Below are 54,239 nucleotides of genomic sequence, written 5' to 3' on the forward strand. Positions count from 1 at the left end.
TGGGTAATAAATGTTCTAAAACTCTTCGATTATGGGAAGTTTTTAAAGTTATTTTTCGTATACGATTCCAGTTTTAAAGAAAGAGTAACTTTATAAATTTAAATCGATTAATTGATTTACCTGTCTTGAAAGTTTTTTTGGACCAAGCTGGTGAAAGCAGTCGGGAGATAGGGGGAATAATAGGATCGATGACAGGGACGTTACATAAGAATGTTAAGAAAAGATTAGCGAACACTTTAACTGGGAATTTGTATTGGAACAAGACTCGAAAATACATTCCGTGGCATCGTGAAGTGCCGACGCGTCCCCAGGGTCAGCAGGGCAGTTGATGCATGCTCGAGACCACGCTCATTTCCGTCGAATTCGCAAATTACTTTTAGGACACACACACACACACGTCGATAATAATGCTTATTGATGATCGAGGTGGACTACCATCTCTTTGGAAAGTTTAAAATAGGGATGACACCATACCAAGGACTCATTGTAAGGCTTCTTGGTACACTTCGTCTGCAGATTGGCACTCACATCACCAAATTTCTTTAAGTCTTGAACACGCAACATAAAATTTTTCATGTGATAAGCATGATTGACAACCTTATTCCCCTCCAATGCCTTGTCCTTAAGACTTATCGGAAGCTCACTTACAGTATGTTCTAAGCAGCAATCGTAGCCTTCCAAATCGGAAGAGGTGGTCTAATGAGGTAATTGGTTTGTATGAAATAAATTTGCTTTAATGAAGGCTGAAAATAGTTTCCGGGTTTCAAATGGTTAAGGTTTTAGGCTTTCGAACTATTTCGATTTTCTAATATTCGTTTTCCAAAGACAGTAGACACTTATTTGTGATCTCTGGATTTGCAGATGCCTTGAATTAATCGAATTTTACTAAATTATCCGGATTGCATTTGCAATTGTCGGTATAAACATTCAGCATCCCAAGTGGAGTTCGTGAGAGTCTAAAAGTCACACTTTGCGAATGTATCTTCTGATACCCATCTTGATGCAGCGTGGAGCACATATTGTTGACTGTTGAATGGTTGCAAATAAAGTTTCATATGCAGTAACCAACGTCTCAACGGTCTTGGTGTATTACTTGTATTTGGTGTGTTGGTGCTTCTGCACAGTCCGAGCGGTGGATTTTTGAAGTACTCCCCGCAAACAGAACATCAAAGTTTAAATGTCTTTATATATATATATATATATATATATATATATATGTATATATATTTATGTATATATATATGTATATATATGTATGTGTGTGTATATATATATATGTATATATATATATATATATATATATATATATATATATATATATATATATATATATATTTAGTTCCTATTCCGAAAAAGGCAAAGGCTACATCATGTGAGGACTACAGGACGATAAGTTTGATATCAAACGTAGCTAAAGTTGTTCTCAGGATCATAAACAAAAGGATAGAGAGTAGGGCAAATGACTTCTTAGGGGATGATCAATTTGGGTTTATATAGTAAAAAGTTGGGGATGTATATATAGTAAAAAAACAATGAAGTATTTTGCAAAGAAATCTTTTGAACTGCAAGCGCTTTATTGAGATCTGATTCCAGCTGGAAAATCATAGCATAGCAACTGTTCTATCATCTTCTATAGATCCTATATAGTAGTGGAGTAGTTTTCAACGCATAGCTTATTTATGTTACTAGCATTAAAACTATGAATGTTTCCATTAATAGATAAAAGGAATGAATATGAGTTAAGTCATTTGCATAATAACATATATAACAAGTTTTGCATTCAAATCACAGAATCAAATTTGACTAGGATATCCGACGGAAGAGTACTTATTTCATATTGGTAATATCAATTTTGAGGGTGTAGAACCATCGAGACCTATTGTTTTCAGTCCTCTTATTTGAAGAACCCCCTATCATGCAACCCCAATCCTTATATTTTCGAGAATCCGGTTTTGGTGGATATTAAGAAACCATTCGTAATTGATAACTCGTACCTCGTAACTCTCAATTTTCGCACATGACTGTGTTCCAATCTTCAGATTACTGATATCCGTTTCATATAAATGAGGATGATCAGGATTTTAAAAATTAGGATGTCTCTCAATGAATCGTTCCTTTCTCTTACGATTTTAAGACACAAATTAGTGCTGCCCCATAGCACGAGTTTATTTTCGCGGCACTACCACTTTTCGAAACGTACACCAACCGCTGACAACGCTGTTTACTTACATATTCCACGTACTTACTCCTTCGGACATGACCTACCGCACGCTCCGTGGATACCAACTTTTCCGGTAATATTTCCTCGTGCGACGTTGCAAGGTTATGAAACACCGGACAATGCACACTGAAAAAATGAGAGCTGGTACTCGTAAGTCGTATCCCCTTCCAGGTCGACGGGATGCAGCTGCTTTGACGACAATATCTTTACACCCTACAAGTGTGAGATATTTTTGCCGTACCCCAAATAAAACGCGCTTGCCTTTTAAGCACATAAATTGGATAATTTTTTTGGAAGAGCTGCTTGGATTAGCTGCTTAGTCGTAGTATAATATTCAGATCAGCATTAGGTGTGTATGTTGATTTAGTAGCCAATTCATATCTAAATACACATACTTATATAAAAGATAAGCCAGAAATGGGAAAGGGACTTTGAGAATATGTTTGAGGGGCTAATTCAGCCTGAAAGGTTTAAATGACTGGAGCACCCAGAAGAATACCGAAATTGACGGTTTGAATAAAAGGGTAGTGGTGCATTCACCCACGTAAAAGGCAGGGCAGAAGTTACTGGAGAGGTGGCACATAATGTTGTTTAGTATACATTATAATTCACATACGTGAGACTTTCACATAAGTTTTAAACATACATGTGTGTGTGTGTGTGCATATATATATTACAATACACAGTAACACACAATATAGAAACACAAATAAAGAAGAACACTCACACGTTATTTCTTGATATTTCGACGGAAACAATCCGTCTTCATCTGAAGATATAGAAGTAATGACTGCAATATCAAGAAATACCGTGTGAGTGTTCTTCTTTTTTTGTGTTTCAATATTGTGTGTTACTGTGTATTGTACTATTATATATATATATATATATATATATATATATATATATATATATATATATTAGTGTGTGTGTGTACTATATGTATACATATACATACATATCTCCTGGCCAAAAGATCCGTGGTTCAAGTCCCGGTCAAGGAAACTTCTTTACGCTTATTATCTGCTTGATTCCGATATTCACTCGCCCAAGACGTAATGGGCTTAATCCTACACTGTGACTGCGATCTCTCAAAAAGTGCTGACGCCATCGCACATCTTGAGTCAAGCAGGTGGATTTCAGAAGCAACACCTGGATTGTAGTTCGATCCGGAGACCCTTCAGTCAGTAGCCACAGGCTGAAGCTACTAGGCTACGACGCTTCCACCAACAAATGCCAGTGACAAAATAAATAAATTATTTTTTTAATGATGATGAGATGTTTGATCCTTACTAGGCAGAGAGACGAAGCGAACGCAAGCTCCTCTCGAACTAGAGACACAACCCAACGGGTATTTAAACTTGGGCGAGGATTTCCGGGGAGGCGGTTAATGCCCAACGCGGAAGCACACATATTGGGGAGGAGGGGGGGGGGGCTATAGCCTCCTTGGCAAGGCAGCACGGTAGGTGAAATGAAAAAGCTGAATGGCCACGTTTCGGGAAAATTCGACCTTTGGACTCTAGCATTGGATGTTCCGACGTTCAACTGGTGGGTTGGCGAAGGGAACAGTCGGGAGTTTAAATCGCCCACGTTCATGTCTCGGTTACTCGAAAAGGGAGTGAATCTCTTCCCCGCCTCACCTCACAGCGTGTTAAGGAAATCCCAACACCCCTCCGACACCTTCCCCTTCCTTCGGAAATATCCGCGCACAGCGTTTTCACGACGCGGCGTGACATTTTCGTCACACGCTGGCACGCGAATAATGCTCTTCGGGCCACTGTTCGTCCACGATCGGAATGCAGTGGTGATAATAGTTCACTGACCCTGATGTGTTGAAACCTAGACTGCCACCTAAGAGCTCGTTCCCATTTAATGCCCCTACCAATGAACATTCATTGGAGTCCATTGTATGAGGAGGCTCCAAAGAATATTTTCATTATCATATGCTTGCACATATTCGTTAGGTACGTAAAGTATTCTGAATTTTCAGTTTAGTGGGCTTGTCTAAGGGGAAGAGTTTTTCGGTTATTTGGAATAAGTTAATGAATCGTAATAAATTAAGGATACGATGAAAAAGAAAGCTTTCGAGAAGTAAAAGTAAAGGTGAACAAAGTACTTTGATACGGACCAATAGAAACATTGAGAATGGAGATTTAACCTGAATGATAATTATCGCTGATGATACTGCATTTATTAATGAATAATGAAAACTGAATTAATGATCCGGGCTAACCCGTTATAATGGATAAGCAGAAAAAAATTGCCCATTCTATTCAGAGTATTCAGTTTAGGAAGATAAATGACAGTGAATCCAAGAGGGAACAAGAAATCAAACAAAAACACTCAATCCAAAGAGAAAAAATTAGCAAAATGAATCTCATACAATAAGTGACATATTTATCACAAACAGTCAACATGGACGAAGCTTTAAAAAACTAATCTTGATTATCGCCATAACACCGTCAATCTAATTAGATTGCATATATTAGGTATAAACAAATTAGACACAGACAAATATTTTATTCCGATATTTAGGTCTTTCCTAAAACGATTTGTTAAGTGGCTTGTGTACTAGCTATCAAGGCCTGAGGGACTGGCTTTGAACACCAATGATGATATATTTTTCAGTGGCATTCTATTCCCTACTTTGTACGTGTATACTGTGAGTGAGGGAGAGCTTACTGGCACATTTACTTTCCCTCGGTCGGGACGATAAAACCGTGGATTCGTAAGGCGACAGCCATTATATAAGAGACCGACGAATTCTCTTCACTTTCTTATTTCGCTAATGCCCACCATATATTGATCGCCTCACTAATTATGCAGTTATGCTAAATAAAGATATGACCTCCCATTATCGCCTATTACCACCATTTCGGCGTTATTCACCCACGACTTAATCGGGGAAGAAGATTTACCCACGGCCGTCATCATCTTCTGTTATTACAGCTATCTTGGACCAAGTTATGGTGGTATGTTGTCACAATTCAAGTTGTCAGGGAAAAGTTCATTTAGTCAATGGAGAGGAAACTTCATAGAAGGCAACAATATTGTGCAATCGTTATACTCTGTTTTACCAGGATCGATGAAGTATTTATTTGACGACGAAGAAATATAATACATTTGAAAGTTGACAGAATCTGATATTTTCCCCAAGTTGATATCAGGTAGACTTCCGAGCGGGTCATAATAGCATAGTACAACCACATAAATGATGCTGCGACCGGAACTGCCATCTCTCCTCCATGTCGCATAGCATGCGTGTAGCTAGGCTCCTCGGGTATACAGTCGTATCTAGAGATTCGCAGCTCATGGCAGAGATATTTTTCATCGAATCTCATCCCCTTCGACCACTGGCGTTCCCTCTGTCCTTAAGGAACACTGGTAAAAGAATGCGGTCTCTCTCACGGGAAATTTGTTTGTTTTGCGCTAGAGTGGCGAACGTCATGCGATGATACTGCACCAACCGAAAAAAACAGGAAAAAGAATAATTCCCCCAAAAGTTCTTTGTTTTCATCGATTAATCTTTAATTTAAGGTAACCTCTCCCGAAATGTTGTACGCGAAGTCAATCTTAGTGCTATGTTACGAGGACGAATATATTTATAATGCAATTCTTTTTACAGTATATTATGGTGAAAAGTATTTCTATTTGGAAAACAAGAGGAGTTGATTAACTTCAAAAATTAAGTAAATATCATCGCCTGCGATGCTTGGATACTGCGCACTCGTAAATATTGAAAGAGTTGAACGACTGACTATAACCCTTGGAAAACATTAGTTGGAGTATATTTCAAAGTTTGTGAAGCCAATTGGGACCACGTTCTGCCGATTGATAGCTCTCTTAGTCATGTAATCACTCTCGATCTCAAATATCACATCAAAAGAATAAGCAGGTTTGCCCAAAGAATGTGATTTCGTTCAATAGGTTGTGGGATTTCAATGAAAAATGCAAGAAGAGATTTCCATTTCACATTAGTGAGACCGCATTTAGACTCCGCGGCAAATATTAGGAATCCATCAGAGGAAGTATAAAGATGAGAATTTGATGAATTTCAAAGAAAGTCATTTAGATTTGAAAATGAAAATATTTACGAGAAGTATGCGTAAATGTGACGGAATCGTCAGTTTAGTTACGATGAACGTCCCTCCAGATTCGAAGAGAGCGAACGCGACCAAGTAGTGGGGTACAGGGCTTTCACGGGATAGGGAAAGCTCCCTCCCTCTTTTTCTCTTCGGGACAGGCAAAAATTGTTGATATGTGACCTCTATCGAGTGCTCTATACCTGAATAATCACCAGCAGGCAGTTGGAGAAACACCGTAGTAGAGCTTATAGAAAGTCGGCTATTGCCGAAGCCGCTGCCTGTTGTAACATCTTTTCATTATCCTAATTATTCCATTTATGGCAAGGTTTAAAGACGATACCTATCGAATGTCTTCTGGAAAAAAAGATAACAAGCACTAATTTAATTAAGTTTGATTAGAATTGCCGTGAATTATTTTGTGATCGCTACCAAGTTTCTTCATCTTATTCCAAATTGACGGCTCATTCAAAAATTGTGTCAACCAGACGTAGGACAGAGTTGGAGGGAATCAATTAAAGGGTTGCTCAATAAAAACATTTAAATGAACACATGATGATGATGGGATATTTCAGTACTTGTTTACTTATTACATTCAAGCCAAACGAGGTTTCCGTTTTTGAGATATCCTGATACCAAATTAAGTTTCATTTATATCGATTTTGATACCGTTCAGAGAAACTATTAGCAAGCGAGTAAAATTTTTTTTCTGAATACGATGCATTTACCGGAGTTTTTCAGAATTATTCCGGTCTCAAATTGGGATTCTATGTGGAGAACATATCAATAGGAGTTCGCTGTCCTTCGGATTGGATGTAATATTGTGAACTCCTTGGCGCCTATCTTTAAGAGTAGGCTAATAATGACATCAAGTTTCTCTCCATCATTCCCTGAACATCTTATCTCTGCCAAATTACCCACTAATCCTTAATAGGCAAATGATCTTAGCTGTCGGTCGCCTTCCCTTATATCTATAACTGCTATATTTAAGTGCTATTACAAACGTTCTAATTACGATTTGTCTTATCAGCTCTGCATTCAGTTCAACATTGATGGACGGAGTCAGGGTGAGGAATAGCATCATTACATTATTCTCCTAAGTTATGACAAAGCGCTTGAAAACTAAAACAAAACTGTAACAGCACCTGCCACGCTTCGTTCTGAGACGACAGGGGTTAGCGACAACGGGTAGGGAGGGTAAATTAATATTTATGCCAGCTGCGCAAAAGGGTGAGAGCGCCACTGATTCTAGGGGGCAATTGAAAAAATGCCAAACCCCGAGTTTTGCTCCACCGGCAATCCCACCGGCTCCACCGGCAAACCGTTAGCATAGGCGAAACCCCCTATTAGCATAGGGGACGTCAATCGCTTTTGGTTAGCTCTCCCTCTTCAAAATAAATTCTTGAACGCAGAATTGAATAAACAGTTGATCAAGAATCGTTTACTTCGTACCTTTGTCTAGGAGCGACTTTTTCTGTTGTCTTTTTTGAATTTTCGTACAGCCTAGAATGATTTCTGGAACAGGTTATGGGTATTCACTAAATACAACCTCGGGTTGCAGGGAGTGATTCCATTACGCATGGAAAAGTCAGGACGGGGGACGAGGCGGGACGACTGGGGGCTAAATGGGGGACAAAAAATGGTCTAAACCTTAGGGGGTCCTCGATGCGACGTCCCTTTGTCCAAAATCCCCCTTCCCACTCGATATTGGATGCCGTTACGACTGTGGTATGAACGGTGTATGTGGCGGCACCTTTATGGCTTTCTAGTGGGAACGATATCTAGGTTCACGAATTCATTGGTTTTTCTACCAATGCGTAAACGAGATAATTTTCTCTAGAGCCCGAATTAAATGAGGATATTAATCGTCATTTACGGCTTTCTTTTTTGTGAAATTTTAAACCAAAACTGTTCGTCGCTCGGCGAACTCATGCTTCATTCTCTTTGCGTTACTTTGGCAGGTTCTTGACATTAATACTCCCCGTCATGGACTTGGACGCACAACACTCCGCAAAAGGGCAAGCTTTGGGGAGCCATAGCCAGGGAATAACCCTATTTTTGAACTCATAGGTGTAATTATATATGCATAAAAAGTTGTATACTTTTACTGTTTATCAGAATTATTTAAACATCTTGTGTTTTTGAAGTTGATCTATCAGAAAACAACCATTCAGCCATTAAATTGTAATTTTTTTGTTTTTACCCTCCCCCCTCCATTGTGTGACCTCCTCCAGAAGTGAGAGTTTCAATTTATTTTGCTGGGGAATCCCGACTTGAAGTTTTATATTCCGCTCAGAAAGAAGAATGGATTTTTAAAAGCTTATTGTGATTTTTCGTGCATCATTCTTTCCAAAAACTTGTCAGAGGTTAATTTCCAAGAAAAATTTCGCAAATATTGCATACATTCCGATGCGTTATGTTTGTCAACGTGTCTTACCGTCAGCTGGCAGCACCGCAGCACTGCCGGCTTTTCCCGCGCGATCATTTGTGCAGCTGTCGTGTCACTGCGTGTGCTTGGGTGAGTGGTCTAGTGTTTTGATAGGGGAAAGTAATACTAATAATACTAGGTGCGCTTGCTGAAGAAAATGTTTCAATCGTAGCAGGAATTCTTCAGAGACGTTTGAGTCCACTAGAAACAGAATCGGCGTGTCGTCGCAGGGTTTAATTTATATAACAAGCACCTGGTTTCAATTTCATCACTTAAAGAGTCGATCACTGACCACTTAAGAATGTCTCTTTCTCAATCGAAAATTAAGTTTAATGTTCGCAAGAAAAGGAACTGTCTCAAAACTTGTAATAGTGATGAAATATCTGAAGCTGTTTCAAGAAAGCCCTGCGAAATTTCGCTTAATTCAAAGGATCCAGCTTCAAGAAGTGAAGAAGAAACTGATTCTAGAAGTGATAGTGACGCGGAAAATGTTGGAGAAACAATCTCTTCATTTGGTAGAAAAATAAAGCGCAAGTCACCTGTTTACTTATCAGAATTATTTAGTGGTAAGTAATTTTTTTCGACTGTTTTTGGAATGCAGTGAATGAAGTATGTTGTTTGCGACTGGAAATGGCAACTCTGCGGATCGTTTTAATATTGTTAATTTTATTGCATTGAAGGTTGGTCACCCAAACGAAATCGGAAGGCGGCAACTGGTGATGGCAGAAGTTCATTGAATGTACATTTGAAGACGAAGTTGAACCTAAAAGAACAAAGTGAAGAAGAGAAGGCAAATCCGAAAGATTCAAGTTTGAAGCCTAAAAAATTATTCGTTGATGATCGAGGTGTGAAACTGAACTGCATTATTATGTCTTTTATGACCACCCTTCATTTCCATCAATAATATTTTTTTCCTATCGAAACCAGTATCAAAATATCGCGCCGCCCGGATTGCCCTCGGTGCATCGTCCTCATCGTGTGAAGCTACAGATTCCGACGGAGATTGTGGTGCCCTTATAGGAAGAAAGGAACAGTTTTGTCATTTACGGTCTCTGCTGCACTCTTGTATCGAGAACGAAAGTACTACATCCATATATATTTCTGGCCCCCCAGGCACAGGGAAGACAGCCTCCCTTTGTCGTATAATGGAGGATCCAAAGGTGAGCTTAAACTCCTTTTTTTGCCCTTTTATTTTTACTTACGCATATGTTACTGCGTGGTCTTCACAATTATGATTTTTTGTCGACAAATGTAGCTTACTCTCAGGATGCATCTGTGTTAACGTTTAAACGTAGTTATTGAGATCCATTGATCAAAATTATCACAATATGTACATTTTTCAGGTACGGAATAGTTTTAAGTGCATATATGTAAACTGCACATCAATGAAAATGGCATCGAGTATTTACTCACATGTAGCTAGAGCCTTGGATCCTAAAGCAACAGCCAGGAATGAAAAGGAGTGGATTTCAAAGGTTGAAAGCCTTGTTACTCGTTCCAGGAGGAGGATGTAAGTTCTACATAAACAATTTCCTCACTTTGATAGAATCCTCTGGACTTGAGTATTTTTAAGAATTATTACTTATAGTGGCATTAAAATTAGATATTTTGTTCCCTATCCATTAATCCTTTTCTTATACTGGGTCTCCTTGTTCAGAGGAAATCATGAAGTTATGAAGCAAGTGACATTCTGAGATCCTTTAGGTTTTGAATAAGAATTTGATGTTCAAGAGCATAATCTTTGTTCTGTACTTAGTATTGAGTTGCACTTCACCAGTCATTTAAAATGTCTATAGCTGTTGATGTGTGTTTAGCTGTGTTGTGATTGCCTAATAAGATTTCTCTGGGCATGATCAATGAATATGGCTTTTGGATTTATTTTATTTTCCCCTTTTCAACAGACTGATTGTACTGGATGAAATGGATCAGCTGTTAGTTGGTGGGGGAGTCCGCAAATCCAGCCAGCAGGATGTTTTGTATTCTGTGTTTGGTTGGCCTCATCTCCCTGGCTCTCGAATTTCCCTGGTGGGTGTTGCAAATGCACTGGACCTCACTTCTCGAGCCCTGCCTAGGTTGCACACCACACACCCACCTTCTCTAATCCATTTCCCTCCATACACAAGGGAAGAAATACATCAGATTCTCCTTCATAGGCTCACTAAGGTAAGCAAGCATGGATATGGTTGGATTTATTTTGTGTGTATAATGTGATGTGAGACAAAATAAATTTTACGGGTGCATCACACATTTGTGCATTGACTAACAGTGCCAATACAAGAAATAACTACAACCTTCAATAGTTATGTAAAAAAATTTAACTCAGGATACTATGATGTATCTTAATCTCTAACTTTTTTGGCAGTCCCGTTTAAAATATTTTACTGGCAGTATTTTGAATTCTAGCCACATTAGTTCATAATAGGATGTTTTCTTCTCAGAAACTCCCAGGGAAAAGTTTTTCACATGCACAATGTCTCTCCATCTGATTAAACATGATTACCGCTAAGAATCACTTCACATTGGTATCCATTTTGTTTTATTACTAGATTATTTTATGACTACAAGGGAGATAGTTTCTTTGGAAAATCTTCTTCAGCAGTTTTGGGTGTGCCTTGATTTAAATTTATTTGAATATTTCAATGTATTTTCCAGCACATTAAACCAAAAATCAGTAACAGTGCAAGTCATTACTCTGCCATTTTGTGTTAATCCATTACCCCCCCTTTGTCATAACCTCCAATTGCTGATCTTTTGCAAAGTCTCTTTTGCTCATTACATTGAGTAGGCAATAATGCATTCATTGGTTATTTGAATCGAGAAGTGACCTAGATGTGAAGAATATTTTTTATATAATCTGGACATTTTTCCTATGAATTCATTTTTTTATAAGTATAAAAGTTATAATTACTTTGCCAAAGGTTTATAAAAATGTGTAGTTCTTAAGGCTCATATTTGCAAATTTCCGTACAGGCTGGTGTTGGAGAGGTTTTCTCAGCACCTGCATTGACGATGCTGGCAAGCAAGGTAGCATCCGTGTCAGGAGATGTTAGACGGGCCCTTGATGTTGGCAGAAGAGTTGTTCAGCTTGTTGGTGATAGAGATGGCTCTGTGAGGAAATCTGCTCTTTCGGGAAATGCCTGTGTTCTCAAGCCCACATCTGACGATGGTAGGTTGTATAATTCATAGTTAGATTCTCCTTGAAGTATATGCACAATGATTGTTAACATAACCATTTAGTACTTGTGAAACACACTTAATGTATATTTTATGAAATGGGCATGCTGGGCATATTTGCAATATGTACTAAACAGTTATTTTATAGTTAAAGATTTCAATAACAAAAAAATATGAGTTGGAGGTGTCTGTGTTAAAACAAAGTTTCTTTGGATGGCCAGAATACATTTTAGGTATCATCCATATTGTATTTTGTCTTGTCTTCATCTATAAACTATGTTGACTTGAAGAACTGGTCTTTCAAGTTATCTATGTATTTAACCAAATACTGGGGAAAATATATGCTTAATGACCCGCTCACCCAATTAATCCTTAAAATTTGTGTGACTCATGTTTTGGGAATATTACGTTATTTGTTGCATAGGGCCATCCAGTTCTGTCCCTCATTGGCGTTTCAATGTGAATGGGTTTGCTTCTTTGGCTGGGGTGGTGGTACAGCTTCATACACATGCACACAATGCACTGCCTTGCTGAAACTGCAAAATGTTGGGTCTTAAAAATTCACAAATTTCCTTTGAACATTATCTCATTAATGGTAATAATATCCATCATTTTGTTAAAATCGAAATGCATCTCTTTCTCTTTAATCTGTCTTATTTTGTGTGCATCATGACTGAATTAGACAGTAGTATCATAATTTGTTTGAGAAACTTAATTGCTTATCTTGGTGTGTATAGGTCATGACTTAAATTTAGAAAATTCATCGCTGAATATGTAATTAGAAAATGAGTGAATGAAAATGTGTTAATGTCTCTTATTAGTATTAAATCATGTCAGTTAGTTGCATTCTTTAGATGATGCACAGTTTTGGTTTTGCGTGGGCAAAAAATGCTCACCTGCAAAATAAAATAATCAAAAGGAATTGCTTAAAAAATGTTCACAGAATTTTATCAGTTATTCTCTGAGATGCTACTATGTGAATGTGGCTGGCGTCAGAATGCAATTCTAATATTTTGGCAATATTGTAGCTATAATGGCATATAACTCTTTCATTGCTTATATATTATATTGGTAATAAGTACATTGTGCTCTTGCCATGGGTCTATTAGCGAAAGAATTTTAGTTTATGCATTGCATCATTCTGGCACCGAAGGAAGTGGGTATTAACCGCCACATACTTTCAAATTGACAATTCTCGCCGTCTAATTTCTGCTCTAATAAGTGAGCCATGTGGTTGTAGGTTTGAAAAAAAGCTTACCTCAATGCTCTCTCAAGTTGAAACTCCAGGAGGTTGGTGTGGGTATGGTGATAGATCTTTGAGGCAGGTATGGCAAGTTGACATCTTAAGCATGATTCCATAACTTGCTGCAAAATTAAGCATTGATTCCCAAAGAAAATTAATATATAGAAATATTCATTCAAAGTTCATCAAAATAATAAGTATATCTAATTATGTGATTGCGGTGACCTTTTTCCAATGTTCTCCACAAAAATGTGAAGAGAAAGTCTCTTTGCATAGCACATCAAGTACCAATCTAATTTTGTATTGTTAATATCTCTTCCAGGTACTAATTCTAGCAGTCCAAGGAAGAGGACTACTGGTTCTGTTGTGGAACTCCATGAGGTTTTGTCTGTGCTCAATGGTGTATATAACACTTCACAATCATTAATGTCTTCATCATCAAAGGAGGCTTCTAAGGAAAATGGACTCCCTGTCCAGCAGAAAGTTCTTTTATGTTCACTGATCCTTTTAGTCAAGAAAGGAATGAAAGGAAAGCCCATCACCATTGGAAGGGTATGTTCCACTATTGTAGTGGCAATCCATTTTCTCATACTCTCTTATTGAGGCCATTTTTCACAGTTCACATGGTGTATTTGCTTGATAGTTGTTTTGTTTCAGTGATGAATAATATTTATCATTATGTTGTGATACTCAGTAATTTGTTCCTTTTATTTTGTTAAGTAAATAATGCGTCATGATAAAATGCCACAATTTATACCCGAGTGTGCACTTCTTAGTCTCTGCTTGGCTTTCTTTTTTATTTAAGATGTTAAGGTGAAGTGCCATTTCCATAAGCTACTAAAATTAGACTACTTCGGAAGCTGGTTATCAAATATCCAACTTAACTCTTCAGTGATGGCATAACATGAGTAGATATGTGGTATTGCATGTTGTATTATTTCCATTGTGTATTGTGAATTGCGTACTTTGCTTTTCTCTGATTACTTTAGTAATGCAATAATTTTAGTCCTTAATCATTTGGGAGATTTAAAAATTAAAAAAAAATTTTTTAAAACCGATTAGTATGTTTCATAGCTGTTATTTATAAAGTGTTGGTTCTAAATGTTGTGCTATAAGGTGATACTCATTCTATTCTCAAGTTTTCTGTGGGTTCAATCTGTGTGCTAATTACAAAAATAATAATAAAGTAAAGCTTCATATAGTAATATAATCACCTTTTAAACTCCAATAATTTTCTATATCTTTTCAGCATTATTATAATGTTTTCCATTATTAAATCCACCCCTTGGATGAAACTTAAGAGGAATTATTTTTTCCTATTATTAGTCAATCTGAATAAAACTGATAAAGTAAAAAATTTCTTTATGTAATTGGAGTTGTTGTACCAATGAATATGAATGAAAATAGAGCAAGCTGTATTGGGACAGATGATTCCTGTGAAAAGGGGAAGTTTGCCATTCACAATGCATCACAACAAGTGCTTCAGTTGGGCACACCCAGTCATTCAATGTTGTCATCAAAGAGTTTCCTTGTGTGGTTTTTTGTATCAATGCGTATTGATGTATAATCTTAAAAAAAGATTTACTAAGTTTATTATGCTCTCACAGTGTTTCTGAGCTGTATTTATCTGAATTGGCATCTGTTTTAGCATGGCTCCTTAAAATGACTAACTCGAGGAATTATTGAATTTTTACAGCTGCATGAGGTATATTGCAGAGCATGCAAAAGAAGGAATATTACTCCTTTGGACCAGTCAGAGTTCCATAGCCTTTGCACCTTAGTGGAGACGAGGGGAATTATTCGCTTGCAGTCTGGAAAAGAGGCAAGACTCACCAAGGTATGTCCTGGCATTTCTATAATACATGCATATCTAAATATTATTGAGTTGGTACGATATTTAAAACTTATTCATAGAGCAGGGTGTTTCGCCTTTTTAATGAGGAAGAATTCTGCGGAAAATTCTAAATGCCCTGATAATTGTTGGAAGGAAATACGAGTGTGTCATTAAAACTGAGAAAGTTCTCTCCTGCTTTGGTTTAGGTAGAGTTAGTGAGTATAGCTATAAACTGTGTGCATTGCATATGTAGAGTAGAAGTTATCGTTAATGCCGACCAAAACAAATAAAGAACTCATTAATGTGTACTTGCATCCAATGTTTAATATAAGAATGCCAAAGTTATCATTTGCCTTAGTACCATTAGTAAGGCAGCTGTGAACTATTTACGAGGATTATGTAAATTAATCACAATTTATGCATTGTGCTTGCAAAGCCTTGGTGATTGTCATATCCCTGTGCGGTATATGATTATTCCGTGGTGTATTTAAGTTGTACAACATTCAGATAATCACAGAGCAATTGAATACTGTGGCAAAATGGCAAAAATAGTCACTCGGCATAGCTTATAAAGGTGTTCTTTTAACTAGAGAGACAGATAATGGTTAATATGTTGTCCATTATCACGATTTTGATGCTCATTGGGAATTTTTCTTTTCTTAGCACCTTAGAACAATATAAGAGTACATATTTTGATTCATTATTTGCAAAGTAGCTTTTGCACTAAATATCTTCCAAATGTAATTCAATTTTAGAATCTTAATGGTTATGCTTCGGTAAATATGCATGTCATGGATGGATATGTCTAGAAAGAAAAGGTTTGTAATTGTACATACTGGTTGAAACCCTGGGCCTTGACAATTAAAATTGAAAAAAAAGGTGATGAAATAACAAGTCTCTTTCTTTCCATATCCAATCTTGGAAAGTTTTCTCGACATTAAGGGTGCCAGTGCACACTTTGTTAAGCAAGTTGTAATGTTTTTCACTGCCTACTTTTATGAGTGTTAACTATTTCTGTTATTTGTAAAGGAGCTTTTTTGTGATCAAATGGTCAGTCAGCTGATGATTTGCATTGGCATGCGCTAATAGTAAAATATTCGATACAAAAAAATTGATTTTTCTCTCCCAGGTTTCACTTCAATGGGATGATGAGGAGGTTGAGTCTGCCCTGATGGACCAACACATGCTTGCTTCCATCCTCAGTGACACATCACTTCTCTCGCGATAAGACAAATGTATCTATTGATTAAGACAAAGTGAAGTAAAATGGAATTTTCTTCACATCTGGAAATACTGAATGATAATCATGACACTTGGCTATAATGCCATTGAGAAAAAAAAAACTTTCTGGTCATTTCACTACTTGCTCTTTTTGTAAAAACATGTGAATGTTTGCAAAAAATGGAAGGGCTCTCAGAGCCTTAAATTTGCTGATAGCATGATTATTTATGCTGCAATATTTTTTGTATTACCCCATTTCTTTTATTAATTGTGTGCAAATGCTATTATATGGCTGGATTACCTCATCTTTTTAAGCCTCCTGGGGAAGTATTTATTATGTTTTAGTAATAATTTTTCTTGTGAAAGACTGTTGCCTATACCTGAACGGTATAAACACAATGATTTTTATTCAGTTTCTGAATGTAATTTATTTATGTAGTATTATTTAGACGGGGGTGTAGTTCATGCATTTGCTTTGAATTCATATCGATGAAGAATATTTTCTGAATTTGTAATTTTTCAAGATACAATTTCATCCATTGATTTTGAAATAATGTTGTTTGTGCGTCACCCCTCCAGCAAAACAGTATGCATTACTTGCCAAGTGATCGATAAAATTTCTAAATTTTATTATATATTAGTTTGGTAGGTAATTGGTGCTGTTGTAAAGACTGTCTTGTTATTATAGGATTTGACTTATTTTTGTATAGTTATAGTTAAACTCTGATGAAATATACGCTATGGAAGTACAGATGAACAAAATGGTTTTCAACCTGATGGTAGGTTTGATAGGTGAGGGTGAAGCACTTCTCTGGCATGTGAAATTCACATGTTTAGGGTGTGGGAATCTGCCCCTTCTGCTGTGTTGCCTGTGGTTTCTCAGTCGGTCCTGCTGCATAATAGGTGATTGAAGCTTGAATTTTGAGTGCAGCGGGATCCACATTTGAACCCAGGTGACCAGCAACTAAATGCTTTAACCCATAGCCTGCCATACCACTGAAGGTGAAGTACTTGTTATTTTTCTCCTGTGTTATCCTCATCCTCTAATATCACAGTAAATAGTTTTTATAACTTCCTAGGAGAGGGAAGTAAATTAGATTTGAAGTTACCCTTCAGATTTTAGTTTGTTTTCCAAGACTTTGCCATCAAGAGATCAAAGGATTTATGGAAGTGTTCAAAAGTAATTTTGCTTTGTGGGGATGACTGATATGATGGAAAACTGAAAAACTTGGAGATATTAACCTTCTACAGACAATGTGATGATTTATTATGCCTAGTTTTGCTATTGTAGTATCTTCAGGCAAGTGCCTATGTAATTATTTGAAGGTTGTTTGTACATGTAGTGAAACTAGTTTTAATTGTACTTGTAAAACATTCAATTTTCATTTTCAATGGGAGTGAATTTCTGCAGTTTACTGATTAGCAATTAGGTAACCAAGAGGCCAAAATTTATGGAAATATTTGATTTATTTCCAAATCGATCAAATATTTATCAGTTTCCATCTCGCATATCAGAAGAATCTACGTACAATTTATACCCTCCTTACATGAAATTTACTCTTTGCTTTATTGGTAATTTTTCATAATGTTTCCAATTTAATCCATGATGATACTGAAGCAAATAATCTGAGTCATATGTTTCAAAATTTTAATTAAAAATATAATTCATTAATTGGAAAATAATTTTGACCAGATATCATGTGTGCAGTCATTTGTTTACGTTTGTATGAAGATTACAGGAGCAATAGTTAGGAGGATTGCTATTTATGTATTTTAAGCCTTGACAACGCTAAGTGCTTTAGGTGCCATCTGATGTTTTCATCTTGACCCTTTTAATGCTAACATTCCTTGGAGCATTTTATCATTGGATCATAACTTCTGTTGGTTACAGTAACTCAAATTTTGTCTCAGCGAAAAAAATTGAGTTAACTTGTGAACCCTTTGTGGGATGATTTTTTTACGACTTTTGACATGGATTATCAAGACTAGTGTGCATTGATCAACTTACTTCCTCTTGAAATGATGGTATGACTAACTCCATTTATGGCCGCCATTAGCTCAGCAATGAAAGTTATGTAGGTCATTTAAAATCAGCTGGTGTGCCCAAAAGCATTGTCACTGTGCAAGAACTAGTAAAGGAAGATCTTCATGTGACTTATCGTGAGATAGAGGCATCCTTGAGGATTATTACGACGAGCATCAATAAGATATTGCATGAACATTTGGCTGTGAAAAAAATTTGATTGCTTAGGATCCCGCATAATTTGGTGATTGGGTCAATTGTTGCAAAGAAATACTCAAGAAATACAATCGCGATGCATAAAAAGCTGTGTATAAAATCTTCACAGGTGACAAATTTTGGATCTATGCGTAGTGGCCCGAAACAAAACAGCAATCCACTGTATGGGTTTTCCAAGATGAGCCAAATCCAACCAAAGTGATTCGTTCCCGAAGCACATCAAAGCAAATTTTGCAAGCCTGTTTTTTCCGGAATAACTGGAGAAAGGGGAGACCGTGGGGAGAAAGCAATAGTTTTGAAGGAGATATGGCTTAATTACAAACACTTGCTTGGCGCATCACGGTAAGTATGGGTATATGTGGAAAATACCTGGGTACCCAGGAAGTAGTTGTCAGGCGATTTTACATTAACCAAAAATTTAGGAACAGCATGATTAATTTGCAGCTTTCCTGTGGCAGGTATATATTCCGATTTACAATTTAGTACTAATGTAGTGTTACAGTAGATTCAAGAGAATAAACCTGGTAAGAATTACTGCAATGGCATCAGGCATGCCTCTCCCCTTCACGAACCAAAATTGATCATCCCCTAAGTAATCATTTGCTCTGCTCTCCAACTTTTTGTTGATAATCCTGAGAATCATTTATGCTATGTGTAATAACAAACTTATTATTCTGTGGTCCTCACATATTCTAAAGAGTAGAATACCAATAATTAGAATAATTTTTAGAAAGTAAATCATTCCATTTGCATCAATTCCTAGATGCCATGTTTCTTAATATGAAACTAATACCCTGACTCAGTATGTAAAACAAATTATGCCCTAATTATAAAGCATTGTCTGTATAACTCTGGGGTTCATCATGAATTGCTCTTGCTATATCATGTTATTCTTTGGTGGTTGGGCACTGATTTTATTTCACCACTTTTTAGCTCCATCTCATAGAACAACCTTACATCCAACACTACAATAAGCCCCTCTTCAAATTCTTATACTTCTTTCCTCCCTTCATTCCATCCAGCATGCCTGTTCTTTTCCTCCCTATTCCTTGTTTCCATAACATTCTTCCCTAATCACAATCCAATATTCCATTAACTATCAAAATGCTCTGCATCCACTATTCCTGTAACCTTCAGACTCTACCCTACAATGCCAACCATGCCCAGTACTCCATATGTTTTCTCTTCTGTCCATTTTACTTTTTCTATCTTTTCCTACACCCATATCTCAGGATTATCCAATCCATGCCCATCATCTTACTTCAATGAACATCTTTCTGTGCCATGCAAAATCATTCTCCATATCAAGATTTTCAGTAATATTTTCTTAACATCTTTCCTCAACATCCCTGATATCAACTCCTCCCTTGTGAAAGTTTCTGTGCTTAATACAATTTAAAGCAGTTCTTCTTCTGATGTGGTTTTTGACTCATACCAAATACGAGTATAATGTTCAAGGGCTAGGTTACGTAGGAAGGACATGATCATTCATTTGTTCAGCATTTCATGTGGAAGACAGTACTTGATTTTTTGTCTCTGGCTTTTTGCACTCTTGGGCCATTACTGTCTGGTAGAGTCAACACTTATTTCTTAGAATATAAATTTTGAATTCTTTAAACAAAAAAGTTGCTATGAATGTGTGTCGTTCCAAAAACTCCTTCTTAGAAAGGAATCCTTGTTTGAATGAATACTTGTTTCCTCTCCTGCATTACAAATTTTTAAACAATAACTACGGTATTTGATGGAAACGGCGGTTGATGGAAAATCTTTATCATTTATCTCGTTTTACGTCAAAAAAAAGTTTAGGAAAATTGTTTCGCTTGTTAGGCCTCATTCAAGAAATGCTCCTAGTATATGGGATCCTTCTGAAGTTGTATTGATTACCGGATTAGATTGCGTGCAGCGCATAGGAGCAAGATTTGTGAAACGTTGTTATGATGAACTGAGTAGCGTTTCTAAATATTAGAGGATCTAGGTTGGGGTTCTCTCTTGGAGCTAAGATTAAATTACAGATGAAATCTCTTGCATAGTAAATTGGAGGGATGTCTATTTTGAAATGATGTTGAACATGTATTATTAGGCCTATTGTATTACGGTCAATGAAATTCTAGAGATTAAGCGTAGAATAGATAGATTTAAGATGCCATTTTTTTCATTTTTCCCACAAACAATGAGGGATCACAATATAAAGCGTTTGTCCGAGTGTGCTAGGAGGGAAAGGGTCAAGGGGAGTCTGGTGTGTAACCCCCTGCCGCACTCCCTAGCGGTGGCTAGCAGGGTAGTAAATAAATTAAACTATAAAACGTCTATGCAACGCAGTAATACCCATTGTCATTAGCTTTATACCAATAATACGATTGTAGGTACTTCTTACGTGCTTTTTTGTTTCAAAGTGGGTTTGAAAAGCAACTGTGTTCTTGAAGAAGAACTTGGCTAGTTACGATTGAAGCGTGCATTTTCTTATATTTTATTATTCATTGAAAATATAACAGCATATAACTGTAAAAATACTGTGCGTTTAATAGCATAAGAGTGTGACCGATTTTTCGCGGGAGAGGGGTGTTGGTGGGTTTGATAGGCGAGGGATGATGAGTCATATTGAGTACTGGTTGTGGGGGAGAGGGAACCCCTTGACGTACGCATGAGCTCCTTCGCCAAATCAGTCAAGCACACAACGAAGATTCGACACCGTCCGTCGCGGAAGCGTTGCGCCAATTCACCAAATTTTCGTTCGATTTGGACGATGAAACTCCCAAGGACAAGGTTTGCACCTTGCATGCCTTTATGGGTAACCGGATCCTTCCTCTAGACGCCCGCCCTCCCCTCCTCCCTCACCCCCCTTTCGCACAAGGGAAGGAAAAGTGGACAGACGGGAAGGCGCGAGGGTGACCTGGGTGGATGTCGCGAAAGCGTGAAAGACAACCCCCTCTCCCCCCGCACGGGTGCGCGGAGCGGATCGCAGCTCGCAAAAGCGTTGCTGCACAAGAAAAATGAAGCCGTCGAAATGGGACACCACGCGCATCCTTGACTCACCCACATCTTCCGCTTTTTAAGTGGGATCGCCGCGGTGACATTCCTCCTCCCGAGTCAGTCCTCACGGCATCATCCCTCCTCGCCTTCATCCTCCGCGACTCGCCTTTCGCAACGTGGCAACCGCTTTCGTGTTGGCGCCGTGAGGGCGTCTCTCTGGAGCCCTTGTCAGGTGACTGCAGCGAAATGAAATGAGGAGGAAATGAAAGGAAATGGCGATCGAATGATTCTCGTCGGATTCGCGATGTGGGAGTCTACCTTCGATTCGATGCCCCCACGACCGACAGTTACGATCATCTGCGCCATTGGTGATAAGTAGGTGATTTGGCTGGGGCAGAATTTATTTAGGGAACGGGTGGAAAGAAACCCGTTATCGGTATTAGTTCACCGATTTAACGAGGGGTCCACAGTTTAATTTCCCATCTGACGGTCGGCCTACTCCACTTGAAGTTCTCTCCACAAAGCACTTCAAGTAGGGATCGGGGAATCACTGAATAATCCTCCCAATTCAGGAGTCCCAACTCGGGCCCTCGGGGTTTTAATGGTTTCACATCGATGTGAAGGAAACTTTGATAACGATTCCCTGATTTGATGGATATGCACCTTGCTCACTGCGAGCCGAAGTTTTTGATTGTGCCAAGGAAGATGGTTGCACCTAAAAAACTGCATTTTTATGTTGCACAGTTTGTGAATGGTCAATATAAGTCGACATGAGAAAAGATATAACCTCTATGCAGGAAGACTTGATTTTAAACTCTTATTACAACGCCTGAAATGAATTTTGAGATGGCAGAACCTCTATTTCACTTCTCGTATTTAATGGAAATACAGGGTGCATTCCAAAAGTAATACATTTCTTAAAAGTAGTTTATTGAACAGATTTGCACCAACACTTAAAATTCTTCAAAGTACTGTTCTTGGGCCTCTACACGTTTTTTTCAGCGACTCTGCCATGACCAATACGCGCCCTGGAAGTAGTCTTCGGGGACCTCGCGCAAGGTCTTCGTCATGGCTGATTAGATCTCTTGTATGGGCGATGTTAAATGGTAGCATGCAGATGTTAAATGGGTGGACCTAATGAGAAATTGGTTTACTTTTCTGAGTTGGGTCAGAGGACAGGCATTTTTTTTTAAATACTAGTCACCACGCCCTAGCTACAGCTTCCGCAGTCGACTCTTAAAAAAAAAAAATTAGGCATGACAGTCATTTGTGAAAATGTTCGGTATCTACTAAACTTTTTTTGAAAACATCTAGTGGGCCGAATGGCGACCTCCGCCTTGTGCCCTCTCCTTCTCCGACGCTAGATTCATGCATTGAATTAATACATCGCAGAACTCTTTAAATACTTCCGCAACGGAGGCGGCGCGTATTTCACCGGTATCTCTTCACTATTGCTATGCCGTTTCAACCTATTGCAGAGGCTTTTCCAGTACGCTATTCTTGGTGATGACCAAGTAATGGAGTCCGCCGACTGAAGAGTGTGCATTGCGGAAAATGATCGCATGTATTCTCCATCGGACTTGTAAATTGGTCACTCGACAGCTGCCATCGATCTCTTCCGTTTACCAAAATATGTTTATTACATTACCAAAGTTTAAAAGGAGTATTTAAGAGTAATTTTACGATGGCCACTTTTAGATTTAAATTTTATCCGTTTGATGTCGGTCTCAGCTTCAAACTTGAATATTCTCCGACCTAAAGCATGATATATCATCGAAGATATCTGAGAATTGCAATGCGGAACTTAAAGTTAAAAATTAATCCTTTTAAACCGAAGCAGTAATTGTAAATAATTATTGCAGCTCGCAACTGAAAACTGTTTGAAGAATAGGATGGTATGTTTATTAATTTTTTACTCTTTTTCTATCGTTTACGGACTTAATGATAACATTTCTAGATACCTGCTCTTCAATTAGTTACAATTGTATCCTGCTTAATTTCTTGGCACTAGACTCGCTGAAGATTTATCAGGTAAGGCCGCGAAGGACACTGGAAGAGTCACCTCAATCACACTCATAAAGGCAAAATTAATAAAAAATAAAACAACTGAACGAGTAAGTCAGGGCGATTCGCAAAGGTCTAACACACCCGAGTGATTGCGAACGGGAACTTGGGCTTTTTCTTTTTGATTTTTTTTTTTTTACTCCTGTGTGAGTACAACGGGTCCCTATCATAACATAACTATCCTTGCAAACCCTGAGTGTGTGTATGTGAATGCGATTCACGAGAGTGACTGTTATTCCTTAACACATCCTAGTGATCGTGTAGTTGTAACTTTCTTTAATTTGTTATTAATTTTGCCTTTATGTCTGTGATTGAGGTATACGTGGGTCACTGTTTCCCAAACACACCCAAGTGACCTAGTGTGTGTTCCCTATCTTTCCCCATACTTGTAACTTTTTTTACCTCCCCGCCCCTTTACAAACCTAGTGCCAATCAAGTTCACGATCTCGGCTATCTCGTTTTCATAGTAGATGAACTTAAACTTTATTTTTGAAGTTTTTGGGTAAAAGTTTTGCATTTCACGTGTGTGCTCAACTGAACCCAGTGTTGACATCAAATGGGTTTTAAAATCATTTCTAGCGTAGTTATTTTCCCGGTAGCCACCTCATCCTTATGAGTGAATTTTGTTTTTAGTTCGCATTGTTACATAATGGTCTAATGTTACATAATGAAACAATTTTCAGTTTGTGGCATACATTCCGTCACGGATACTGAATGGGCAGTGAATCAGGATCGACCAAATCGAGATGTTTGACAGGAAAATAAGAATGATTAGCAGGAGGAAGGGATTACGTGAATAAACACCGATCATCACCGTCGGTTAGGACCACATCAATAAGCAAAAATATAAAATGATCGTTTTTATGTAATAAATGTTAATAATTTAAAAAAAAAATATGGTAAGCGTACAAGATAATGTGTATGCATGTTAACGCGAATAAAAATCTGAGGTCAAAGTAAATAATACCGAATTCCTATATGCATTGGAGTCCAAATATTTTAGGAATCGGGTGCACGAAAAGAGGAATTTTTGACACTGAAAGTTTGGTATTTCCTGTCTGTCTACACTCAGTATAAAACATACAGATCCCATTACCCCAGTTCTATTTGGATGCCTATATATATCGACCACTTCGCATGCCTCACATTCACGAAGAAAACATGCGTGCACAAGCAAAAAAGTACCACACGCCGGATCGCGCGCAAAAAATATTTAAAAAAATGCGTGTACCCTTCAAAAGGGAGTGTTATCGGGGACGTTTCGCTCTGCACCGCGCTTCTCCCGAGGGTGGTTGGGGAGGATCGCACCACGTGGGTCCGTACGGTGTTTGAGGTAGAGGGGGTGTGTGTGTGGGAACTGGCGAGCGGGGAGACGATGTGGTGAGTGGTGCGGGAGGTAAGAAGGGGGAGAGCCTCTATAAAAGGCAAGTGGGTGGCGGATGAACTCCACAGTCGGCTGCAGTCCGACTCACTCTGCAGGGGTACCCTTTACTAGTGCGTCCCGTCTTCTGTGGGAAGGAAGGAGGAAGAAGTTTTCACCCTTTTCCATCACTCGGGGAGAGTCCTCCTTTGAATTGGGAAGTGTGTGTGAGAGGGAGAGAGAAGCGTCCCGAAAGATCTTCCCTGAATTGGAGCCGGATCATCCGTCCTCTTACGGCGACGTTTCCGGCCACAGCTCCACGTAAGTGTTCGCTTCCTCCCGATCCTGTTGACCTGTAGCTGTGCATCGCGGGTTTAGGGCAGACTTTAGAATACACGCGGCTTCAGAGTTTGGGGAAAATTATATTGTTTGGGTCCAGCCTTTTTTTATTGCCCTCAATGCATTGCTTTCTTTGTAATGAAAACCAGGAAGAAGTTGGTTGGTCTCAAAATCATCACGTCAAATTTCAATATCGATCATCACGGGCTATAAATCGACAGACGAAATGTATTATTGCAGCACTCCAGGGAAAAGTATAAATAGTATGATAAAACTCCAGTGCTATGGAAAAATTAAACAGAAATATTTTGACGCCTTACGTGTTATACGCTAATTTTATACATTCTTAATACGAATCCGAAGTGTAAAACTTGACGTCACTTACTGAATGAGAAGAAATGAAAGCGAAATTTAAACCGGAGAAAAAAACTCATCCAGCCAGAACTACGGGACTGGTTTCAGCTGGAGTTTTCAGAGATCTATAACCCCTTTATGATTTGCGGAAAACCCTTGATGAACTAATGAGAACAATGTTTTGATATTGCGATATCTAGGACTGCTTATGCTATATCCAAGGGCTAGGGAAGAAAAACGACCAAGATCCAATTTTTTTATTCGTTTTAAAAAATGTAGTCTAAAGGGAATGCCATAAAATTTCATGTCTTTCTCCTACCAGTCACTCATGAAGGAGCTACACTTGGAAGGATAATGCGAAAAAATGGGAACGCCCCTTAAAGAAAATACAAACTACCATTCACACAGAATTTTTTCGGTTTTAGGCTCAGTGTAAAAGTCAAATGTTAGATTGTGACGCGAAAATTACTCACACTCGTTAATTTCTTCGTTTCAGCCGTGTCCTTGAATATTCCCTTCGAGTGTGCCTAATGTATGAATTATTTCATGCATTCTTATGTTGAGGCTTCATCTTGAGAGTCTCGTCGACCATGTTAACCCATGAATACTATATCGGTCCACCCCTCCCCCTCACAGGTCATATAGGCTCTTCCCTGATGTGTCTGTTTGGTGAATCGACTCCAATCTATTCTCTCAACATGATCCAAGCCAGCGTAACACACTTCTTTCATGCTTTTCCATTAGTGGAGTAGCCTATCCACATTCCCTCACAACGCGCTCATTCTTCCACCAATCCCTTTTATGTTTACCACGAACATTCCTCAGATATCTCATACCCAACTCATTTAGTTTTCATTTACGCTTGCCTTGCATACATAAGTTTCGCTTCCATGCAATAATGTGGGGAGGAGTACACTTTTATACGCTCAAAAAATAACTGGGAAATATTTTATAACTTTTTCTTCTTCTTAATCAATGGCATTAAAGTTAAATATCATCACTCCACATTCCACTGAACCTTATCAAGAGCTTCGTCAATTCAAAGAATAAAAAATGGCCCTGGTTTCCTACATCGAGAGTGGTGTTCCTCATTAAGAGAGGAAAAATGAGGATTGCATTTATGTGTAAGATCTCAAATATAATGTATTACCAAGGGCAAGAATTTTTATTCTATGAACTTTGAGTGAAATGAAATCAGTAGCTTAAGTACAATAGAAGTCTGCTGGACCTATTTTATAGGAAATTATCAATCTGAAGGAATGGCCAAAAATGGAAACACTGCAATAATAATTATACGAATAAAGTAATAAAACTTAATACAGCCATTTCTGTACGAAGTTGTAAGTATTATATAATTAACCTACGAAAACATCATTACAGTATTATCTCTCATATCATCTTAATGACCATTGAAGTTTCCGAAACACTGTAACAACTTTAACTAAAATTAAGTAATATCCGTGACTACTTGTTTCAGCAGTTTTTATGTTTTTTATATAAGAATACAACTATTAATCATGGTGGACAGGAAATCATCATGATACATTTATCGGTATCCTAATTCCTCGACTTTATTTTTGAAAATGTCACATTCCGTTATTGTCATACACTATATATGCAGAATTCTTTGCCAGTATCAACATAACTAATGAAAATCATAACATAGATCGTGATTATTTGATCCAATATGTTCAAGGGTATCCGGGAATAATATAAATTACCATATCCATCCAACGCAAGTCTTCAAATTCTTCCAGCCCGTTTAAGAGATTCAGAGAAAGTGAACTTTAATATACTGTCGTTGATACCTCGTTTACTTTTAGAAGTAATTGTCGTTTACGGCTTTATGGAATGAAATCAACTCAGATGGGAAAAAGTTTAAGAATGTCATTCTATGTCTCATTAGCCGAGTGCAATTTCTCATTATTGAACTTTCAATTCAATCATTAAGGACTGAAATGTAGAGTAAAACTCGAATGTAGCCGGAGATTATATACGTGTCGAGACTATCAACCATGAAAATTTGAAATGTTCAATTAGATTAGCCTAAATAAATTATCCGAGCCAGCGAAATCAAAGCAAACGAACGAAAGAAACTCCATTAAGAACGATTGCCGCTTAAATGAGGCGAATGACACAGAACGGGCAAAGTATTCAGACACGTACATTTTTACACATTTGCAAATGAACTAGATGTAAATGGACTGCGTCAAATTGAATCATGGCTCGTTGGTTACGCTCTGAACGCTGGTATTGCACTTCCTTCGCCGGGGCATGACTCAAACGCGTGGAAAATGTTCTCATATCCCCGCCCGTATGCGGGTCTATTTCGGCCCGTCCACTTACAAGCTCTTCCCCTCCAGTGAAAAATGGACGAGAACGGCTCTGCGTGCGTATGTGCGACTCGGAGAAATCTCCTTATCACCTTGACTGCAAAGTGCTCCGCGAAAACACGTGCCTGGGGAGAAGTCTGCTAGGGCACACTGAATAAGAATTGTGGGGGTCCCATTGAGAGTATTTATTCAACGATTGAATCTTTCAGCTCCTGAAGAAAATATTATTAATCAACAAATTGATTATTTTTATTCAACAATGGTTATCGCTTTAAAGGCATCCGATTCCATTGAGTGGACCGGGTTGATCCCGATCCCTATTTGGGTGCTTTATAGAGAGCTCTTCAAGTTGAGTACACCGTCCTTCGGAAGGGACCTTCAAATTGTGCCACCTCATTGGCCCCATTCATTAAGAGTGGGATGATTCCGACGCTGAATTTCCCTCAATTCCCTGAACATTATACCCCTACCAAATTACCTATCTATCTTTTCACTTGCACAAACGATCGTAGCTGTCAGTCGCCTCCACGAAAAACTACTACTACAGGCCCATTGTGGTCGATTTTAACAGAAAATTAATTTGTACATCGCTAAGATGATCAGGAGTTCCCGTTTTATTTTGCTGTAATAACAGATAAAATTAACTTTTAATGTTTACATTTGTTTTTGTTTTTCACATTATAATCTAAGTCATCGCTTTGGTAAAAGAAAGTTTTCTCAAGTTTAAAGCCAGATATAGCTTCGTGAATAGGGGAATTATTAACACGTGGATGTGCACATGACAGTGGGGTTGCTACTTTGAAGCTAATTAATAATTCATAATGAAATGAAATTATTTGTTAATAATATGACAGTAAAATGTTGTAAAACACCCGGAGGAAGTTTGGCAACTTTCATCACTGAGAAAAAATTGCAAAGTTTCTTTTAAAGTAAAATAATCTACGTTATATCAATTACGTGAATAATTACAACAGACACCTGATTAACTCAAGACTTGTTCTCCGATACAATTATCCTCGCTCAGTGCTGAACAATCCCTAAGATTTCCTCCTGAAAACATTTTCATGTACTCGTACCAAAGAATCGTGTTACTTTGGTCGCTAGTGCGCTAGCATTACGTGGCTAGGATCCAAGTTCGAGCATTGTCATTGGTGGATTTCGTATTGACGTTCCAACTTCCGCTTAGGCTCCGAATGTAGACCATTTCAACGATCAGTATATCTAATAGGACACAAACTGTGTGACCTGTGGGCGTTTTTCATTTCCGGCATAAGTCAATGCAGAACTCGCAAGGTTTTCTCTCCGCACTCCCTTCCATTCATTTAATTTCCTTCCACTCTTGGCAATCACTCTCCCATTCCTAATGGTATCAATGAAATCGGTCGCCTCCACGAATAAATAGTATTGTTCGCCAATATCCGCTAATGTAATACATCGTGGAATATTTCCATTTTGCAATTGAGAAAGGACGACGTAATTAAAAGCTATTTCTATTTTATTCACGGCGATACATTTCTACTAACCCTTAGCTTCAGTTATTATGTTAGTTTTGCAATATTACGATGACGGAATCCTAGAAGCGCGTTGTGGTAAATATATATAAATACTGGAAAATCACATTGCCATTTATCATTTAAGAAATATTTCCTTGTTTTCGCAAATTTCGAAACTTCCCCGGTTCAGTCCATGCTCACGACTCTCCGTTTTTGTTGACTAGACTTATAAGGGAAGGAAACCCGAGTTCACTGACGTCATTAGCCGTATATTAACAGTGGGCATTGCCTGAGAATCATCTTTGCAGTTCATAACGCGCGTCGCTCTTCACTTCATCCGGCAATTCTCTGCTTTCTTCAAACAGAACCCAAGAGGCCACTCCTCCGACATAGCAGAGAGAACATCGTACAATGTCGTGCCCATCCGTGCACTCAGCATCCATGGGCCTCCCAAGCGGATTCCGCCGGGAGGCCTCCAGCGCCGGCCGGGACCCCATCTGGACTAGTCCCCGCTACTACAACTACGTTCGGGATATGATGAGCAGATTCTCGAGGGAGCTGAAGCTTCGCCGCCTCCTGGAGTCCGAGGCCAACCCGGACAGGAACCCAGGTGAGTCGCACTCAATGAGCCCTGCAATGATCCAATAACCTTTCCCTCCTTTTCTCGTAGCACGTGGTAAATGATGCGGGGTGAAATTTTTTAATATCTATTTTAATTATCGCCATCACCAGTGGTCATCGACAGCGTGGTGGTTTTATGGGTTTATGGGTCTTGGCCACTGATCTTAGGGTTCCTTGTCCTGATCCCGGTGATACGTAGGGATGCCCTAGGCCGAACCCAAGCCGTGTGATTTTTCGGGTACCGTAACTTGATGAGAATCCATGGGTGGGGGATGGAACCGACCCGGATCACATTAACTTCTAAATTTCACACGGTTAATTGTGAACAGGGATTTCTCCTCGCCGATGAAGCCATTCTTCGGTGCGAATAACTGCAATATTAGTGATCCTCATTACTCATATTGGTTGACGCAGTTCACCGCTCAATTCAGTTATAACCTTTTTCTGTCCTTGTTACATTTACTTCATCGTCCAGGATGTCTCATGTACTTATTCTTATCCTCCTCTTTGGCCTTTTAATGGTTCTCCTCCTTTATGCTTCCATTCACAACTGCAGACACATTCAGCTCGCTCTCCTTCCTGAAAATTCATCCTTAATGTTAACCAGCTCTTTTTATCGACCAATATTTGAAAAAAAACTTGTCTTTTATAACGGAAAACGTTTAAGAAACAAAATCTTTCGAGCAAGGGCGAATTGCGTTTGACCCTCCGATGGACTTCGGCTTTGAAAAAGGCGGGGAGAAATTTCAACGTTTCGATGACCCATGGATCTATGCTGTCAATTTCAATCATGATTGCTCCTGGAGGAGTCACCCAGGTCAATCCTATGTCTTATAATTATAGAGATGTTTTTTTAAAGTGATTTCTTTAGGCTGAAGAGTATGTTGACCCTCAAAGCATTAAAGTTTGGCGGGTTGCATACCATGTGATTATTAAGGCGCTTGGGGAACCCATACAATTTATGTAACGAATTATCATTTGACAGTTTCATTATTAATGTTTTGATCGCGACATTTTGTGCGATGCATTGAAACCTGTGTGTTTTATCAAATGATTCAAGCGACTAAGAGTCTTGTGAAACGTCTAAACTGTGAAAACTAACATTCCTTCGGCAGTTATTCTGGGACGCTGGTCACCGCAAAGACTCGAACTCGGGCCCTTATCATATGAATTTGGCGACAATAAATTCCCCGCCAGAAATATTCTCCATTAATATTCGTGTGGGATGATATGATCTATCACACGGTAAATACGGTCTCATCTACCAGATGAAATTGTTTTTTTTTGGTGCTACTCTTCTCACTGTGTTCATTTAACATAATGATTCCACGTAATGTATCTCAAGCGAGGCAATTCCTTGAAGAAAGTACACTCTCAGGGTAATCAGAAGATAGTGAGCTCGAATCCCCACTATGGTGTAGACGTCGCGTCGTGATGTATGGTTTTAAACTCTTCCTGTGACGTCAAATTCCCTCTTTCTTTTTCTCTCACGCTTCCCCGAGGGGTAATTTAATATGTAAGTTCTTGTATGGGCCTCTAATTCATTGAAGGAAAGCCGTGATATCGTCATAACCTTGTATCTACCCTCAGCAAATAGACTATATGTACTTCCTATGTGTAAAATGGGGCGTTGGGACCGAAGGCACGATTCTCCTGCACCAGATCAACGTCCCTCCGTACTGCGAACTTCTCCTTATTAGATATTAATACGAAAGCCTCTCCATGCACGGGGAGTTTATTCTCCTCCCGGGATCGTCATTTACTGCAACGCATGACTTAGCACGAAGTAAGTTCTATACTGATACCCATCAAACAAGCCATGCTTGGTTCATCAGATTTCCAGATTCACAATCGCGGTTAAAGTAAAATGGAAAGTTTTGATTGGATTTATCGAATAAAGTAGGGGAAAATATCTGAAAAATGACGTCAGTCAAATCAATGCTCGAGGAATGCTGCTGGTCTAGCGAGTGCAAGCCGTTTTCTGACAAAATCACCAACCTGGAGTTGGACACCCATTTTCATTCTTTAGCACAAAACAGTCACCAGCTTGTAGCAACTTCAATTTAAGGTGGGAGTAACTACACGGTGAAACATTTCTCCGTTTTATGAAAGTCCCTTTAAAGTTTACTCTTTCGCTTTCTTTCGCGCTAACTGACAGCGTTAGAAACCTACAGTACACACCTACGAATGAGAGGTTTCGACATTATCCTCGACCAATCTCTCATTCAAGGAAAGTATGACGCCGTCATGAAAATACATCACCTCACTTTACAGTTAAGGGGAATAAAGTCATAATCGTGGCGATAAACCAATTAGTTGGCTCTTGGTTGGTGAGGATAGTGTTCACAATGATTTTAGCCAGGAGGTGTGCGAAATTCACGTATTCAAGGAGGGGGCACAGTTCCTCTTCATTCAACTTCCCAAGAAGTTCTATCAACTTCAAATGTGATTTTCTTGAGGCATCGACTGGAGTTTGAACCCGGGACCCTCCGTTCAGAATTCCACCTATAGAACTATACTGCTATGTATGTAAATAACGGCTTGGAAACTTGAAATAACGTATTTTTATTGTTTGCAGTCCCGCAAGACCTTCAGCCTCTGACGGTCGAGGTGACCGAGTTCTACATCCGCCAGAATGCGTCCGCCCACCACACGGAGGCCTACGAGCTCACGTCCATCTGCCCAGGGGGAGGAGGCGACGGCTCAGGCCAGACCGGCAACTCCCTGCGGGGCACCCCCGTCCTCCGCCGCGGCGCCGACTTCTTCTTCGCCGTCCGCTTCGACCGTCCCCCTGAGTACAAGAAGGACGCCATCCGACTCATCTTTTCCTTCGGTGAGTGAACGGGGGTTATTGCCGCCTCGGAACCGACCGCCTCCAAGGAAGGAGTGTTTTAACCCATGCATGCCTGCAACCCTAATTGAGTCTAGTGCAATCTACGAGTGGGTGTCGACAACACCTCGACAGTGACGGGATACTCCTGATTGAAAATCAGTTTTCAGCTCTCTTTTCGATGACAGCCCCGTTCTGATGATTCTCCTGGCTTATCTAAATTTTTTTTCGTGTCATCTTTTAAATTAAGTAACACTGCGGTAATCCAAAACCTACTCGCTGTCTCCCGGGAAATATTTTTCCGTAGTTAAATATTTTCGAACATTTTCTATCATTGGGATGGCTCACCATTTCCTTAGCTATTACTTTAAAATCTATGTATTTCACTAAATCATTACAGTCACATCCGTGTCACGGGTCCTTTTTTCAAAGATAAATAATGATTATTTCCTAAAAGAATATGTAATTTATTAAGTATAATAGGAAAAACACATGTTAAAAAATAATTAAACGGAAAGGAAACGAAGTGTGTGTAGACGACACAAGAGGAAAGGACAGTAGGAAAGCAATCATGCAACGTCATAATGGATAGGCCCACTGCGTTTCGTGGCACGCATAGCCAGAAGAAAGAGACGAGCCACATTGGCCAAATACACATTCAAACACGAAAACCCACCATATGGCAAAATAAATATTCATTCACATGGAAATAGGTATAAGTAAAAGCGATAGGAACACATATAAAGGACGAACACAGGAGAGGTGGGGAAGGCCTACTGTCCTTTCCTCTTGTGCCGCCTACTTCTCCTTTGGTAGGTGAAACAGCTCCCTAAAGCCATCTCTAGGCTAATGGATCGGGGCCCTTGGTTGCATAAACCCCCCGCAGATTACACAACACGGTCAAAGTAGTAGGGATGTGAGGAGAAGAATTGTGCTAGGAAAAGAGTCTTTTATAAGGAGGAGAGAGTCGATGACAGGGACGTTGAGTAAGGATGTTAAGAAAAGACTCGTAAAAACTTTGATACGGAGCGTAGCTATGTACGGTGCGGAAACGTGGTCATTGAAGCAGGAGGATAGACGTAGACTGGAGGCTTTTGAAATGTGGGTGTGGAGAAGAATGGAGAAGGTGAAATGGACAGAGAGGAAAACAAATGAGGAAGTACTTGGTATGGTGGGCGAAGAGAGGGGTTTGTTGGGAGAAATCCTAAAGAGGCAGGGAAGGAACAGGATAGGGATGTTGGACGGGAGGAAGGGAGGAGAGAAGTACACAGATGAAGAGGAACTTGTTATAGCGTAGGATGCTGGATTGTTTTTTGTTAGGAGTCACAATATATTTATTTGGTAGTTGTATCCATCCAAAAACCTACCTTAACCGGTAGATTACCTTTTAATATAATATGTATTATATATATATATATATATATATATATATATATATATATATATATATATAATATATAAGTGCACATGCTATGACCTCTATTAATATTTCGATTATTTATATGAGATTATGGGTGTCATATCAATGGGGATTCTCATGATAATTAAGTTGTCTAGTCATCTTGTAATTAAACTGATGTAGGTTTATAACCACCTCCGACCTGTTTGTATTGCATTGAATTCTTTCAGATATTTAATGATTACTATGGTGGAGTTGATACATTTTTTTACGGATTAATCGCTACACATCCATGTGACCCAACTCACCTTACGGTGAATGTGCTGTTTGAACCCTTCGACAGGGCCCAACCCCGTGTCCACCAAGGGCACTCGAGCCGTTCTCCCGATCCCCCTGGAGCAGAGATCCAACGGCGGCTGCAAGAAGGACGTGTGGGAGGCAAACGTGCAGCGGAAGGAAGGGAAGACCCTCATCCTCGAGGTGGGTACGCCGATGAACGTTTAAGGATACCTGCTCTGGATGGAGTTAATGCCTTCGTCATAGAGTAACTCCGTTCACTTCTCAAATAATTATTTAAAAAAATAGAATGAAAATCGTCTTTGCTTATAAAATATGCCTGTTGTATTTGATTTTATATTAAATGACCTTTTGAAGGAAAAAAGTCGCCATACTAGCGGGAGAAACGTTTTTGGGTCTGTGCTGACGTTCTTCTATGCCACCATTATTACGTAGCTCTCCCCCACGCCAATACTAGAGTTTTTCAACCTTCATTTACTCAATAATTACGCAACACTTACTCACGAATTCATATTTTTCACAAGTTTAAATCACTGTAGCCAGTGGTACAGTCAACCATGTGTCCTTATATAAGCATTGGAGCAAGAAGTTGCCTGTTTTTGTTATTTATGTAAGGTGCTACTCGGTTAAAATTCAATTTATTTTTATGTGACACCACTTTTTCTATAAACCCTTCATAACCCATCGTAAAATTTTACAGTTTTCCGTACGCTTCTCTCCGATGTAGCGGTGGCGTATACATTTAAAGTCCCTAAAGACCCATCCATGTGCAAAGAAACAAGTTCCTAGAGAGATTATTTTAATTAGATCAAATATTCCGTCCGGGTCCTAGATCTTTTCTTCCGACATTCCCTTAGTAATCGTTCAGAAATGAGCCCAGTTGGATCGACTTTTATGTGCATATTAATTTCGTTCAAATTTAACATTTATGTTCACATATCGTAGTATTGAATACTGAGGGCATTATTAAGCTAAGGCGTAGATTTAAACCATTGAATTTTCAGACTGATTTTTGTGAAACATTGTTTCTGCCATACTTTGCCGAAATAGTGTGTACAATTAAAAACCAAATCCCCTGAGCTCTTTCAACTATTAAGCTGGAATTCTGGATTTTGAGTTTTGAATTTAAATGCTAATGCTCGTGTTTGAGTGAAAGAAATTCTTAAAATTAGTTTATTGACGGATTTACCCTAATAGTTAAAGTACCTTGTATGAAGTGCTCATTTTGCACAGAACAAAATAAATGCTATATTATTGCAATAAGATTGTGCTCCAGGTATTTTTGTTAAACAAAGCGTGATTTATTGGTGTATACATTTTCTACTTCCTCCCTTCCGCTCTTTGCATCTAGAGTTTAAATTAAAAATTATAAACCAAACTTCGCACCGCGAAAAAAATATTCTTCTACCTCCATTACCACATTAATATTGATGTAAACTCATTAGAGATGATTTCCCTACATTTTCGTTTATTGCGAAGTCCACAGAGAGCAAACAAGTTTTTCTTAAATTATAATTTTCAAATAGCACGTCTCATTAATTTTTAGTCATACATTAGCAGACGTCTCGACACTTTCCTTTTGGAGTTCATAGGTGGAATCAATTAAGTGTGCTACGAAAGGGAAAGGCCGTGAGCGCATTGTTATTCTTTGCCCCTTTTAATTTATTAATAACATACTCCAGTCCAGCTAAGCTGAAAGAAAAAAATCAGTTTAATCAACAATCCGAATAACCCACTCCACTTTAAGTCCTCTCATCCCTTGGGAGCAGAAAATCATGAGCCATCAGGTTTGAACGCTCAGAATATTCGGTTCAGTTTAAAACTCTCAGTGGTGCTCCGGAAACAAATTCGACAATGGGCTGGATACATTCCGCTCGTGTTGACCTACCTCTTGGGGTCCGCAGGTTCACATCCCGAGCACGGCGCCCGTGGGCATTTGGCGCTGCACCGTGGAGAGCGAGCGCGGAAGTTCCCGGGCGGTGGGTGCGGCTGCGGGCGCGGACGGAGGGCGGGGAGCACGGAGGAGGCGTGGGGAGGGGGAGGAAGGAGCCGAAGGCGACGGAGGGCCGCCCCCGCAGCTCGCCAGGAGGGAGTACAAGTGCGACACGGACATTTACATCCTCTTCAACCCCTGGTGTAAAGGTGAGTGGTCCAATGGTCCGTTCAATACTTCCCGAATTTATGCCACGATAGTTCATGCATAATTCGCAGACAGAGTTGTAATGTTTTAATCATTTTAAGCCCTGGGTTTTGGATAGGCTTTCTATCTTGGATGAAAAACAATGATTTCGCAATGATCAAGATGATTGTGAGTCATTATATGAAGAGCACAATGTATATTGCCACTGTTCTTGATTTTCGTACAACAAGTTTCAACGCTTAGTCGTCATCATCAGGTACCTGATCCAGGTCAAAATGAATTGTCTTGCTCTTCAACAATCCCTATGGAAAATTCGATTTATTAATGACAACAATTTCGAATATTTCACGTTTTTGATAAATATTATTTACCAAATTTGAAAAATTATTATTTACTACTAGTAGGTACCAACTTATAGAAAAATTAAAAGTTTCCCTTAAATGTAATCCTCGTATGAATTCTGTGGTTTTCGACTCAACTTGATGGACTTTGTGATGAAAAGTGAATAATAACAACTTAATAAGTTCCACTGTTTTTTTATTTAAAAAATGACCGGTTTCGTCGAATAATCGACATCATCAGGTAAAATACGTGTACAGGACTTTTTGACGTTTATGGCGGGAGGGGTTTTGGGTGGAGGGGAGGTGTGGTGTTGGGGGAAGGGGGTTGGAAGAACTTGGGAGAAAGTCAAAAAGTCCTGTATATTGTACCTGATGATGTCGAATATTCGACGGAACCGGTCGTTTTTTAAAATAAAAATCAGTGGAACTTAAAAAGATATAATTATTCACTTTTTAATCCACGTATGATTAACTACCATAAAGTATGTATCGAGCATTATGCTCGTAAATTCAAAATTAAATTCACCGTTAATGACATTTCTCTCTAAAAGCAAATGAAAACGAATAAACGTTCTTGACACTAATTAAAACATTATTCGAAGCTCTTTTTTTTAAATAGCACCAAATCTGACAACCATAATTTTGCTTGACTAAAAAATGTGCGAGGATCTACATGGAGATACAATTAAGTGGAAATTCGGATTGAATATTTTATTTTTTTTCAGAATTTCTTGAAATCCTTTTTTCGTCAGTATACACCCAATCATACATTTATTCATTATTTATTGTTTGCAGTAGATTTCTGAAAGTAGAATATTTTTTTGAAAAAGCTTCCAATCGAACACAATATTGCTGTCTTCAGTTAATAATGGCTTTAATAGTCACATAAACGCAATGCGTGCTCTATTTCGCAAAAGAATTAAATGTGAAAAATTCTTATAATTAATGGACATTTGAAAATTAATCATCCCTTTGCCAATATGATTACTTTTCCACCATTACACTTGACGCCCATTTGGAATATACTGGCTCAGTGAGTCGGATTGTGATAAATGTGCTCTCATTAGCGAATCATTTATTATTTTCCATTTCGAGCGAGCTTGTTATAGGTATGTTCTGTTGTAACATTCTAGTGGGTATTAAAAACAAAACATGCCATGTGTGGTTACATTTTGACTCGGTCTCCCTTGGATGGATACCTTGATTCCTGTTCCGTTTATCTCTTTCCGATTGTCTTCCCTGACCTAACGTCCTCCTTGTGTCCTCCACTCTTCCCAGAGGATGGCGTGTACATGGAGGAAGAGGCGGATCGCAAGGAGTACGTGGAGAACGAGCACGGGAAGGTTTGGGTGGGCGGTTCATACCGCCAGCCGGTTGGACGCCGCTGGGTGTACGGCCAGTTCGAGGACGTGGTCCTGCCCGCCACTGCTTGTCTCCTCGAGCTCTCCCGCCTGAGGCACGAGGAGCGAGGCGACCCCGTTAAAGTTTCCCGGGCTTTGTCTGCCGTGGTCAGTGCTCTCTTTTTGTTACTCTTTCAAATTTGGCTATAAGGGACTCAGTCGTTTCATTTTTCGTCGTTGCCCTTTGTCGTTTGCCCTCGACAAAGTCGCCTTTCCCAAGTCCATCCTTTTTGTTGTCCTTGCGTCTGAGTTCACGATGCATCAAAGGATGAGGAAATATCATATTACTCCTATTGCGTTGATTCGATGGTCACATATGGATTCTGTTAATTAAATGTTAAAGATAAATGGAGAATAATTTCATTACTATTATTCTTGGAGGAATAATTTAATTATCATCAGCGTATACCATGTGAGATGATATATCTTTCCATTGACAACCAATAGACATTTTTGTGACTTGACATAGATATTTAAGTTTACTTTAAATTTTAGTCGCAGATGTTGTTTTAGTAGTGGGTTTTTACACTGGGAGTTATGAATGTATTAGTACAACTTGGATCAATTCAGAATTGCTTTCAATATTTCCCATTTTACATATGTAATTTAAAAATTGTGTATGTATATGTATTAATATATATGTATATATGTATGTATATATATGTATACATGTATGTGTATATATATATATATATATATATATATATATATATATATATATATATATATATATATATATATATAATTATATTCAAACACGAAAACCCAGCTGTTTCATTTGTCCGAATTGAAGCGCCGTACACTGTAAAAACATATGTACTATATATACACACATACACATATATTTTTGAGATAAAAGCGTACCTGAAAATTGTTTTCATCGCCATCTAATGAAAAATTGAGAATTTCATTAATCAGTTACGTGCTACTCTACAATTCCAAAACAAGAAATTTCATCAAACCCCATTGTCGTAATTTATTAGATTAATTCCGTTGATGACGACGGATTGCTGATGGGACGCTGGCATGGAGGATACAAGGACGGCACTGCCCCGACCGCGTGGACTGGAAGTGTTGCCATTCTGGAGGAATACCTGCGCGGAGGTGGTCGATCCGTGAGATACGGGCAATGCTGGGTGTTTTCTGCATTGACGGTGACATGTAAGTACCCAGTACCTTTTGCATCCTATCATTAAAATCTGACATGACAGGTATCCTGCAATCGGATGAAAGTGAAACATGTAAATTCGAGTTTACATTGCATTGAATTTGTCCCATTCTATCGATGCCAATTCTTAATTCTAGTACATGTATATTTATGTCAGCATGTGAAAAATTATTGCGTAAAAGTTGTTTTTTCGTATTTAAGGCAAGAGCTAGGCGATCTAGAGCGTTTGAATCAACAACTAACAAAGTATATTTGGACTTGTCTTGTGCGTATTAGCTTGCTGGGTTTTGCATTGATTTCCTCAGCCGGTATTCTGTCGCAAAGTTGCCGTTCGTGTTGTGCTTCAGGTACGTATTTAGTTAAACAGTACGAGTATATAATAATTGGAAATAGTCGAGGAAATAGATATTGAAAACAAATAAAATAAAAAAGTCTGTTTAAAAATGAAATTAGCTTCTGTAATTCAATCGTGATTAGAAAATTATGTGCTTGTTTGGAAGTGGAAATGTTACGATAGATTTACAGCGAAAAAAGTTACTGCCGCGTCATCTTTCGCAGTTTCTTAGAATTTACAGCGAAAGCTTGCTAAATTAAGAAAAACAGCCAAAACTTTTTTTCGATGATCATTATCTATTGAAATGTTCATGACAAATGAATCGGACAGAAATACATCTTTCAAATATAAATGCCTAGAAAATGATCGACTTAATTCGCATGGGAATAATGTGAGATACAGTGACTAATTAATGGTCATTCACAAGTTAACTATTTTTCTAAACAGCTCGCAGTAGTCTATATAATTTCCGTTTGGATTTTCCGATACACATGGATTTTATAGAGGAGGTAGTTGTACTAAATACTTGTCATTCCATCATCTCAGCACCAGCGTTTACGCATGTGCTGTACTGCCATGTATATGGCTGATATGCTAATTCATATCCTAATGAATCCGCGGAGGCAGAAATAAATGAAAAGAATTCGAAGAGAACAAAGTGGAAAAAACCCTTAAGCAATTTTCTATCATTTTTACCCGAAAAACACTCATTTTATCTTAATTAATAAACTAAAAAATACACAGCAAAAAATTCTTGAGAACATTTCTGAGGTTAGATAAAAAATACAAATATTCTAGATCGAAGAAATATCTTTCCAAAATTAGGAATTCTGCCATTAGACAGGCTGTATCATAATAGGAAACTATATCTATGACAAATATAAAGTACCTGATTTAAATAAAAAGGAATTACCATTAAGGGGCAACATTAAGTATATAACAAAAAAATCATACCCATCAATGTAGAAGAAAATTGGAGATTACTATACCTCTAACTTTCAATGAAATACCTAAAGATTTAAGATTATTACAGTCAGCAAATGTTGAGAAAGGGAGAATAAAAGGCTGGCTTTTATACAGAATAGATTAGGGCTTGGAACAAAACGTGACATAATATATGTAGCTTTTGCAATTGCAACAGTTTAAGCTATCATTTTTGTGAATGTGGTATCTGCTATCAAACCAAAACTGACTGAGTTAGCAGGGCCAGACTGAGTATTTAATTTATAAATTTGTAAAAACTATACTACTATTGTATATTATTAAGATCATATCACTATGGTATATGATAAAGATTGTCTGTAATTGTGCAACAATACTAAATAGCACACATTTCAATGCGTACATCAGAGAAATACATATTTATATCCAAGGTTTATTTTCCGAACCTTTTGGAGACAAATCTATGAGATATTTCATATTAGATATAGGCCTTCTCTAGAATGACCTCGCAATGACTCGCGATTTTGTTTAACCGCTGGATGAAATCTTCACTTACAATTTAGGGCGCTGTTAAAAATTATAATTTATTATAAGATTTGGTGTTTTCCCGGCACACGATTGCGGTGGAGTCTTCGCGAGTTTTCCATCGGTTCAGGGTTTCAGCTGACGACTTTCCGATGGCAAACTCCGTCATCATCCCGAGGGCGTTAATATAAATGTACATTATTATTAATGATCAGCACAAAATAATATTACGAACAATGAGTTGCTACTAATGAATTTCTTAGGTTAATTTAATCTACATGGGGAATTACTCTTAATGACCCCTAATCGGCTTTGAGTGTCTTATCCGTAAGTTTTCATTTAAATGCTTCATGTTACGGTGGTAGGGTGATAATACTCGAGATTAATCCCGAACGTAGTATTTATCATAAACACTCTTAGTCATTATTAGCCTCGACTATTGAGCTAAGCGCGCCCTATATATTTACGTTCTCATTCCTCCTGTACACTGTCATTTAAGGGCACATCACATATCGCCTATTTAATGTTCTCCTGAATTCCGACCTCCCTACTTTCAGTGTGCAGAGCCCTCGGGATACCCTGCCGCTCGGTCACCAACTACGTGTCGGCCCACGACGCCAACCAGTCGCTGACCATCGAGCGATACTTCGACCAGACGGGATGCGAGATGGACAGGAACGACAAGTGTGACTCCCTGTGGAACTTCCACGTCTGGAACGACGTGTGGATGTCGAGACCGGATCTGCCTCCAGGCTACGGCGGATGGCAGGCCATCGACGCCACGCCTCAGGAGGAGAGCGAACGTGAGTGCGTGTGTGTGTGCGATCTAAATCTAGCGATGGGGTCTTCGCCACTAGACGGATTCTCTATTACCGGTGCGGTTGCCTCGGTATGTTTTAAAGGAAGGCCGTTTAAAGACTCCTATGATTTTTATCGGGTGAAGCCGGTTCGATTCAAATGACTAGTTGGTTAATTTAAGGTTAAACCTGGTAATGAGATTATCCAGGCAGCGTACTAAGCCCGTTATGTGGTTTATCACTTGTTTACTTTAATTTTTAACGAGACCGACAAAATTTTTGTCATTCTGATTGAGTTAATACGGGTGAAAATCGTTTCAATCAAATAGTATTGCCCATATGCTTGGCCTCGAAATGTCCGTAGTATCGCATTATGATCATTTCGTATTGTGATATGATTAAAATTCTTACAATTGATCATTAGATCTCCCATAGTTTTTGTTTTTTTCATTTGAAGATTTTTCGGTGAACACCGATTCAAAAGTTGAGCAAAACAGAGAGAAAGGGCTTGTGCTAGAAAGGTGCGAATCAACATGAAGATTCACGCAATCACTGTGATAGGCATCCATGGATATACGACGGGTCAGCGCTGAATTGAAAATATTGTAAAAATGTTAATCATATGATTTTATTTACGAATACATGCCCTGCACTATTTCGGCAGCAGGAACAATAATTAAAGAGAGATATTGTGGAACAGAAAGATTCATAGATTCGGTTTTCCCTCCAGGGCAATTCCCGACTGCAGCACAGTGAGGGAGGATCACCATTATATCGCCACCTATATCCTCACTACAGACTTCTTCCTATCTTTTTCCACGACTTCGTAAAATCCCTTCCCCATGCCCTAGCAGCCGTTTGAATGATAATTTCAATGGCGAGTAACTTAACTAAGAGACGTGGTAGGCCAGTGGATGGAGAGTTGGGATACTGATCGAAGGTTCCGGGTTCGATTCCCGAACACGCATCTGGGAACCCACAGCTTTACCTAGGCTGTGACTTTTTTCGAGTACCAGATCTTCCTGGGGAACCACAGCCGGCAGAGCCGCTTCCCTGGCTCTTAAAACCCGTTTTCTCAGTGAGCTCCAACCGCACCTATCAAACCAACCGTCGGGCTGATAACTGTGGTTATTACGAGGGTCATCCGGAAAGTAGTACCCGTTCGTGCCGCATGAAGTGCTGACGACGCGAGTAGCCGCTGGACGAGGTCAGATAGCTTCAGTGGCTTGTCTGCCTTCTCTGAGCCAAGTTGCGTGACGCTAGCATTGCCTGTGTTGTTTCTGTGATTGTTTACAATGTTTAAAAAAATTGAGAACGCCGCCAGTTGTGAAGTGAGGGCAGTGATTAAATTCCTCAATGCAAGAAACGTTCGCCCATGTGATATTCATCGCCAATTAAAGGAGGTGTATGGAGACAATGTAATGGACGAGTCGTCTGTTCGGCGGTGGTGTCGCAACTTCAACATGGGGAGGGGGAACACACACGACGATGAGCGTTCGGGGAGACCGTCTGTCATTACAGACCAACTGGTGAGCTCAGTTGACGAATTCGTGAGGAACGATCGGCGCGTCACAATTGATGACATCTGTGAGCATTTTCCCAATGTTTCTCGAACAATTGTTCATGAAATTGTTAAACACCATCTGCATTATGCAAAAATTTGTGCAAGATGGGTCCCTCGCGTATCTCAATGAGCTGGCGGCGAAGGACTATGCAGCAGGAATACAGAAACTTGTCACACGTTATGACAAATGCCTTAATTTGCTTGGAGATTATGTTGAGAAGTAGTTTAAAGTATCCTCTTTCAAATAAAATTTTTTATGTTTGTTAATATTTACTTTTGTGTCTTTATTTCACGAACGGGTACTACTTTCCGGATGACCCTCGTATTTTATTTATTATCAATATCATAATGTATCATTTAAGGTAGGTTTTTGATGGACCCAAGCTACCAAACGGTACAGCGACAATTTCCTTGTCTCTCTTAAATAAACACAACCCGACATCCTAATCTACGTACTACAAACACGCTCTTCATCTCCGTATTCATTCTTCCTCCCATCATTCCGTTCAACACCCCTGCCCTATTCCTGACCCTTTCTCGTTCGTCTAACAATCTCCTCTCTATCAGAGTCTTCAGCATCCTATTGCCAATCAAAACGCTTCCTCGCTTGTTTTCCTTTCAATCCACTCCACCTTTTTCCCAACCTTAACTCTGGTTATCTATCTGTTGAAGATAATTTGATAGATACACGCTACCTAAAAGCCTCTACGTATTAAATGTTTCGTGGGCTTCCTCTTTCTCTACTCTATATTATTTTTTCTTCAGTACTTAATTCTACCTGTCTGCCTATATGGCTTCCAAAACGTTATTTTTCTTTCTCTACCCCGCTGACCTAACATTATCTTTCTTTGGTGGCCTTCAGAACTCGACCATCTCTCAATATTTGCGCCTCATCTCTTCTACCATATTATTTTAAAACTCCTATTTGTTCAACTTGTTTTCTGAAATCTTCTCCATATCTACATTTCTAAAGCCTCCAATTTACACTCATTATCTTGGCTCAAATGGCCGTTTTATGTCCATACTCCGTTACGTTCCATATTAAAATCTCTACTTATCTTTTCTTTGCCTCTTTACATAGCGTACCCCTCGTCAGTCTCCTTCTCTTTGCCAATGCCAAATTTATCTCCAAACCAAGTACCCTTCTACTATCCCTACTACTACGACTATTTTCCTCCTAAATACTACCTATGTACATGCATAAGTGAAACGGTCCACCTTCTCGAGTTTATTCCCTCCCAATTTAACTGGGTGATGAGGTTCTACGTGATGAGGTTCTTAAGTAATGATATTTTCAAGAAGTAGGATGGCTGAGGAAGGTATTGTACGTATAGAGTGTAGACATGTACGATTGTAAAACTTGGGTTTCAGTTTCATCGGCTGGACCGTAGAAGTGCTCGGAAAGTTAGACAAAAAAAACGATGGAGTTTCGCATCGTACATTTTTTAATCTTCATTATGAAAAGTAATTCTTCAGCGTGGAAATTCCCTCCACCTTTCCAGAGATGATGCAGTGCGGCCCAGCGCCCCTCGTCGCCGTGCGTAACGGACAGGTTGGCTTCGCCTACGACACGGCCTTCGTGTTCGCCGAAGTGAACGCGGACATCCTCCATTTCCAGGAGGACCCAGACTCCGCGTGGGGCTTCACTCGCCTCAAAGTGGACCAATATCAGTTGAGTTGGGCTTGAAATGCGTGGTTGGAATATGGACTATTCGGCGCCTTCGCAGGTCCAAATATGGTCTTGCCTCGACACTCGCTAATTGTTTATATTTTACATTAGATTTTCCGATTGTTTGGCAATTATGATTAACTTTTACTTGATGAATCTTCTGATTGTCATCGGTTTTACCCCGGTGAAAGATTATTCTTATGGCCATCTACGTGTCAGTTGATTTACCCTTAATAAAACTCAGGGATTCTGATAAGAAGTTATGTAAATTTTACTTCAATAGATGGAATAGAGTTAAATATTTGATTCGAGTACAGAGTCTAAAAACATCTACACATTACTTCACATGAAAACAAACGACCTAGGCTAGCATACTGTAGGTCATATTTTACACTGCATGCGGTATACTCTAAGGGCACATGTAATCAATGAATGCGCTCTATCTTAAATATTGTTAAAAGACATAATAACATATAAAGTTATAATTTTTTTGGACAGTAGGCTTGTGAAAATCAAACTAGAATGGTTAACTTAGCTTACTACAGTATCTAATCACAGATGGGAACCAAGATTATGATTATTAATCTAAACAAAAAAATGTAAATGATACTGTTTCGTTGTCTAATCGACTGATAGAAATCTGACCTTGGAATTATGGCACCAATAAAAAAGAGATAAGAAAATTTGCTAGGGCGCTGAGTATCAAGTGATTATAGGGAGTCAATACGAACATGAAGTTCCTTTTACCCTTGCGAAATGACATAATATTTACTGTACTAATGCTCATGTTATATTTTCATCGCATGCAGCGTCGGACGCAGAGTTGTCACGAAGAATCCTAAACTTGACGACGAATTTGGCGACAATGATTTGGAGGACATCACTGACCAGTACAAAAATCCCGAAGGTAAGCCATTCCTTTGAAATTTCTGACATGAGCGCTTAATATCCCTGAGGTTATGACACCTTTTTTCCCCTTTGTCGCTACATAGAAGAATCCGCCGCTGAAAGACTTTCGCGTGTGGGTTGAGGTATATTTGTGTTTATCCTCTCTGCAGGATCCATGAGTGAGCGCCTGGCTACATACAGTGCCCTGAGATCCGCTGGATCCGCTCAGGGTTATTATGGCTACCCTGAAGACGCACTACCAGAAGATGTGTCTTTCTCCTTGGAGGAACTTGACAGTGTCCCATACGGAGAAAGCTTCAGCGTCAAAGTCAAGATTCAGGTAAGACGTCAGTTTGAACATTTTCATCAATATTAAATCGACACGAGGATTTCTCCGCGCCATTTTTGGGCATGGTTGCAAAAATCCTTTGTTTTACCCTAATTACTTAAATGAAAATCGTTACTTTAATGAATTAATCATTATTGCTGATTTACGTACAATAATGGGCGTAGATGCATTTCATATTCATTCACAATCAATGTTGAAGACTGTCAATTAGTTAATTCAAAGACTGTCACCGATTTTGTGGAGTACTATTAGTGGCCCAATCATTATCATAATTATGGATAGTAAAGTAGCGATTTACATTTTTGAAGCCAAGACCTGTTGAAAACCTGTTTTCTACAGTCAACTGAATAAAATGGGGCGCGGGTTTTTCCACCGGGGCGAGCTTAAGCTGTTGGAACGGGAAACTGTTAGAACTAGCTAAAACATTATTTTATTCTGATCCCTTATTGTTTGTGGGAAAAATGACATCTTAAATCTATCTGTTCTGTACTTAATCTGTCAAATTTTATTGGCATCATCTGTCCTACCATATTATGAAGGGGGTAATAACACATTTTCAAAATCATTGCCAAAGAGACATTCTTCCTAGTTATGCAAGAGATTTAATCTGTAGTTTAGTCTTCCCACCGCGAGTGATTCTCCACTTAGATCCTCTAATAAATTTGATACGTCACTCAGTTTGTCCTAACAACGTTTCACAAATCTAGCTACTCTACTCTGCACACGATCCGATTCGGCAATCAATCCAACTTCGTGAAGATCCCATATACTTACAGCATATTCTAAATGAGACCTAACCAGCGAAATATAACATTTCCTATTTTCCATTTCATAACATAGTCGGATGACTATGTTATGTGCGTTGTCGATTCTTCGTCCTTCCCTCCAGATTCATACCTGCCGACTTGCGATGAGAAATGTTGCACTCGGAACCATGCGTTGGAAAGCCGTGCGTATGAGTGTTTCCCTCTCCACTTGCAGAACAAGTCGAGCGAGAAGAGAACTATCCATGCAGTGCTGTCCGTTCACGCGGTCCGGTACACCGGAGCCCTGGCCCACCGCATCAAGAGCTCCAGCGTCGAGTTCGAGATACAGCCGTACTCAGGTGAGCGTACGGCGACTAGCTGTTGCAGGGCATTCTCACGCGTGCCCCGGGGAGAGTGGTGATCTCACGTCCGCTGTGGGAGACCGAAACTTCTGTATGCTCCGAAGCATGGATGAATGTACCCGTGTGCCAAAAGAATGACCTGTGGTATTCATGTGCTTAACAAATTGGGATAGATGTACTTTTACATGAAATACACGTCATTATTCCTTGTATATTTACTGAAAATAATCAAAATAGAGAGAGAGATGATATAAGAAAATAGTCTGGCCGTATTTCTGCGTGTGATACAAGTAATTTGAGTTTCTCAATAGCAAAAACACGTGTCTTCAATCTTAATTCTTCCAAGAATTATCTCCCCAAAATCATTCATGTATACCGATGTGCTATATTATTTTTTCATTTGCCAAAATTAAAGCAAAACTTTGTTCAATGTTCAAATCCATGTATATCTTCTGACAACCTCAAATTCATCCAAGTTCTATGACTTTTTTTGGACACTGCAGTTTTATTAATAAATACAAGGCTTTGGGTAGAGGTCAAGAACTGGACCCTTAGGACCTGCGCCACACAGCACAGGCCTTAGGATGTGTTCGGTGAACTCCATTTAGTGTGAAGACTGTGGCCAGGAATCAGTAGTGGTGCGAGGGAAAAAGATGTCATACACTAATCAAACTCTGTTATAACAGGGCTTCGGAAGGTGAATAAAAGGGCTTCGACAGGAGATTGGAGATACTTAGTCTTGCGGGTTCGAAAAGCGTCTCTTTAAGTTTTTCGGCGAATCTTGTGGGTTAATCTTATTTCTCGATTCCTTCCCTGTTCCCCAGTATTCTTTTCCTCAATCTACTTATCCTGAACTCAAGCAGTCTTTCAACTTTCCTGATTGCGTCCCAATAACCCTCGATAATAGGTGTAAAATTAAATTATAATCTGAGTGGCCAAAAACCCTGTTCTATTGACACTAATGTTACTGAATCACATCCATTATTTCATTAGCATTCGCCGGCCAATTTAAAATAAAATTGAGTACCGTATCGGGAATCGGGTGTATATGACACCGGTTATTCGTCCATTGCACAACCAATGGAAGTAATGAGAAGCCAACTATGGACCATAGAGATTTCAAGAAACAAGTGATCCATAAAGGACGTTCAAAAACGCAAGACTTATAAAATTTTTTCATAAACGTCCGGCTAGAAAATGTTTTTTTTGATTTCTTCAAAATTCCAATAATACACGCACAAATGGTCCACATTTTCTTAAACTCGGAATTCTATTATTCTTGGTTCATTTCCCTTTTTTTAGTGAATGATTCCAATTTCTAACTTTTTTCTCCCAAAGACGAGACAATGGTACTCCGGGTTGCCCCTAAGGAGTACCTGAACCGCGTGGACCGCGACCACTGCCTCCTCAAGATGAACGCCATCGCCCACGTGACGCAGACGAAGCAGTCTTGGAGCGAGGAGGACGACTTCTGCCTCAGGAAGCCCCGATTCAACGTGCAGGTAATCAAGGCCCGATAGGCTCCCAAGTACGCGTGTGAAGGTGGGGCTCGGGTTAAAAAGCAACGGAAGTACGAAGTAATTCAACTTCACCGCTCCGTGAAATTTAAATTTTCTGGAAATGCGAGCCAAGTCAATATTGAAATTATTTCACAAAAGTGCATTGGGGAAACATACCTTTAAAAACGATGACAAACTCTCCGTTTGTATTGAGATCAAAAACAGATTTATTGTTTAAAACCTTAAAGCTTTGATATAAATGTATCGCACTATTGTAATGGAACACCTAAACATTTATAAGAAGCGAGTTTCATACGAAATAACATCCTAAACACAGTTTAAATAGAAGAGGGCGCAAATTTTTTAATCAATTAAGTTTTCTGAAAGAGATCCGTTGATGATAAAGTAATTTAGCTTTTTGCGACAGGATCGGAATAAACTTATATTTCGGATTTATTTTAAATTTTACCTTCCGTATAGCTAATGATTCCTTCATCCGGAAGAAAGGAGGCAGTGATTTATTTACTATTGTGACATTTTTCAGCGTTGCAATTTCACCTTGATAGGAGAGTGAATGGAATCAATGGTCGTCAATTGTAATACCCTAGACACTACCTTAGACATAATGGAAGCTCGTTATATTATTTGTGGCATATTGCGACGCCAGAATATGAGTAGGAAAACGATAGATTCAGAGCTTTCTAGTAATTCCCTCTTTCGTCATGCTTGAGTAACTTTCATTAGCGAGTAATTATCTAGAGGCATACGTACTTGATGGTGTGATTACCATTGTTCAGTGGCCGATATGTGCGACCGCGCAGGTAATTGTCAAGGACTTTGGTTACGACGTCTAAGATGCTAGAGTAAACATTTAACTTATTTTTTTGGCGATAAACCCTGGTACATACGAGTACAAACCCGGTACTCGTATTAAAATCCACGGGTCTGTATACTCCTCGATTTCAAAGCCGGATTATTGGCTGGGGAATCCGCATCTATATCTGTGAACCTGAAATAATGCACCTGGGCTCTTAATAATCAATTCACTTGGGTTTTAAAAACATAATTTCGGTAGCACTAGAACAATTAATGCTTTCCACAGTAATTTGATCAAAACTATAATTTCTCGGCACAAAAATTTATCACAAATGCGGAGAGGGTTGGCCATTAATTATACCTCCAATAACCTTCCCCCATCATACAGTTTTCATGTTTTGACAGATGCTTTCGTTCAAAAATAAATAAGGGGAGATGAGTAGTGAATAGAGAGGGTGTTTGCTGTTGCCTCAGACGCTCCCTTTTACTGCCTCTGTGCACTCCAGCGCGAGACAAATTAAAACGTGACAGAATTTCTATTTGGGTAGATTCAATTGTCTGACCTCCCAGTTTCAGTAATCGATATGAAAGTCGTTGACAGAATTAATCCTTTCCTTATTTTTAATGATTGACCGCATCGACGCTTTTCTTGTCCCGGAAGCACAGCACGAACTGAACAGGAAACTTGAAGTGAAGGAAAATGGATGGAAAAAATTAATGCGAAACGAGGTCGCAACAATTAATGAACGCAAAAGTTGGCGCTGGCGTGACGTGGCTAAATCTATAACCTAAAAAGGATTACGAACGAGCGATAACTTAAAATTTTAATGGAGGCAAACAGATAACTAGATATTTGTTTGAATAAAGCAGACAATATACATTTTTATCTTTAACATTAAGGTTACAGTTTTGGCAAGTATGCTCACCGTTTTAATTTAGTGAAGGCATCAATGTTAACGCATTTGGGTAAAGCGCCAATCAGACAATTTTATTAATTTATTTTTGTGGTTTAATTCCCATTTATTACTCCCTTTTTTGCAGGTAACTGGGACGCCAAGGGTTGGCGTCGAGTGCACCGTCGTCCTCTCCTTCCAGAACCCTTTGACTGACACCCCGCTGACCAACTGCACCCTGAGCGTCGAGGGTCCGGGTCTTCAGAGACCCAGGATATCAAGGCAGAGGTGACCAATTGAATCAAGTGATCTGACAAAAATCCGAATTGGATTAGTTTGTTTTATTAACAAGTTGTCTGGAAAGTAGAGCCAGATTCTTGCAGAAAAGGCTGATATGTCAAATACGATTAAAAATTACTTGTTTGTCAGATTTTATCCCGCGCCAATTTTTTAAATGATAGCCATGGCCATGAAAAATCAGCTGTCTAAAATCTTTAATAAGGATACTGTCTACAATTGTATTATGTATGCATAATATTTTGTTTGAAATTTCTTCTCATTTTGTTATCCATTGACAGAGACGTCAAGCCGGGAGAGTTGGTGACGTTCACGGAGAGATTCTTCCCGCGTAAGAGCGGGCAGAGGAAGATCGTGGCCACCTTCGACTCGAAACAACTGACGGAGATCAATGGATCAACCACCATCACCGTGTCCGATTGAGTTCCTAGCGGGAAGACAAAGCGGCGCCGACAGGCCACCCGGCGGCCCGAATGGTTGACGCACCTCCTGAGGGAAAGTGCGAGCACTGACACGCTGGCAAAAAAATAAGTCGCTCACCCACGCCTGCCGCCGATTGCACACGGCACAGAAATGCTTCACGAAACACCCAATGAATGGTGTTTCCCATGCGAGTAGAGAATGGTATTAAAATAAGTATTCTCTTTGTTCCGATTAGTGGAAATCTTGCTTGATCGCCTCAATAAGGTTGTTAGAACTGAGCTAATGATAGTAGAAACATATTTGAATTTACGTTGGTCTTATTTTATCAAAGGGCTGAATTTAAATGTCATTATAATTAGGTTTACCGTAAAATAATTAGGAGTTAATATAAGTTTATTTGCTGAAGATGATTTGATTAATCTCAGTGTTTGCCTGAATGTTTGCTCACTCACGTATTGTGTTTTTATTTTGTTTTGAAATTTAATTAATCACGCACAAACACTCACAAATGATCAGTTTCCACAATTAATACAATCACGCAACTGTGCAACACCTCTCTTGAAGGAATGTTTTGTTTTAGTTTAAAAACAGTGACTCAATAGCCCTCTAGGTTCTGCGCATCACGCCCAAACCTAGGATAATTCAGTTAATTAAAGTATAATGTTTTATTACGCATTTGTGTTCATTTTTCAGCTATCTTAATTTTTGGCCTCATCGTTGCAATAAAGGCATAACAGATACGCTAAGTAAACGCTGTAGAATAATGTTGATTATAGTAGTTAGGGTTTATCCGAAAATAAGGGGATTAAAGGTAAGTTTACAAGCATATAATTTTTAAAAATAAATTACTCCATTTAATTTACTAGTTGAATTTTGTAATTCTCTGAATATCTGTATCTAGTTATTCATTTGTTCTCTTTGTAAGAAGTTGAATAATAAAAAGAAGTATTGAATGCACACGTTGTACTTTAATATTCAACAAACATTTATTTGAATCACCAACTCGACAAAATATTCACCTCTTCCACTCGAAATTAATGGGAAAGACATTCCTGGTACTCGGTAGAATAATTATTGATCCATGGGTTTAACAAGTTTTACTCGTGCAAATTTCGTTCTTTGTTTCCAAAACGAGAACATCACTCGCGGCAATCTTGTCTCGACCGACTCCTTTCGATGACATCTAGACTGAGTTGAACGTTGACTTACTCTCAACTCTGGAGACCGAGGGACAACAATCTGACATGACTCCCTCGTGGTCATAGGCGTGAGATGTAGAGAGTAGTGGAATAACGGCTTCACAGCAGTATCAACCAGAGGTGGAGCATTTCCTAACTATTGGAGGTGAATCAACACATAGCGGCAATTAAATGACACGCGAGATCAGATAAGGCAAATAACAACCCCACCTCCCCAAGTTTCATTTAATTCAATTGGAATTTCAATATAATAAACCCACCTCACAAATAACCCATCAATTTTTTAGCGAAAAGGCTCAGGGTAGTGCTGAATTTTGAGTTGAATGAAGGCCCAATGGCTAAATCTATTCCTCACCATGGAACCTAAAAAAAACACCTCGTGATAAAAACGCCATGCATGCCTCTATCGTGGGATTCGATTCGGTGACCTTTGAGCTACTGTAATCTGCAGCACCAAAGAACTGACTACCTCGATATAAGCGAAATATATATGTATTGCTTGTCCTTGGATTATTGAATTAGAATGAATATTCTCCTGTGGGCCTGTGAATAACGTAAGACTGCAAACTTTGCAAAGTCAAACAGGATTTTTTTTACTATTCTCCACAATGTTTTGATATGCCAATACTATACGTATCTAGGAATTAATAACTTTAAATGAACAGCTCTACTGCAAACGACTTCTGCTGCCATCGCATTGTTATGTTGTGAAATAAGGCAGTACGGAAACATCCCCATCGCAAACATACCATGAACCTTCAGTAATTACTGCATACTCATACCCTGGTCATAAAACGCTAAAAAATATGCATGAGAAAAAAAACTGGAGGGTGGGTAATTTATTCAACATTACAATCACAAAATTTCTAGCTGGTGGATTCGGGCATACGTGTTTTCTGCTTCGAGGAAAGTTTTATTATTTCATTGAGCATAATTTGCCGGTCAAATCAAATGGGAAAAGATTTCATCATCCCTCATCAAGTCCACTGTACCTCTCGTTTGGATAGTAGATATAGATGTTATGGCCTCTTCGGAAGTTAAATACGTCCCTCTTTGGCTTCTGAATTCGGACACGTGCCTATCCTCGTTTCTACTACCCGCGAGTACAGGGAAGGAACGCCGCAGAGAACCGTTGGACGTAGAATTGTGGAGATATATGGGGCAGCACACGACTGGCTGCGAAGGGCGCACGGGACTTAATGGGTTGTAGCCCGAGGGGGAATTAGAAATAGAGGCGCCGGCCGGCGTGAATGGGACGGCATTCGCGCGATGGTCGCCAGTTGCGGCAAGAGTTCGTCTCGGACGGAGCAACGGCTGGGAGACCTGCTAGATTCTGCAATCAGCTGTTTAGGGGATGGCTGGTATAACAGGTCAGTACCGTCGAAAAA

At 39.1% G+C, this 54,239-nt stretch overlaps 2 protein-coding genes across 2 annotated transcripts; both read left to right on the forward strand.

Moving 5' to 3' along the window:
* The first annotated feature begins 9,029 nt into the window (after positions 1-9,029).
* LOC139694076 (cell division control protein 6 homolog) lies at positions 9,030-16,931 on the forward strand. Its single transcript, XM_071592501.1, has 9 exons — positions 9,030-9,294; positions 9,409-9,573; positions 9,656-9,888; positions 10,072-10,238; positions 10,630-10,891; positions 11,699-11,894; positions 13,468-13,697; positions 14,842-14,982; positions 16,109-16,931. The coding sequence occupies exons 1-9, from the start codon at positions 9,030-9,032 to the stop codon at positions 16,205-16,207; spliced, it is 1,758 nt and encodes a 585-aa protein (XP_071448602.1). The 3' UTR covers positions 16,208-16,931.
* Positions 16,932-24,912: 7,981 nt separating this feature from the next.
* LOC139694226 (hemocyte protein-glutamine gamma-glutamyltransferase-like) lies at positions 24,913-52,609 on the forward strand. The gene is made up of 15 exons (XM_071592670.1): positions 24,913-25,154; positions 29,718-29,962; positions 32,552-32,806; positions 34,546-34,682; positions 36,404-36,641; positions 38,259-38,488; positions 39,364-39,541; positions 41,907-42,152; positions 45,213-45,381; positions 46,189-46,286; positions 46,438-46,607; positions 47,598-47,721; positions 49,063-49,226; positions 51,081-51,220; positions 51,511-52,609. Exons 2-15 carry the CDS (start codon positions 29,764-29,766, stop codon positions 51,650-51,652), a joined length of 2,490 nt encoding a protein of 829 aa, XP_071448771.1. The 5' UTR covers positions 24,913-25,154; positions 29,718-29,763; the 3' UTR covers positions 51,653-52,609.
* The last annotated feature ends 1,630 nt before the right edge of the window (positions 52,610-54,239 follow it).

This window comes from Hetaerina americana, unplaced genomic scaffold (genome assembly GCF_022747635.1).
Source record: "Hetaerina americana unplaced genomic scaffold, ioHetAmer1.1.p SCAF_5, whole genome shotgun sequence".
Taxonomy (NCBI): Eukaryota; Metazoa; Arthropoda; class Insecta; order Odonata; family Calopterygidae; genus Hetaerina; species Hetaerina americana.

What these genes read in the sequence shown, in the direction of transcription:
- LOC139694076 (XM_071592501.1), top strand. Translation starts at nt 9,030, where the DNA reads ATGTCTCTTTCTCAATCGAAAATTAAGTTTAATGTTCGCAAGAAAAGG. An exon ending in CTTATCAGAATTATTTAGTG is followed by an intron (nt 9,295 to 9,408) that starts GTAAGTAATTTT and finishes ATTGCATTGAAG; the next exon opens with GTTGGTCACCCAAACGAAAT. An exon ending in CAAGCCCACATCTGACGATG is followed by an intron (nt 11,895 to 13,467) that starts GTAGGTTGTATA and finishes TATCTCTTCCAG; the next exon opens with GTACTAATTCTAGCAGTCCA.
- LOC139694226 (XM_071592670.1), top strand. Translation starts at nt 29,764, where the DNA reads ATGTCGTGCCCATCCGTGCACTCAGCATCCATGGGCCTCCCAAGCGGA. An exon ending in CCGACTCATCTTTTCCTTCG is followed by an intron (nt 32,807 to 34,545) that starts GTGAGTGAACGG and finishes ACCCTTCGACAG; the next exon opens with GGCCCAACCCCGTGTCCACC. An exon ending in GGAAGACCCTCATCCTCGAG is followed by an intron (nt 34,683 to 36,403) that starts GTGGGTACGCCG and finishes TGGGGTCCGCAG; the next exon opens with GTTCACATCCCGAGCACGGC.